Genomic DNA, 59,364 nt, shown 5'->3' on the forward strand with positions numbered 1-59,364 from the left:
GGATTTACTTAATTTTTTGACGAGTTTTAATTAAAAGTCAATGAAATTAATTCTGGGCAAATTTATGCCTACTACTACTATAAATGCACATGTAAAAAAATCTCTTTAAAAATATCTTGATGACTCTTTTACTCTGATGATGGTTGTTATTTAATTAATATGTTATTTAGTTAATTTATGCAACAATAATTATTTTTAACCTACGAACGTACGCAGTTACTATTCCTAATCGCCACATATCCTCCTTTCTTCTCTCAAATTCAGGTGTTGCTCAAGGCAGCTTAGCTTTTAAATCAGTGATATCATTCGATTTAGCATTGCATTACCACTTCTGCAGCGACGACCCCCAAATTTATAAGTTTTTCTATCCCTCCGACCTACTTTTGGTTATCTAAGAGACTATCTATTATTCAAGAAGACCCGAATTCCATAAACGAAGTATTACAAAAACTACCTAGAAGTAAGTCCTAAGTCCATAGCCATTGTTAAGTCCATAGGATCCAATTAACTACTCAAATCTCTCCCCATCTCTCAATTCACCATCAACAAATATTTCCTTCTGCTTCAATGTTAAAATTCTTTGGTCAAAGCCTACCTGGAACTACACATTTTCCAAATTTCCCGACGCTGTATTGCATCCCTCATTCAATTCCGCCGTCCTGGCTCTTTCTACCTTTCGCCACATGTACACTCCTTGTCTCCTCCCTCATCACACCCCTCTTAGACTACAGCTGTGTCGCTTAAGGTGAAATTTCAGAGGAACAAGATAAGAGTCTGAAAATATTGATGAATTGTTGTGTCAGATTTATTTTCGGCACCCATCCAGTGTCCAGTCTCACATCTGCATGTATATCTATCCTGGCTTTATCCCTCCGTAAGAACTATTTCATAGGCTCCTTCCTTTACCAGTCCGTAAATTCTCATGGATCTCAGAATATTTTCCAGCTTTTTCAAATCAAACCTTCTATCCACTCTCTGAACACCCAATGACCTATATCTTCCTTGTTATAAAATCCCTCAACTTTTGAGCGGTCTTTGTTAATTCGAGTCAAATCTCTGGAAATTTCTTCCTTTAGCATCCGCCTCCCCTAACGCTTTTAAATCCCTCCTGTAATAGCACCTCATCTTCCTCCAAACAGAAACAACATAAACCAACAATATTATTAGGTCCTTTTGCTACATAAAAAATCTTTTTACCCTTCCTTCTCTCAACTTTTAAGTTTGCTAAATCTATTATATTTCGTGATCCGATTGACCAAATAACTTCTTTCAATTAATTAATGTTTATGTAAAGTGTTGGTTGAAATGAAAAAATTATTGTCACGAGCGGGATTCGAACCCACGACCTTCGGCTCAATACGCCGCTGCTCTGACTACTCGAGATGCCGTGACTTCGATCCACTCGGTCACCAACTCCCATCTCTGCCTGCCTTTCGAATTTTCCCTCCTTTTTGCCATTTTTCAAGTTAGTTTACATTTTGTGTTGATGTCCATGCAAGACAGGAAATTTTTTTTTTCTATAAATTATTATTATTGCTACTATTTTTTAATATTTTGTATTATGTCATTTCTTTCAATTTATTTCACTATATGTTAACGTCAAGTCTAATTAATTCAAGTATCAAATTTGTAACAATTTCTGTGACTTTATTGTTATTCTTAGGAGACCCTCATCCAAGAAGAAGTTTTTCTCTCTCCCTCAACCTGACAAAAAACTGAAATACCAAGCATACCATACATCTACTTTCCAAGGCCAGTTTCAGTTTATTTTTGTTTTGTTTTTTTCAAAATTCAAGGTAATATTCGTTGAAATAAACAAAGGAACAGTACACAGTTATAAGACGCAGAATTCAAGTCCGTAAATATTTAAATAGTATCGTCCTTTTTTATTAAGGATAATAGTTCTCATATTTTAAAATTATAAAATCAGAAACGTGTTAAGGTGTACAGTTATTCATTTCGAAAATTGCAATTGTCACGATTGAATGTATTTTATGAGAGAAAATTCGGGTAAATTAAACCGTAGCTGTAAATAAAATTTAAAATGTAATATAATTCTATTGTGATTTGAACAGTGAAATATTTTTTTGATATGGTATCAGTGTTTTTATTCAAGTGGATATGAAATTATTAACGATTATTCAGAAATCGTGAGATGCGGTCTGGTGTGACGTCGGTTTCAGAAAAACATTTTCTGTATCGTGCGAACGTTTCGATCTTTATTGAAATCATCTTCGGGGACTGGGATTTACAAACATTGTTTACATTTATAACAAATACATGTAGGATGTGGAAAAAGAAATGTAAACAATGTTTGTAAACCCCAGGCCCTGAAGATGATCTCAATAAAGATCGAAACGTTGGCACGATAAAGAAAATGTTTTTCTAAAACCAACGTCACATCAGGCAGCATCTCACGATTTCTGAATAATCATCGACAAACGGTCACTAATCGCCACATACACGTAATTACTAATTACAAATATATATTTGAAATAACACTCAATTATACGATATAGATTTTACTTATACGAAAAATTTTCGTTTGATTAATTTTATTTTATATCTACTTTTATATTGAATCAGGTGATAATTATATTTTTAAACTGTTCTAACTAAAAGCTAAGGATAATAGGAAAATGTATTAATTATACATATATACTATAGTTTTTATTTTAGTTAAACAATTACAGTCTTTTTATGGTATATTTGAAAGACAGAGGCAATGTTTATACAATAAAAATATGGACGAAATGTACAAAACATAAGCGCAATTCAGGGACAGAAGAGAGTACTTACAATGTACAATAATAATAATCATAATAATAAGTAAAAAAAGGACCACTTTCACTTTCGGCCGGAATCATCGCCAGAGATCCCTGACACGGGCGAGTTCCCGCAGGTCGACTTTGTCGAAGGCCAGGATGGCCCTGAGGGCGAAGCTGTGCCAGCCGAAGACGCCTGAAGGGTTGGCTGTGGTGTTTTCGTTTGGTTTCCCCATCGCCGGGACTGGTTCGAGACTGAAGAGTTCCACTTCTTTCCTCTGCCGAGGCGAGACTGACTTGGAAGTAAATGGAAACGAAACTAACGGTGCGGCCGAAGGGCAACCAGGAAGGCAAACAATGAGATGCCCGTAAACAAGATAGGAGAAGGAAAAACGCCCCTCCCACTTAAGGCGTTCCAAATCCTCCTCCAACGGGGCTTTGGGTACCTTTTTGCAAACCGAGTATTAAACAAAGAAATTAAGAACATAAGAAAATAAGAAATTTTAAGTTTCAATAAATAAAATCCGGCGCAGCCTATTTTCTAAAATTTCATGAATTTTCAGTCCAATGAAATCTTATTGACAATCTCACAGTTAATTAATAAAGCGATTAGAATTCCATCAAATATTTCTTTTAACTAAAACCTCAACTTTGAACAATTTTCCAAATTAATGACTTATCAAAAAGGTCGAGTGTGTTTTCATCAGGCTTCTATGTCTTAATTGCCGCCTTTGACTCTTGTGTAAATACCCTCTTTATTCCTTAAGGAATTCTTATTTGACTGAATTCAGAATTCGCTAAATTAATGTCTATTATTGTTACTACAACATAAATTCTCTCTTTTATAAATTTGAAAAAAGTTATTACCATTTTGTTGTTTAACGTTTTTTCTTCTTCTCTCAATTCTCTCTTTATATTTTCTAGTTTAATTGGTTTTTAATGTATTTCTTTATAAAGGATTTTAAATATGTGTCGTGGTTAGTGACCGTTAATCGATAATTATTTCATCCAGATCGCATCTCACGATTTCGGAATAATTGGTTTTTAAATATTTAATTTTTTTGACTCTAACATTCGTTCATAATTACTGGCTGTGCAATAATTAAACCTTTTTCTATTACTTTTTTTTTTTATTGGCCTTATGATCTTGCATATTAGCCATAGTACGAATTCTTGTGTGTTCAATTGGGGGTTATCAGGAAAAAAGGGCCAGAGGCGACGGTGGGAATCGAACCCACGACAGCGGCGTGAGAGTCTCTCATGCTAACCACTCGGCTACCGCGGTCCCCCTTTTCTATTACTTTCAATTAATTAGTCTTTCTATGTAAGGTCTTGGTTGAGATTAAAAAAAAGTCAGTGTCCAGAGGGATTCGAACCCACCGAGAGGATCGAAGTCACGATAGCTCCAATCCAATCCGATTACACGACATTTGAAAAATGGCAAAAAGGAGGGGAAATTCAAAAAGTGGGGTTGAGATGGGAAGTTAATGTCCGAATGGATCGAGGTCACGATACCTCAAGTGGTAGAGCACCGGCGTATTTAGCCGAAGGTCGTGGGTTCGAATCACGCTCGTGACACTGACTTTTTTATCTCAACCAAAACATTACATAGAAACAATAATTAATTGAAAGAAGTGACATAACAGGTAAAACTAAAACTAACTTTCTATTATTTATACAAGGACTCTGATTTCAGATAATATAATTATAATATTATAATAAAAGATTTTTTAACACATCTGTTTCATTTCTTTGGTTGGGGAAGATAACTCAACATAAATTTATTCGTTTTCTTTTAGGCGTTCGTGCTCAGTTGATCATCCTCAGCAAGCCCCGATTGTATGATCTCCGTAAAATACATTGTGTTGCACTGAAGATGTTCCTCCAGCTTCCTTAATTTTGGTCCGATTTTGATCATTTTTTTTTAAATTTTGTTAAGAAGTCTAGTTTTAGATGTTTCGTTGGTTCTAGAAATCACTTTTTTTCATTTTTTGACATAAAAAAACTCCCTATATAATTTTAAATGAGGCCACCCATTTTTTATTTCGGATTTCAAAACTAAACACATCTTTCAATTAATTATTCTGAATATAGTTCTAAATATTACAACTGCAATTTCTGAGACAACAGGTAATCGGACTATATATATTCACAACTATTTACATACATATTTACTTTCAATTAATTATTCTTTTTATGTAAGGTCTTGTCTGAGATAAAAAAAGTCAGTGTCACGAGCGGGATTCGAACCGACGACTTTCGGCTAAATACGCTGCTGCTCTACCACTTGAGCAACTTTCCATCTTCGTGGGTTAGAAAGAATACTTATTGTTATTTTTCTCATCTGGTTTCCCACCTTTCGTCGAACCACTTTTTTAAAATATAAATCACGCGTTGCTTTTTCAGAGCACTTTTGATCCTTTCCAGTTCAGGATCCTGGCAAGTTCGGCTTTTTTCCATCTTTGATTTGGTGACAAGCTAGGTGACCAGCGACCAGGCGAGTCGCTCGGTGGGTCACCCAAGAAAACGAACAGTGTAAAACATGTGGCATTGGAGAACGGTCACACTAGCACGTGATTACATAGTTATTCAGCAGGCTATGTCACCTAGTAAACTAGCGGGTCTTTTTTTTACCTTAGTAATTTCTGATAGTTTTGTGATGGACGAGGATATTACTTCCGCAGTTTTAAAAAGACCTGCTCTATGGAACCCAAACGAGGATCTCCATAAAAATCGTAACTACGTAATTGTCCATACATCACTTTGTATTCACCTTCCAACATTCTTCGCCAATTGATGCCATGCACCCTTCTTCATTTACACCCTAATAAATCATATTTCAATTTACTATTTTCGAAAGAAATAATTTTCAAGACCACAGACGCCGTCATCCTGGTGTGGCCACTTTTAACCTCCTGCCAAGTAACCAGGCGAGTGCTACCTTGGTTTCAAGGACAATATCAATGAATTGGGTGTAACATATAGGTTGGAAGGAGTACATGGATCTTGTCCTGTATGCCTTTGTGCAACTTACTTTTCTATTCTTTGTCTCTGTTCAAGAATTTTCAAGTAATGTTTTTCATTCTTGTCGCCCTCGTCGCACTTCCTTATGTAGCTATGGGTGGTAGGTAATATACAACGTTTATAGAGCATTTAGAGCTCAGACCCCATTTTTTTCGATTTAGAGAATATACGCCAGTTTCTCTCCGTTATCTTAATGGAATGGGGAGAAGGGTTTTCCTCCTATCTCTATCCCGAGGTATTTCACCTTTTCACTCACTTGCCATGTGTTTTTACTTCATGTGGACAGATCAGATACTTTTTACCATTATTGTGTGACACTTATCAGAGGAGATTTTTAACTTGGCTCCTTTACACCATTTTGCTATTTCTTCTGTAACCTTTTTCTGCGAGCTACTTTTTGATATCGGTCTCCATGAGGCTAGTTCATCGTCTTATGCCGCGAATTCAATTTCCAATTTTTCATGTCATACTAGGAGACAACACTCTAGAAAGTGACCTCTAAACTGACTCTTAAAGACAGCCTTTTGTTATTTTTTACCTTGAAGTGTTGCCTAGTTGTTGTTTCTGCTTCCCTGTCTTCAAATTAACCAGAAATGATTACTAATAATTACAATTAATTAAGGTTTTTAGTTGAGATAAAAAAATCAATGGCACGAGCGGGATTCGAACCCACGATCTTCGGCTAGATACGCCGCTGCTCTACCACTTGAGCTATCGTGACCTCGATCCACTCGGACCCCAACTCCTCGCCTCAACCTACCTTTCGAATTTTCCCTCCTTTTTGTCATTTTTCAAATGTCGTGTAATCGGATTGGATTCTCGGAAAATTTAACTGGTCAAGCGGACCACGAAATTAGTGAATTTAATTACTAATAATAATGAGTACTAATAGTAATTCGTCAGCAGTCTTTCCTTTTGAGCTCATTAAGCAACAGCATTCGACAGAATGAAAAGCCCCTGTGTCAAAATATCAAATTGCGATGAGAAACTGTTTTTTTCAACTGTGCCACACGGCAACTTCTGTATTGTTTTCCCGAATTCCTTGCACTGTACAACCTTAATTTCAGCGACAAAAAAAAATGGGATATTTGTATTTGAGACGTGTCTTTTGTTCGTCCTATTTTCGTAAAAGTGGCCGAGAACAATTGTGATCAATTGGAGCTGGTCAATAGACGACCAATATATTTAGATTTAGGAATGGAAAAAAAGCAATATTCAACTTTTTAAAAATCCAATCCGGTTAGAAGAAAATAATTTATTTTCCTTAAAAATACCAGCTATTGTAGTTTCGGAATTCTTTTTAGACTCTCATTTCGCTTCTGCTATATACACTTCTATAAAAATTAAAATAACGAACCCGGACCAACGAATTAAAAAAAAAGATCTATTTAGTCCATTTATGTTTTAGTGGTCAATTGACAAAGTTACTTCTTTCAATTATTATTTTTTTATGTAAGGTCTTGGCTGAGATAAAATAGTCAGTGTCACGAGCGAGATTCGAACCCACGACCTTCGGCTTGATACGCCGCTACTCTACCACTTGAGCTATCGTGAATTCGATCCTCTCGGACACCAACACTTCATCTCAACCTACAACCTCTCGAATTTTCCCTCTTTTTGCCATTTTCAAATGTAGGTTGAGATGGAGAGTCGGTGTCCGAGAGGATGGAAGTCAGGTTAGCTCAAGTGATAGAGCAGCGGCGTATTTAGCCGAAAAGGTCGTGGGTTCGAATCCTGCTCGTGACACTGACTTTTTTATCTCAAACAAGACCTTACATAAAAAGAATAATTAATTGAAAGAAGTAATTTGGTCAATTGACCACTAAAACGTAAATGGATACATATTTACATTGACAAAGTTACTTCTTTCAATTATTATTTTTTTATGTAAGGTCTTGGCTGAGATAAAATAGTCAGTGTCACGAGCGAGATTCGAACCCACGACCTTCGGCTTGATACGCCGCTACTCTACCACTTGAGCTATCGTGACGTCGATCCTCTCGGTCACCAAGGTCCATCTCAACCAATCCTGATTCCATATTTGAAAATGGCAAAAAGAGGGAAAATTCGAACGGTTGTAGGTTGAGATGGAGAGTTGGTGTCCGACAGGATCGAAGTCACGATAAATCATGTGGTAGAGTAGCGGCGTATTTAGCCGAAAAGGTCGTGGGTTCGAATCCCGCTCGTGACACTGACCTTTTTATCTCAACAAAAACCTAACACAAAAAGAAAAATTAATTGAAAGATGTAATTTGGTCAATTGACCAATAAAACGTAAAATAACAATACGGATCAAACGAAATGGTTATTTCCCGATTTTTTATACAATGCATTTGCTATCAGGTCACGGGACTTTCACTCAATCCGGGCTAGTGACCTCAGCATTATTTGTAAAGGGGATTCTAGGTACTGGAGGACTATTTAGGACTCCATTCTGTCAAAAACAAATATTACAAAGAAACAGCCCCTTACCTCCCTCAAGCCGCACATTTAGACAGGTAGGGACTGGCAGTTTAAAAGCCCCTTTTCAACAACCAAAGGGTCTTCCTAAGTACGACTGGATGGGTTCAAAATATGGTTCTCAAACCGTATCAGCTCCGGTAAAATCTCTCTAATTGGCACATTAACGGAAAAGTAATTTGAAATATGAAAAGCCGCTTTTTCAGCTTTTTCACTGCTTATTGCAGAAAGAGTAAAAAAAAAATATCGTATGTCATCCTGTGCATTTTAAACAGCTTTTCCGGCTGGTTTACCGAGATAAAGCCCATTGAGATTCCTTCCTATCCGTATCGGAGCTTCCTAATGGCCCGCCGGCGGTGTAATCACCAGGGGGTTAGCATTCCCTCCGAAACGAAATCTTTTGACAAGCCTTAAACAACCAGCAATGAACTAGGCATAAATAACAATCAAGAGGAATCGCTAGTTGATTTTTTTTATTGGGCCTATTGAATAAGAACGCCCATCGTTTCGTCGAGTCGGATTACGAGTACTCAAATAAAACAACGGTTCAAATAGTTTCGCCATTTCGTAAGCCTACAATTAAAAAATTACCTCGACTTTTATCTTTAAACTTTATTACGTCGAGTTAAACCTAGAAATTTGATCTTGATGCGTTTCCATTGGACAGGAACAAATTCCTACATGTTTTGGGGTGAATTTTAATATATCGAGATGAAAATGTTTTAACTACTTTGATGTCCCTCCCTCCAAAAGACGCCTGCTGAGGCCGAATATATCCTGTTACGCCTACCAAACCGGAAAGCTTCTTTTTGATCTAATTACAGTGGACGCCGCTTATAAGACTCACGGATATAAGGTTGTCGCCTATAAGACTCAGAATCGCCAGAAACAGTCCGGACTTATCCCAATACATTGAAAACAAAATCGCTTATAAGACTCACCACTTCGGATATGAGACTCAGTTTTTTCCACTGTCTTGCATGCTCCCAACCTGGTCAAGAATATTACAGGTCAAAAATGAGAAAAAAACCGTATCGCTCATATTGACGAAACCTTGGAATCTCAATCAACTTCATCTTCAAATTCGACTTTCAAGGCTAACGACCTCGCCAAGAAAATCAACATTCTCGATGCTCTACATCTGGCCAAGAAGCGTGGAATAACTTTAGTGATGTGACCGAAAACTGCATTCGGCACGGAGGTTTTGTCAAAGCTGATGAAGAGCTGGAGAAGGAGGAAGATAATGATAGCTGCCCTATTGAGACGTCAGAAGACCGGGACTACGAGGATTGGGTGGATATCGACCACAATCTTCAAACCTCTGAAGCGTATTCTGAGGAACAAATCTGCCAATCCGTCATGAACGAAGCCAGAAGAAGCAGCACATCGGATGTACGAAGACGTTGTCGAGGAGGAGACCGATGGTCCAAGTTCCACCTTCAAACTCATAGGTTCTAAGGGCTCTAGGGGTGTTGAAGAGAGCTGTCCAGCACCACGGGACCAATATTCAAAAGCACTACGATTATAAGAAGTATTGAAATGATGGAAAATAACAAAAAACAAACAAAAGTAACAAATTTCTTTAAACCATCTTAAATTATGAATTGATTATGTATGTATTTCTTTTATTTTATAGGTGAATGACACGCTATGTCTATATGTATTGACAGGAAAAATAAAGTTTGTGTATTATATACCTTCTAAAATATTGTTTGTTTCGCTTATAACGTTCATCCGCTTGTAAGACACACTTTTTGCTGGTCCCAAAACGAATCTTATAAGCGGCGTCCACTGTATATCCCAAATTCTCCAACTCCCACAAACAGCTACTATAGTATTTTCCACACTTCCCATTTTCCTTTACTCTCGACATATTCGAACAATAATTTCCTGAAGCCATTCAACAGTCCAGCAAGGTTTCGCGTTCCGTTTTCCTTTAGAACATGAATATTATAAAACAATACTTGAAATAAACTTGAACAAGTGCTGAGGCTTTTTTGACTTTGTGTATGACTAATATAGAATCTAGCTGTCCACTTATACATGCAAATCTGATCAAATTTTATCCACAATAAACTTCTACCATGGTGGAAAACAATTAACACTTTGGGTAACACTGTGGGCAACACTGATTCCAGGATGTGGGGTCATTTACTTTAGTACATGCTTAATTGAGAGTGTCTAAATTTTCTCCAGTGAGTTAAATAGTTTATGGAATGAATTAAAAATAATTATTTTATATCGTGTTAATTTATAAATAATTCTTGTTAAGGCAAAAGTTTTTCTAAAAAGTATAAATTTTAACTTTTACCTTTTTCCAGGGGAAGGGGTGTAAAACAATTGTCACTGTTTTTCCCTCCATCCCACATTTAGGTAACACTGAGGGCAACACTGATTCCAAGAAGTGGGGTTATTTACTTTCGTACTTGCTTAATTGAGAGCGTCAAATTTTTCCGTAGTATGTTAAATTGTAAATAACTATTGTATAATTTATAAATTATAAATAATTCTTGTATGGAAGGATTTTTTGATGGGGCAAAAGCGTGTTGTACAAAGGTCTTCTGTACATTAAAGCAATTTTTTCCAAACACGCTCTACTTCTTTTCTACCTTTTCTAACCAAACGGTTTTTTCGGGTCCGACAGTGTGCTGCGACCAATAATACCGCAGATGTTCCCACTACACCTATCACCCTCCTTACACCTTTTGCCAATGACGTAGCTATACTATCCTCTAACCCGGATCCTGCGGTTGCTTCGGAGGATCTGCAGAGACATATCACATATAGAGCAAATTGGTGTAGACAACGGAAAATAAAGATAAATGAAAGTAAGCCCATGTAACACTTACATTCCGAAGCAAACCTCATCTCATTCTACCACAGCTATGTCACAATTCCCCAAATCCCCTTGGTTCCATCTAGAGTCAAGGTTAATAAGAAATCATCGTACTCGACTGAAACAGCCTAAACAAACTGAAACAGCTACCTCTCCTGTAAAAATTTATAGGACGACCCCAAGCACGAAAAACAAACAATTTACAAAACACTACTAACTCTAAACTTCACAATATGCAATGCCTTCCTCCACAACGACCTTAAAACCCCCTTTATCGAAAAATCAATTGTCCAAAACTTTACCAAGTTCCGCAATAATCTATCATTAGTATCGCCCAAGACTTGTCCAACAGAAGATATCCACAATCCATTAAGCGTCTAAAGACGAAATGGCTCTGCGACCTCCTTTCTGAGGAGTGGGTAGTCAGGTTTATTTAGTGAAGTGAAGTGAGAAAATAAACACGACTCGCAAGAATGGCACAATTTCACAGAAAACAAACACTTTGAGCCCTGAAGATGATCTCAATAAAGATCGACACGTTGGCACGATAAAGAAAATGTTTTACTGAAACCTACATCACACCAGAACGCATCTCACGATTTCTGAATAATCTGAGAAAATAAAATTGATTATTTGCTCCCCTCAATGTAAATATGTATCCATTTACGTTTTAGTGGTCAATTGACCAAATTACTTCTTTCAATTAATTATTCTTTTTATGTAAGGTCTTGGTTGAGATAAAAAAGTCAGTGTCACGAGCGGGATTCGAACCCACGACCTTCGGCTAAATACGCCCCTGCTCGACCACTTGAGCTAACCTGACTTCCATCCTCTCGGACAACAACTCTCCATCTCAACCTACATTTGAAAATGGCAAAGAGAGGGAAAATTCGAAAGGTTGTAGGTTGAGATGAAGTGTTGGTGTCCGAGAGGATCGAATTCACGATAGCTCAAGTGGTAGAGCAGCAGTGTATTTAGCCGAAGGTCGTGGGTTGAATCCCGCTCGTGACACTGACTTTTTTATCTCAACCAAGACCTTACATAAAAATAATAATTAATTGAAAGCAAATATGTATGTAAATATATATCGTCAGATTACATGTTGTCTCAGAAATTGAAGTCGTAATATTTTTTTCTGTGGTACTATAACATTTACTAAGCATTCAATTAAACGTATTCTATTCGTACTTAGAAAAATAATGTGGAGGATATTTTGATTTTGTGAACTGTCATGAACTTGAAAAACATCGACGACGGTTAGTTGTTGCTTGTTTTATGATTTTTCTAAAATAAATCTTTCAAAAGCAAAACGAATTGATTTCTTTGATTAGACCGTAGCAAAATTGGAACAGCTTGGATCTGTTTTTACTTTTTTTTTTAAATTAACCATTTTTGATATGCAAGTGTAATTGATTTGAAAATGTGGCAACGTATATCAGTTAAATGTCCTCATTCTGAATTTAAAATACAGCTCTGTCTAATATTTTTTATTTTTCTTTGCCATGCGGTCAGTGAAGGTGATCGATGTTCAAAAATAAAATTACCAAAAAAATGCTATTCAGTCGTTGACAAAAAGGAAGGCAGGTATAAAATACTGGGATATTTCTGTGTGATTTATGATGTTTTATAGTCGCTCCCAAAGGGACGTGCACGATGAGGGCCGACAAGGTGCCCCACGAACTGTACTTGGACGAGGCGACCGGAAAGAAGTTTTATTTAGGTTTTTTTGGACAAGTAAGTTTATTGGTTCACTTTTTGGGAAACAGTTTATTATAAACGATTTCCAGTTGAACTGGTGCGAGGCGCACCGCTTTTGCGCGAGCCATGGCATGCAGCTGATGCCTATAAAAGATCCGAGGATTTCCAACGCCGTTGTCAAAATACTTTCCGGCTACGGTATGTGTAATAACTATCATGTTTTATGTTATTTCAGAAAGAATTTTATGAATTATTTTGAATTATGTGAATGAATTATTTTACTTCAGTGTGAAAAGTGTGAGACATTACCGGAGAATTTATGATCTGATTTTTGTTGATCGACCTGCAGATAATCTATGAAGGGTTCCAATCTTCGTAGAGGTCATTAGACAGGGGGAAAAAGTAGACTAAATGCGAAGTACACCAAGCTTTCGTCACCTGGCTATCATCAGGGTCTATTTTATTACAAGTTAAAAAAAATACACAGTAACTACAAGTAAAAATTAATGTAATCAAATGTTATGCTTACTTTCCCAAGAAGGAAAAAAAACAACGATTAACATAGAAAACTTTTGTATAAGCGTTTTGGGTTTAAGGTTATGAAGCACATAGCCAGCCATACTGCATTTTTGATGGTGAAAATAGACATCTATATAAAATTATAAGTAATTATTAGCATACAATATTTATATTTGACAATTAAAACAATAATTTATAATAAAGTTAAACAATACCTCGCTAACAATCCATTAAAAAATTGTTGGATCTCTAGTCATATGGATTTTTAGCGAGGTTATGGTTAACTCTATTATAAATTATTGTTTTCATTGTCAAATATAAATACTGTCTGCTAATAATTACTTATCATTTTATATAGATGTCTATTTTCACAAATTCTACTACTATTTTCAAAAATTAGTATGTTGGCCATGTGCTTCATAACCTTAATTCCAAAACGCTTACAATAGTTATTTGGAAATCGTGAGATGCGGTCTGGTGTGACGTAGGTTTCAAAGAAACATTTTCTTCATCGTGCCAACGTTCCGACCTTTATTGAGATCATCTTCTTTTCTTCAGCAACATAGTTTTGCCATGTTAATCGTTTTTCTTCATTCTTGGTAAAGTATGTATAGCATTTTATTACATTAATTTTTAATTGTGTGTTACTGTGTATAAGGTGCTGAAAGCTTGGTGAACCCAGTAAGTAGTCTTCTTTTTTTCACCTGTCAAATGACCTCTACGAAGATTGGAACCTTACATAATTTATGATCTATTCAGGTGGTCACGACTTTAAAATTTGGGTGGACGTATATAAAACTCCAAATTCGAATGCGTGGGTTGTGAGCGAGGGTAATAATCATAGAGCACTTTCAAAGCCGCAAATTCAAGACGATACTGGTTGGCTCACCTGGGCCGTGGTCGACCGATGGCATATAACTGTGGATAAAGACAGCTTTCCGAAACAGTTCTTCGATTCTTCTCCGTTCTACAACGAAATGTACCAAAGCAATTGGACCGACAGCGGACCGGAAGCCGAGCGATGGCCGATCTCCAAGGTGAAGAGACCGAACGCCGAAGACTTCAGGCGCAAGAGCTTTTCGAGGATTATCTCGCAAATCGCAACCGACGAGGAACCCTTTAAAGAAATATGGGACAATTTCAACTGTAAGACACTTTTCAATATTGCTTTTCAATCCGTTTCGCATCATAATAAAATCGTGTTAATTACATACGCCAGAATCGATGCGAAACGGAAAATTGCCCCCGTGAATTGGTCCTTATCAAACGACAGTCACTAATACGTTTTTAATTTCAAAAATGTTCAGTCTCATCAGTAATTGATGACCCAATTGTCTTACTGGACGAGCCAATAGATCGAAGGATTGAATCTGCAGACAGTGTTCGTGACGACATCGTCTTCGAAAATCTTGAAGGTGTAATGTGAAAAACTGTACGATTTAATTAAATTTTATTAACATTAAATGATATTCTTTAGGAGACGGTACGTCGATTAGTAACGCGTACAACGATAAAGAAGCGGTCCTGTCTCCTCCGAAGATAGTCATAAACAACGACGACGGTTTGAACTGCGCCTCTGTCGGACTCGTAAACCAAACAATAAACGTGCTGGCAGAAAGCTGCAATAGTCATAATTATTTTATCTGTGAAGTGCTTTAAAACCTTAGAAATAGTTCATAAATGAAAACATATTGGAAATCACCGAACATTGTAACTTTAATCAATCATTAAATGGTTTCTTTTATCAACCATCTGATTATTTATTTACAGTATTTAGTGCTTTAACTCCCGATTTGGGCAATTTCTTCAAACCTTCAACCAGCAATTCGATGAGGTTTAATTTCAGAAAGCGTATGCACGGACGTACATTTTACGTTCAACGACTTTTTTAGGTTAGTTTTCCTACAAGCCTAAGCGCTTTCCTCGTTGCTTCTTCGCGCAACTCTTTTGATGAGAATTGCCTTACCGAAGAGGCTGTACTGCGACTGGGCAAATGCTTCATATTCACAAAAGATAGTGTTCCGATGCCTCAGTTCCTCCTGTGAGAATCAGCATGTTTCTGACTCTGTTTTGCCTATATTCCTTAGGTGGTAGTTAAGAAGGCAGTGGACGGTATAGAAGCCTCTAATTTATACATATCCTGACTGCTCGGACAGAGAAGTTCCTCCGCCTTCCTTTTTGAAAGATGTATAAATCGTTTCTAATACCTAGTGTCCTGTGCTTGGGGTTTTATTTTTCAAGCCGTTTTTCCAGTTCCAACTTATGAACACACTCCGGTGCACCTAGTTGTGGTTATAGTCCCATGGTGAGTGGTCATCCCTTTTTTTTGGCTAGGTGGTCAACCGTTCCTTCTATATCTTAATATTCTGTCATATTCTGTTACCCACTTTAAGGTAATCTTGTTGTAATTTCCTAGTGTACTTTCCATTAACCAATTAATGCACTACTGGGCTTGTTTGAAATTAAAAACATGCGTTTAGTGCCTTTATGGCTGCTTCGTTCGAGAATGTGCACCTCTGCACCTTTCATATTATTTTATTAACTCCTGTGCACAGATTTGTATTGCTTGGACATCATCTTTGAAAATTGTTGAAATTAGTCCAAGGGGTTATTGTTATGCTAAGTTAAGTTCGGCCCTTTTACACCAAGGTAGTTCCATCTTTGTTCTATCTGTCTAATGTACCATATTAAGCCCTTTCCTGAAACTTGGGATGTTATTTCTCGGACGCAATATCATCAAAATGACGAGGTTCTTTAGCGTGCGCACTTGGTACATGGCTTTATCACACGTTTGGATTCTCAAGATAAGATCAACACACCTCTGCTCACAAGTGACTCGTGTTAATCCTATGAGGTTTGGTGTAGAAGCCACTTATCCACACACTAAGGTGACTCTCTGTTGCCTCTTTCGACGGGGTGGACCGACATCTATGCACTCGACCGTGTGCCGCGTATCTATTGGAAAGCCGCTCTCGGTACTGAAATGTATATAATTGATTGACCTGCTAACTATCTGGATAGAGAAGGTATTCTGTCTCTCAGAGTGTTGGGGTCCCTCTAGCGTCGGAACTTCCGCTCCAGCCGCGGTTATTGTTTTTAGTTGAATTTCTACCCCCCCCCCAGAGCTGTCTTCGGTAAAGGAAGGCGTTGAAGGCACCACCGGACAGCAGGCTCTACTCTAACTACCCGCCAGTGGTTTCGCTATTAAACCACTAGGATTCCAGTATCATGTAGCGATCTACCAGGCTTGGAACATGGAACTTTGCGCTATCCCGTAGTTCAGTTGGTGAAGCACAACTAAGTGGACAGGATCTGGTACATGCTTTAAAGAGTTCCCCATGCTCGCTAGGATACACCATTATGCTTTGCTCGGAAACTTCCCTTACATTCAAGGGTTAGGAAAGATCTTAAGGAAATATGCTGTGGGACATGGAATGAGAAAAGGCATAATGTACCACCTTTTGGCACCGTGATCAGCAAAGTATTAAGGTATGTACCCTCTGGATGGATAAAAGAGGAGAGAATGATGGTTCAAGCGCTAATAAGTTCACAACAAGATCACCCCAGCTCGAAGGAATATTCCGAGAGGTGTGTCCGCCCCACACACATCCCGGTTTAAAAACTGTCCAATCTCAGATACCCTTCTCCACATGGTTGTATTCAGAGGGTTGGTGGTAGTCTCTCCACTTATCTTCGGGCAACGGGTGCCCCCAGGGCTTCGCAAGCACAACCTTTCGGATTGCGCCCACTCCATTCCAAAAATCCACCCGGCCAGTGTATTTCCTACAACTTCACTCAATGAACATGATGCGATCCTCTCTTATTCCGGTCTCGGAGAGGCCTTAACGGTGGCTGCCTCGAGAAGGCAAGAGGTCGCGGGAACGGGAGAGGTTATATATGACACATCGCAGTTCCCCATTTCGCACTCTTACTCTTCCTTCGTCCGATCTTCCATATGCACGCGGAGATCTTTTGTACATAAATAAGTATTGGTGGAAGTCGAGCGGTTTCGATTGCTATAATGTGGCAAATATGCATTTCCCCCGTTATATTAAGTCACGCTAGCCTTTGTAGAATTGGTCAGTGTGTTTAGCAACCTCGGGGTCTGGCTGTTGTGGTGTATAACTAATCCTGATGTTTATTCCCCAGTTTTTGCTGCATAATCTATCAAGTCTTGTTGCCCCTGTGTTTTCTCCATTTGAGCCTTGGTCAAGGGTTGTACATCGGTCTTTGTTTCTTTGGAGAGAGTTAAGGCTTCATCTTTTATAGTGGCTGCTTTTAGATTTAGCTGCATTCTTCTTGTAAAAGGCATGAGATTTGTTTTCTTAGGGTTTATGTTTAAACCCATTTTCTCACACCATCTTCCTAAAATATTTAAGGCATTTTAAATCTGATTTGACAATGTTAACGAAGTTACATTTTATGTTTGTTACCAGGTCGTCTGTGTAACCTAAGGTATGGTATCCTATTCAATGAATTAAGGATTTATCTAAATATTTCTACGTTGGTTTTTACAACATTTTATGTATGCGAGCAGTTTATCGGGAGAGATAATTGTCTCGGGCAATAGCTCGGGCTCTAAAATCACTGATGAATAGGCCCATGTCCTCAATTTCTTATTCGAACGATTATTTTATTTGTGAACAAAACAAGGTCGGCAATGAACAAATCTAAATAAATAGTTTCATCAGTTCATGCAGACATGCAAATGCGTCTACATGTAATTAAAAAAATAACGTCAAACGTTTAGTAAAATTGTTGTACAATTTAATTTTTCAGGCAATATAAAATTATACCGTTAATCGATATTTATTTAGAAATCGTGAGATGCCGTCTGGTGTGATGTAGGTTTCAGAAAAGGCACTCTCGACACGACACGCAAGAATGGCACAATTACACAGAAGACAAACGCTTTGAGCCCTGAAGATGATCTCAATAAAGATCGAAACGTTGGCACGACAAAGAAAATGTTTTTCTGAAACCTACACCACTCCAGACCGCATCTCACGATTTCTAAATAAATAAAATTATACGTTTAAACCAATATATTGATTAATATATTATAATTTCATAAGTAGTCTTTAATTGAATTGTTAATGAGCTCTTTTAAGTGAAGATTTATAAATTATGTATTTTATATTAAATCTAAGCTTATAAATAACTGTAACTATCTGTGCTTCTTTATCTTCCGCTAACAGAATTGATATATTCACACATTTAACATACAATTATAACACTTTAAAAATTAGTATGTCATCATTCAGACACACAAGAATGACACATCTACATGGAAAATATAGATGACACTTTGAGCCCTGAAGATGATAGCAATAAAGATCGAAACGTTGACGTGTAAAGAAAATGTTTTTCTAAAACTACGTCACACCAGACTGCACCTCACGATCTCCAATAATCATTGGCTAACGGTCACTAAACACCACACATTGTAATAAATGATCAATTTAATTATTTTCTCAATTATTTTTTATTAAATATTAATCCATTTACGTTTAGTGGTCAATTGACCAAGTTATTTCTTTCAATTAATTACACTTTCTATGTAAGGTCTTAGTTGAAATAAAAAGTCAGTGTCACGAGCGGGATTCGAAAATGGCAAAAGGAGGAAAAATTCTAACGGTTGTAGGTTGAGATCGAGAGTAGTCCGAGAGGATCTAAGACACGATGGCTCAAGTGGTAGAGCAGCGGCGTATTTAGCCGAAGGTCGTGGGTTCGAATCCAACTCATGACACTGACTTTTTTAATCTCAACTAAGACCTTACATAGAAAGAATAATTATTTTTATTATTCATATCTTGCAGGTTCTATTTCACGATTAGAAATTTATTGTTGTTTGTGAAAAACTTCCTTCCCAGCCTTTCTTTCAGAATTTTAACGATAATTTAATTTATTTGTTGATATTACTTCTGGGTTGATGTAAGACAAGCAAGCGGCAAAATTCTAGCTGTGGGGAATTTACTTTAGCGCAGGGGCCTTACTAGGCAATAATATTTTAGAAAGGTAAGGCACGGATCTGTAAGGATTTATCCACATTTTGATTGGATTAAGGACCTTTTTAAATATTTTTAACTAAATATTCCGGATGAAGACACGTACAGAACTGAATTCTTTATCTTGATCCATCTCACTCAAAATCTCTCTCAGTCTTAGTCCGATTTTTTTAAGCGAACGAGCTGGAGCTCATCGATAAACCGGAATTTATTCCTTTTTTCCGCCTGCGCTAAAAATATTTTTCTTCCATCATATCTCGATCCCCTCCGTTAATTTGTAATTCAGAACTCGCACTTGACAATTTCGTTTCCATAAAGGAAACGCATCCATTAGCGAAGTATTTTGTCACCAAGTGGAGTTTAGAAATGTCATTGGTCTTGATCTAAACGATTCGAGAAAAAATCTGATATTTCCTTCATATTAAACAATTACTCGAATTCAATCTTTCTCAAGTCACTTCTGTTTTTGTCGATTGTTCCTTTCACATTGTTCTACTTGAAATCCACATGCAGGTGACGAAAAGATATGCCATACACTATATATTTTGTAAATTAATTACTACAAATTTAAAGTTAATCAAAATATCATCAAATTTAACAATGATTGTTTGGAGATCGTTAGATGCGGTCTGGTGTGACGGGCTCAAAGTGTTTGTTTTCCGTGTAGATGTGTCATTCTTGTGTGTCGTTTGAGAGTGCCATTGACATTGCGAGGACATCACCAACAATGAGAAGAAATTAATTAAGGTTTTTAGTTGAGATGAAAAAAATTAATGGACGAGCGGGATTCGAACCCACGATCGTCGGCTAGATACGCCGCTGCTCTACCACTTGAGCAATCAAAAATGGCAAAAAAGAGGCAAAACTCATAAGGTGGGGTTGAGATAGGAAGTTGATGTCCGAGTGGATCGAGGTCACGATAGCTCAAGTCGTAGAGCAGCGGCGTATCTAGCCGAAGATCGTGGGATCGAATCCCGCTCGTGCCATTAACTTTTTTTCATCTCAACTAAAAACCTTAATTAACTGTAATGTATTAATTGGTCAAGCGGACCACGAAATTAGTGAATTTAATGAGAAGAAACTTGCTATCAAGCAGAGAACTATTTTGTTGAAATGGAGACCTGAAGATGATCTCAATAAAGTTCGAAACGTTGGCATGATATAGAAAATGGTCTTCTAAAACCTACATCCCACCAGACCGCATCTCTCGATCTCCAAATAATAATTTTACACATGGTATAGAAAACACAGAGTTCATAAAATGTCGTCCTGTACTTGTAGTCGTGTTAAGCCATGAGAAGGAAGCAATTCATCAAAATGATGATGCTGTGTATGATGCCAATGCATTGTAAGATATTCCTGAAGTCGTTAGCACTTGTACCACTTTAAAGAACGTTACGCAGGTCTCACGGGTTTAAAACCAAATATAATAAGAACTGCAATTTTCTCAAGTAGAAAACTTTATTTAAGGATCACCACCTCAAAAGCCAATACCATAACAAGCACGTGACATAAACAATGCTTGATAACTCGATAACATAATCGCGCAAACCTAAGCCAACAGCCGAGAGTTTCCTTGTAAGAGCTGTCCCAGGAAGCAGATTTTAACAACCATAAGAAGGAAGTAGTTAGTAAGAGTGAGGATCGAATTTTTTGGTTAATGGTCTTGTTGAATATCACACAAATAGATTATAGTAATTGAGCTCCAAGTGATTTAGTGAAAATGATGTACACTCTGAAATGGCTCTACCTTACTAGCATGAATTCTCGAGGGAGTCCGCACGCATAGTTGGAGTCATCAGCGAGTTGATGTTGAGACAGTCATCTCTAAGGAAGCAAGGAAAATCATTCACAAATAATATAAACAAGAGTGGGCTAAGTATACTGCCTTGAGGAACACCCTTGGTTTTACGGCTGGAAAAGATATGACAGTTACTAGACTTAACAACTGCCGACCCGGAGATATGAAGAAACTCATGACAAGACGGAGGAACGAATACCATATTTTTCTCCGAAAGATCCAAGAAAATTCCGACCTCAAGATTATATTTAGCCAATGCCTTGTAAACTTAGTGTGATCAAAGAGTGTTGAATTTGTAGAGTTGTTTTTCAGGAAAGCTTGATTCCAAATCATAGTTGACGATAATGTCAAATTTAAACGATCTTGAATTTGGAGAATGAAAATCGATAGACGTGTAGATTTTGTTGATAAAATTTGGCCTTTATTAGCGCACATCGGCCACATCTTTAAAACGATATCGCTCCTGCTCTGGAAAAATGTCGAATCCGTCATGAATGGAACTTCAGCATCACCTGTTGAAAGACTATCGACCGGCGGCCTATACGCTTCATTAGCCGACTAAGTAAGCGTATCCTCTTGCCTCAATATTTTGCACCTATGGCAAATCGGATATTTAAAATAAATACATAATCGAAATGCTGTCAATGAACAGAAAAGGCTAGGGCATTTGTCAAAATGACATTTGATACAAAGGGATATTCAAACATATTGAAAAGTAAATGTACAAAAAGAAATCGAAGAGATTCATTTTTAGAATTATAAAATAGATAAAGAGTTAAAACAAAATAGGTTAACTGTAGGAAACACACATATTATGATTACTCACTGAAGATGGCACAATGTCGAAACGCGTTTGATTAATTCAAAAAACCTGGGAGTAAATACAACATGATACATTCAACTTGAGTTTTCCGACTCGCAGACCAAAATCCAAACCAGTAAACAAATTTGATTGTTTATTCTTTATATTTAGTGATCTATTGACCGAATTACTTCTTTCAATTAATTAATATTTTTATGTAAGGTTTTGGTTGAAACGAAAAAGTTGGTTGAACACGAGCGAGATTCAAACCCACGACCTTCGGCTCAATACGCCGCAGCTCTAACCACTTGCCTCGATAGTTCAACGTATTGACCCGAAGGTCGTGGGTTCGAATCCCACTCGTGTCACTAACTTTTTCATTTCAACCTTACATAAAAATATTAATTTATTGTTTATGTTTGTACTAACATAATGAAAATACTTCATGACGTACTATTTCAAAGTACACAATTATGACGCCATGTACTTAATTAATTTTTTTTAGATTACATTTATTTGTAATAAATTTACGTAGAACACATTCCTTTAAGTTTTAAGGGGAAGTGGCGGTGCACTATTACATCCTGTTACAATAATTGATCTATTTGATCCCTAGCCTAAATATAGAGGTTTTAACAATATTGTGCTCGTTGACAATTGCAAAAAAAGACCACAAAAATATGATATCAGCAAAATGAAATTAGATACATATTGCATTGAGAAGCTTTAGCGATGTCACAGGAGTAAATGATATGTGCAAATATGATAACAGCTTTACAATTAATTAAGGTTTTTAGTTGAGATAAAAAAGTCAATGGCACGAGTGGGATTCGAACCCACGATCCTCGGCTAGATACACCGCTGCTCTACGACTTGAGCTATCGTGACCTCGATCCACTCGGACCCTAACTCAACCCCACCTTTTGAATCTTCCCTCCTTTTTGCCAATTTTAAGGTCGAGGTCACGATAGCTCAAGTGGTAGAGCAGAGGCGTATCTAGCCAAAGATCGTGGGTTCGAATCCCGATCGTGCCATTGACTTTTTTATCTCAACTAAAAACCTTAATTATTAATTGGTCAAGCGGACCACGAAATTAGTGATTTTATGATAACAACATTTAAAAAAATATAACAGTAACTTGGCATAATAAATGGGATGATTTCAGTGACCATATCAAACAGATTCGAGATAAGGCTCTACGCAATCTTGGCTTTATTACTAGGTTTTCTAAAGATCTTAAAAACATCTTGGCAGTTAAAATATTATATCAATCCCTCGTTCGTAGCCATCTGGAATATGCAAGTGTCGTGTGGTCCCCTTACTACGTTGGTGAGATTAGCGATTTGGAAAAAGTTCAAAAGAAAGCAACCAGGATAATGGCCTCCAGATTTGGTCTTGCACACCTGAATTACTTGGAAAGACTGAACTGGCTTGGTCTCGAGTCGCTTAGCTCCCGCCGTATTTTTGCCGATCTCATTTGGGGTTGGAAATTGTGGAATGGGGCCATTGATATCCTGAACTTACATTTATCGCTATGTGTGCCTCAGCGACCACTTAGGAAACCATAATTTGTTCTTTGTTCCACACTACAAAACAGAATATGGACTAAATTCACCCATACCGAGGATAATGACATTGCTGAATTATTATTCTAATGAAATAGATGTATTTCGAGATTCCTTGAATTCAGTTAAAGTTAAATTAAAATTCACTAATTTCGTGGTCCGCTTGACCAATTAATACATTACAATTAATTAAGGTTTTTAGTTGAGATGAAAAAAAGTCAATGGCACGATCGGGATTCGAACCCACGATTTTCGGCTAGATACGCCGCTGCTCTACCAAGTACCAGTACACTGAAGTACACTTAAATAAAGCTCTCCGAGGCCATTTCATTTGTCGTCGAGAATCCAATCCGATTACACGACATTTGAAAAATGGCAAAAAGGAGGGAAAATTCAAAAGGTGCGGTTGAGATGTGGAGTTGATGTCCGAGTGGATCGAGGTCACGATAACTCAAGTGGTAGAGCAGCGGCGTATCTAGCCGAAGATCGTGGGTTCGAATCCCGCTCGTGCCATTAACCTTTTTTCATCTCAACTAAAAACATTAATTAATTGTAATGTATTAATTGGTCAAGCGGACCACGAAATTAGTGAATTTAATGAGACGAAACTTGCATCAGCTATCAAGCAAAGAACTATTTTGTTGAAATGGAGACAAAACAAGGCCCTGAAGATGATCTCAATAAAGTTCGAAACGTTGGCACGATAAAGAAAATGGTCTTCTAAAACCTACATCCCACCAGACCGCATCTCTCGATCTCCAAATAATAATTTTACACATGGTATAGAAAACACAGAGTTCATAAAATGTCGTCCTGTACTTGGAGTAGGTAGGTCTCTTTGGTATCTCGTGTTAAGCCATGAGAAGGAAGCAATTCATCAAACTGATGACGCTGTGTATGACGAACTTGAGCAATGAAAAATGGCAAAAAGGAGGGAAAACTCATAAGGTGGGGTTGAGATAGGAAGTTGGTGTCCGAGTGGTTCGAGGTCACGATAGCTCAAGTGGTAGAGCTGCGACGTATCAAGCCGAAGATCGTGGGTTCGAATCCCGCTCGTGCCATTCACTTTTTTATCTCAACTAAAAACCTTAATTAATTATAATTTACGAGATTGCAGTGTGCATACATGCACATCTTTACCCCATATATTAGCCTGATTACTAGTTTATATATGTTTTATTGCCCTGTGCTTCCAAATGGTATTCGTTAGGGTACCTTCCAATTTCTCGGCATGTGGGATTTCTGTGGTCAATCAGTTTATTGAAAATGTTTTCAGTGAGCCGTTTAGTTTCGTCGTATATCAATCTCATGTTTGTACTCTCATGGAGGAGGCTTGAAGAGGTTACCAGTTTCAGAAATTTATTTTGTGTGTACTGTAACGTCTTCCAATTTGATCTGGAGGTGTGAAGCGGGGAAGGCGTACAGGAGGACAGGCTTTACCACAAGTTTGTATAAGAGGAGTTTATTATTGAAATTGAGCACAGAGTTGTGGGACAAAATCGGAACGAGGTACCCCTCGTAGCAACCTTCCCTTTTTTTAAGATTTCATTTATGTAACTAGAGAAATTGAGCTTCCTGTCCAAAATAATGCCTAAGTATTTGTTGTTTTTGTTTCAACCCATGGAATTTGCAAGCTGTTAACAAATACTTTGGTCTCTAAAAGCAGGGCGACGCCTGGTAAAAAGAATGGCCTCAGTTTTGGGGAATTTATTTTGAGTTTCCACCGGTTACAGAAAGGGGGCACCCTATTAACAACTTCAGTTAGTCTTCTCACAATTGTTAATTTTTTTTAAATATGTTTTCAGGCTGGATTCACTCTCTTCACTTTCGCATTAGGGTTGGGTCCGGTAGGGTTAGGGTTAAGACGCGTTGTCATGATTCAACTTTCGTTGTTCAACGCGTTGAATGCGACTCAAATCAGTTTTTGATCGACAGAAACTGATCACCTATTTATTTTCAACCCATTGATGATAATCGTCTTAATTTTGTTCTTCAAATTAGCTATACAATCGGACAATTTCCATTTATTTTATGAAAGAATTCAACGCATTTCTATCACATCTTCAAGTCGGCGCGGGTTACTCTCTAACTCTAACATTAATTTGCATAATAAATAAAATTATAATTGTAAGAAATTTGAATGGATTAAATAATGCTCGATACAGATTATCAGAATTTTTACACCTATCAATTTCCTCTACAAGCACTCAGTCTGCAGAAATTCGATTTTGAGTATTGTGAGGAATTCTGTCTAGATAACCTTAAAACCTACGAAAATAGCAAACTGCTGATCAAATTGCAGAAACTTGACTATCCGATCATTTTCTCCAGAAAAAAGAATGTTTTTTATGGTCCGTATATTCTCAATTATCATGTTTATAGTCATGTAGCAACATCAATATTAAAAATTATACTTTGGATCTTTAATAGTTTTATTCATTATTCATTTTATGTTCTATGTGCTTTTTAAGTGGTTGAATTTGTGATTAAATGAGATAGCTTCAAATCGAAAAAATGACTAAGGGTTGACTAAGGGTAATCAATTTATTTTTGAAGAGACCTCGTGAACTTTAAAAGACGAAATCTGGAAATACCCCTCCTCCCTAATAAGAAACGCATATGTACGGCGGTGTTAATTAAAAGGGCTGTTTATGGTTATTAGATTAATGTTTATCAGCGGGCCAGATCGGGGCGAATACAGCCTCAGTCTGGCACCAGTCATGTGAGAGTGATGTGCTGGCAAAAGAAATCTCTCCCATTTCTCCTCTGCATCACCCTCCTGAGGGCTGAGCTGTATCCAGGTGAATTTTAATAATGCCTATTCAGTCGTGCTTATTAGGCAAAAATCCTCGTCCACGATCCGAGGGAATCTCTTTTACAAAAATATTGAAAATCTTAGAATTTTTCGAGAGCCTGTTAGGCTGATGGATCAGTTTAGCACGTATTAGTTATTATTTTATACCCAAATTAAATTGTTATAAAAATTGCTGTTTTTTTAGTATTATATTTTCTTTGTTGGTTTAAAGCTGTAAAAATTGAACTGTGTGCATGTTTGCACCATCAACATATCTAATTAATGCTATATGTTGATTTTTATAATGTAAAATATAAATATTTAAATTTTATTGTTATTAATGATTTAAATGTATTAACAAGATCAAAAACAATTATAATTACAAAAATTACCTAAAATTTGATTAACTAACTTAATGATTGAATATCACTCTCATAAAAAAGATATTTTTAATATTATATTTTCTTTTTTGATTTTTTATAAAATATTAAATCGTGTGCACGTTTACATCGCAAACATGTTTAATGCTCCATGTTTATATTTATAAAGTAAAATATCTATGTTTAAAAATTATTTAAATGTATTAACTGGTTAAATTCACTCTTTTTCGTGGTCCGCTTGACCAATTAATAACATTCAATTAACTATGGTGTTTTTTTAAGTTGAGATGAAAAATCCCGCTCGTGACACTGACTTTTTTATCTCAACATAAAAAAAACCTTAATTAATTGAATGTTTCAACAGGATCAAAAAAATATATAATTACAAAAATTACCCAAAATTTGACTGACTTAATTATTGAATATCACTCATAAACAAGATATTTTTAATGTTATCTTTTCTTTGTTGGTTTTTATAAAATATTTAATCGTCTGCAGGTTTTCATCACCAACATGTTTAAGCTATATGTTGTTTTTTATAAAGTAAAATATCCATATTTAAAAATGATTTACGTTTTTAATGACTTAAATGTTTTAACAGGGTCAAAAACAATTATAATTACAAAAATTACCTAAAATTTTATTAACTAACTTTATTAATGAATATCAGTCTTATAAAAAAAGATATTTTTACTATTATATTTTCTTTGTTGGTTTTTTTATAAAATATTTAATCTTGTGCAGGTTTTCATCACACATGTTTAATACTACATGTTGATTTTTATAAAGTAAAATATCCATATTTAAAAATAATTTACGTTATTAATGATTTTAATGTATTAACAGGATAAAAAATATATAATACCAAAAGTTACCCAAAATTTGACTAATTAACTTAATTATTGAATATCTCTCTCATTAACAAAGATATTATATTTATTATTAATATTATATTTTCTTTGTTGGTTTTTTTATAAAATATTTAATCGTGTGCAGGTTTTCATCACTAACATGTTTAATGCTATATGTTGATTTTTATAAAGTAAAATATCCATATTTAAAAATAATTTACGTTATTAATGATTTAAATGTATTAACAGGATCAAAAACAATTATTTACCTAAAATTTGATTAATTAACTTAATTATTAAATATAACTCTCATAAAAAAGATATTTTTAGTATTATATTTTCTTTGTTCGTTTTTAGCTATAAAATAGCTAATCGTGTGCATGTTTACATCACCAACATGTTTAATGCTATTATTTTACGTTATTAATGATTTAAATGTATTAACAGGATAAAAAATATATAATTACAAAAGTAACCCAAAATTTGATTAATTAACATAATTATTGAATATCTCTCTCATAAACAAAGATATTATATTTATTATTAATATTATATTTTCTTTGTTGGTTTTTTTATAAAATATTTAATCGTGTGCAGGTTTTCATCACTAACATGTTTAATACTACATGTTGATTTTTATAAAGTAAAATATCTATGTTTAAAAATTATTTAAATGTATTAACTGGTTAAATTCACTCTTTTTCGTGGTCCGCTTGACCAATTAATAACATTCAATTAATTATGGTTTTTTTTTTAAGTTGAGATAAAAAATCCCGCTCGTGACACTGACTTTTTTATCTCAACTTTAAAAAAAACCTTAATTAATTGAATGTATTAACAGGATCAAAAAAATATATAATTACAAAAATTACCCAAAATTTGACTAACTTAATTATTGAATATCACTCATAAACAAGATATTTTTAATGTTATATTTTCTTTGTTGGTTTTTATAAAATATTTAATCGCGTGCACGTTTTCCTCACCAACATGTTTAATGCTACATGTTGATTTTTATAAAGTAAAATATCCATATTTAAAAATAATTTACGTTATTAATTATTTAAATGTATTAACAGGATCAAAAACAATTATTTACCTAAAATTTGATTAATTAACTTAATTATTGAATATCACTCTCATAAAAGAGATATTTTTAGTATTATAATTTCTTTGTTGGTTTTTAGCTATAAAATATCTAATCGTGTGCACGTTTACATCACCAACATGTTTAATGCTATATGTTGATTTTTATAAAGTAAAATATTCATATTTAAAAATGATTTACATTATTAAATCTGACTAACTTAATTCTTGAATATCTGTCTCATAAAGAAGAAATTTTTTTTATATTATTTTTTCTTTCTTAGTTTACGAGTAATTGCGTGCACGTTTACATCACCAACAAATCTAATTAATGCTACATGTTGATTTTTATAAAGTACAGTAAATATATTTAAATATATTAATGATTTAAATGTATTAACAAGATCAAAAATATTTGTTTTTAAATGATGATTTTTACAAAAAATAAATCAAAATATAAAATAATTTGACATATGATATAATGATTTAAATGTATAAATAGGTTCAAAAAATGTATATATCTTTATATTTTGATTTTTTATAAAGTAAAATATAAAACTAAAAAAATAAAATAAATAAAAATATAAAATAATGGGGCAAATGTTGTTAATGATTTAAATGTTTTAACGGGATCAGAAACCATTATAATTACAATAAAATATAAATATATAAGTCAAAATGAAAAGAAAAACCTATTTTTGGAAAGGTTTCCTATATTAAGTACAATAAAAATATTAAAAAGTTGAATGTATACCAACCCAAACTGTAAATACAGAATGTGCCATACAGTTCCTTAAGGCTAAGAACCGGAAAAAACGTTATGTATATTTCAAAATTTCAAAGAAACCCTTATGCATAGAAATTATTTCATTAATCGATAAAATTAAGAGTGAATTCAAAGTTTTTATATTTTTGTGAATCTTCCTAAAATATCTTTATCTAAAAAATAAGAAAAAATAATTTTACCATCTGATTTAATTAAACAACAAAAAATGTATTAGCTTTTATAATATTTCATTTTTAAAAGTTTAATAACAGTTGTTACAAGAGACAAATTAAACCAAACATAGTTGGATAGGTGACATGTTTTTACGCTCTTACTAGACTTTTCGTTGGTTATTAATGGAACTTCGTAAATCCCTGGGGACAGGGTGTTGTAGTGTTCCAGGGCCGTCCATATGGAAGTGAAAAACAGAATGTCGGCCCCGCGTTCCTCGGTCGGATAGTGGCTTCTGAATCCGTAAATGTCTTTGTCACAAATTAGCAAAGAAGCAGTGTCCATCCTGAAAAACGAATCGTCAACCGTCAACGCGCAGATGATGATGGCGTACTCAATACCCACTAAGTCCGTCTTGCTCTTGTTCTGGCAAAGCATCTGCTCCAAACTTACTGATGTCATCATCAGGAGGCCTCTCTGGCCCCAACCGACCAGATGGCATTCTTCCTTCCTGAACATGTAATAGATATAAGCGTCCCTGATCGTTCCTACGTCGTTGGAGAAAAGATTCCTCCGTAAAGTGTTTATGTTATGGAATTCTTTGTCGATCATGATCAAGACATAGTCGTGGAGATACGCTTGGTTTTGGTTAAACTGTAACGACTTGATCCATTTGATTGGATTCCTTACTTCCATTTTAACACGTTGAACGTTTTTACCCGTAAGTATGAATTTCGTGGGTAATTTTTCAAAACCTTCTACGTCGAGGATGCAGTGGTAGGCTGACAAGACCCATACGCTTGACACAAGTAGCGCCGTACAGATGTTAGTTGTATTCTTTTCACTAAGTTTCAATATGCAAGTGTAATATTTGTAATATTGTTTGATTACGGAAACGTCTGAAACGACTGAACAAATAAATATTAGAAAAATATACTGGTGCATCTTCTTTTCTTTATTTTTTAACTGTAATTCTTAATACAAATTTTAAAACCGTATGATTTACGACAGCTTTATTCTTTTTTCTCCAATGTGTTAGTCGCAAAAATAATTCAACAGCTGTAATCTTACGTTGCCAATATTGAGGAAATATTTGTAAAAATAATTTTGATCGTGAAATATAAAAACAGACTAATGCTGAGGTAGTAATTTTATTTATTTGTTTTTACGAGGGTTCGTCAGAGATCATATAAACCCTCAGGGTGCAGGTGTTTTTGAAAAAAAATGACCATTTGTAAATATGTCGGGTTCGAATGCAGAGCCTCTAGATTCGAACCCGGGACCTTTTCCTTACAGTGATGAGCGCCGTGTCAACGCCTAAACCGTTGCACCCCTTCCCGAGGTAGTAATGACCTGAATAATAAAAGTGAATGGATATACCAAAAATTTTCACATCACTGCCTTGGCAGAAATATTTGGAAATCTACCACGAAGTATAGGTAAAAATTGTAGGCTCTAAAAATTAAAAAAAATGTTAGATGGCTAGAAGTTAAGGAATTACTTTGACGTAATAAATACGCAAAGGGGGCTAAAGGACTATGCTGTTGCATATATTACATGATTCAATGCATGCTGATTTTTTTTCTATTATTAATAATACTGCAACGACAATCGTATTTGGGAGATTTTAGCTAGCCTATAAAATAAGAGCCATTTCTTGAATTTTGATGTATACCGTATGTCCATTCGCAAAGATAGTCATTTCCTTAAAACAATAAATAATTTGACGGGATATTTAACTTTATGAGTGTCAGAGTAGAATTATTACGGAAGATAAACTTTTGGTCCCTTCGTCACACCGACATAATGGACGGTTATGATCTTGATGTGACATGAAGTACACCCCAATGGAACGGACAGCTGTACTCCCAATTTCAATAGGGTCGGCGTAAACTTTCCAACTCGGTAGTGAAATAATTTTATCACACTGATACCCCTTGAAGAATGTCCACGAACCAATTAAGATTTGAAGTAAAAGAGCAAGGAAATTGCTCAGCCTCGATGGGACGTCGGTTCTCAGATACGATTAATTGTTTTTACCTTGTCGGAACTGAAATTTATCCCCTTCATCATTTCGGAACTGTAAATACAAACATTAATCAACATTAGGAGAGGATCAATAAAGCAAATATATTTTTACCGGTTTCTATAACGAATCAATCTTCTACCGGATAATTTGCTACTGCAAAAACTCCTTACCGGTATTTTCAATTTGGAGAGTGTCATACCTAAAAACTGCCTCCAACCTATCAAGGTTCTCATTTTTAATTAATTGATTATTTTAATTTATTGATGATATCCCTTACTTTTTGCCATAATTTGAAAACAGAATTTCCAGAAAGCTACAAAACAGAAATTTATTGATTTATTTTGAACATGTATGTTACAAAACTCTTCAGCATATTTACCATCATTTTTACTAGGATGATTAAAAATGTCTTAATTTTTTCACCTATTGTACTTCGAAGGGCCTTAAATTTTATCGCTTGGATAGAGCCATAACCATTTTGCATAACCAGTAGTTCCTAGTATAGAATTATTAGTAGGGATAGGCGATAGGGTTAAAAGAGGCGGCCATAAGGCCTCTGCACCTCGTCCTGATTAGGTCTATTGTGCTCCCCTGTTATTTATAACTCACTGGCCAGCTTATGCTTATGAACCAGCCTCCATAGCTTTGCAATCGGTTCCTTGGTGTAGGATCTTGCTTGTGGTTTTTCTTGTCCTAGTTGCAAGAACCTGCACCTACGTGGACCTTCACAGAAACATAAAATGTGTTCTGCGGTCTCCTCCTCTTCCTAGCAGTATCAGCACAGTGTTTCTTCTGCCTGTACTCCTATCAGGTGCATGTGCTTTCTTAAGTTGCAGTGCCCAGTCAGGAGTCCAACCAGAATCCTGGTTCGGTTGCGGATGCCTTCCAGTAATTCGGTTGGTCCTTCTATGAATCAATTCGCCTTATACCTGTGTTATTATTCCACCAGGTTTTGGACTCATTAAGGATCCATTTTAAGATGTAACCTCTTTTGTGGCAGGCTGCTAAGCCGCATAAGGTTCTGGACTCTTAGAGTCCATGTGGCTCCTTTTTTGACCATCATGTCAACCTTTTTGTTGCCTCTATGCTCGGAATGCCCAGGGACCTCCCAGGAACAGGTCATTAGTGTCGCTGAATTCCGTCAGGGCCTCCAACCTCCATGCAGTTTCAAACACTCTTTGCCTTCGCCTCGCATGAGGCTAAGGCCCTGAGAGCTGCCTGGCTTCAGAGAAAATAGCTGCCTTCCGGGAATGTATTCCTAGCTTTCTTATTTCTCTGGCACATTGTTCAATCGCTATGATTTCAGATTGTAAAACTGTAACTTGCCTAGTTTTATCGTCAATTCGGTCTTGTGGTTCATCCCAAAGACTCCAGCACCCATATTCTTGTCGGTTTTGGAGCCGTCAGTATACTAGTAGGAATTTGCTAGTGATGTTCCTTTGGCCCATTCTTCCCGTTCTGGCATCAGTACTTTGTAGTTCGTGGTAAGTTGTAGTTTGGAGTAGTGGCATCAATTGGCATACCTAGAATGGCATCTATTAGGTAGAACCTGTACCTGTACTATTAGTAGAACAGAATTTTGCCCGTTCCCTAGTAGTTGTTGTACAGGGGATGATAAGTTTTTTTAAATAATATACAATACACCGTGTGCAGTGTTCTACGCTCGGCTTAGTTATCTACCATGCTTTGATAAGCCCAGGGCGTCCTCTTGGGTCTGACAGGTGGCTTGAATAGGATTTGATTGAACAAAAGATAGATATACATGTAATGATATACAGGAAAGTCAGCTAACTATCGATACTTCTTCGGTTGCTAGTAGATGATGATCTAAGTAAACAGCTTATAAGCTTAGTATATCATGTCATAGGTTGCGTAGATGACCTCGTAACATAAAATAACCTCGTAATGATGATGTAATGTAAAAATGACCTCGTAATCATAAAAGCGAAATTGGAGAACTCTGTCAAACCAGATGCAAAACGCTCTAAATATTGTAGGAAGTTTGTGTAAGAAAAATATATCTCTTACCTTTCACAAACAGAACTACAACCTTTCAAAGTGTACTTATGTCATGAATTGCTGATAATTCCGTTGGTTCAACCTGAACCCCGAGAAGGCATGCTCGACTATTATCTAAATGAGAATGAGAGGAAAAAGCAGCTAAGGGGCTGGATATATTTGTAAGCGGCAGTCATTTATCCAAGGCCTATAACATGTTTTATGTCAACTCTAGCTCAAGAGAGAGCTTCAGGCTCGGAACACAGGACGTAAAAGTTGAGGACGCAATTGACAGCTGTTTGACAACTTCACGTTCGTCGTCTTCACAAGTCAATCTGATTTTATCCAAAGGCCATTTGATCCATCCAAAATCCCGGCTTCCCATCTGCAATAGAATCTTCAGGCTTGCTCGTCTTTCGGGACGCTTTCTCAGTCGCCAGGGGGCATTTGTTTCGAAGAACAGAACAATTTTGTAATGTCTTGGAGTAACGAGAAACTGCCCACTCCCGGCGAACTGAAGCTGATCCGGATCTTCTTGTGCCAGCTTGATCGCAGGCCAGGCTTAGCACCTTGAACCAAACGCCTTTTCATTCTTCATCAACAGACTCAGAACGAAATGACTACGACTAAATCTAAAGGACAAGTCGTCTTCACATTCCAAAAAGAAATTCATGATTCCTCCTATATAATTTCTTTTTAACAATAGTTCAAATATCTTTATGTTTAACTGAAAGCATGCAATTTCTAAGGGATAAACTTGGGTTCATTTAATCAAACTCGTTAAATGTAGGATATATGTATAGATTATTTATCGAAATACATATGTACTATTGTATTCAGTGAGTTGTAGCAACTATTTCTTTTTCAGATGGAGTTGACATCCTCGGGCCAGCAACAACAGAGCTGGAGGATCGAGGTGCAGGGAGGTGCGGCGGTGGCTCGGTGTTACTCAACCCGACAGATGTCGGTACCACCAACCTGGAATGGATCCTGCCTGAAGGGTGGCCCATCGACTTTTCCATCCTCGTCGTTTTAAGGCCGCTCGCAGATCACGGGACGATTTTTACAGTCTACGACGCCGGTGGGCTGGAACAAATCTCGCTGGAACTGCGCGACGCCAGCCTAGTGTTCATGTACCAACCGCCTGACACGATCCCTCTTTCGATTTTATACCCGCTGGATGCAATAGAACAAAGGTAATTTACAGTCAGATTTTTTTTTAATTGCCTTACGTCCTGGCATAATAGCCACAGCAGAGTATTAGGCCTTAAAGTTATTGCTTTCAGTCGAAAATACAATATAAAATTAATAAATGGGGCGTCGGTGGCCGCAACGGTTTAGGCGTTGTCACGGCGCTCATCACTGTAAGGAAAAGGTCCCGGGTTCGAATCCAGCGGCCCTTCATTCGAACTCGACATATTTACAAATGGGCTTTTTTTCAAAAACACCGGCACCCTGAGGGTTGATATGACCACTGCTGTTGCGAACCATCGTAGAAAAAAAAAATAAAATGAATAAAGCAGAAAATATCACTGATATTAAGACTGTTCACTTAGGTTCACAAAATTCACCTTATGTCCTTGTGACTTCCTATCATAACCCTTCCAACTAAATAAAGGAGAGTTCCAGCACTGGCTGATTTCTCTCTCCACTGCCTACGAGGGTATAGGGGATAGGGATAAAAGAGGCGGCCACAAGGCCTACACAACCTCCACTGACTAGATCTATTGTGCTCCTCTGTTATTTATAACTCACTGGCCAGCTTCAGGCTATTAACCAGCCTCCACAGCTTTGCCAGAGGTTCCTTGGTGTAGAATCTTGTTTGTGGTTTTTCTTGTCCTAGTTGCAAGAATCTGCAACTGCATGGACCTTCACAGAAACATAAAATGTGTTCTGCGGTCTCCTCTTCCTGGCAGTATCTGCACAGTGTTTCTTCTGCCTGTACTCCTATACGTGCTTTCTTAAGTAGCAGTGCCCTGTCAGGAGTCCAACCAGAATCCTGATTCGGTTTCGGTTGCCTTCCAGTAATTGTTTTGTAAGTTTTGCGGATGGTCCTTCTATGAATCTCTTCGCGTGCTTCATACCTGTGGTAGACCTTCACAGAAACATAAAATGTGTTCTGCGGTCTCCTCCTCTTCCTAGCAGTATCTACACAGTGTTTCTTCTGTCTGTACTCCTATCCGGTGCATGTGCTTTCTTAAGTGCGGTGCCCAGTCAGGAGTCCAACCAGAATCCTGATTCGGTTTCGGTTGCCTTCCAGTAATTGTTTTGTAAGTTTTGCGGATGGTCCTTCTATGAATCAATTTGCGTGCTTCATACCTGTGGTAGACCTTCACAGAAACATAAAATGTGTCCTGCGGTCTCCTCCTCTTCTAGCAGTATCTGCGCAATGTTTCTTCTGTCTGTACTCCTATCCGGTGCATGTGCTTTCTTAACTGCGGTGCCCTGTCAGGAGTCCAACCAAATCCTGGTACGGTTGCGGATGCCTTCCAGTAATTCTTTTGTAGGTTTTTTCGGATGGTCCTTTTATGAATCTATTCGCCTCATACCTGTGTTATTATACCACCAGGTTTTGGACTCATTAAGGATCCATTTTAAGATGTAACCTCTTTTGTGGCAGGCTGCTAGGTCGCAGGAGGGTTCTGGGCGCAGAGAGTCCATGTTGGCTCCCTTTTTGAACCCTTGCCACGGTCAGATCATTAGTGTCGCGGACTTCCGTCAGGTCATCCATGCGGTTCCAAACACTCTTTGCCTTCGCCTCGCATGAGGCTAGGGCCCTGAGTACTACCTGGCTGAAGCCAAGAAAATAGCTATTTTCTGGGAATGTATTCCTTTTTATTTCTCTGGCACACTGTTCAATCGCTGTGATTTCAGACTGGAAAACTGTAGCATACTTACCTAGGTTTACCGTCAGTTCGGTCTTGGGGTTCATACCAAAGACCCCCAGTTCCCGTACCCTTGTCCGTTTTGAAGCCGTCAGATTACCAATAGGAATTTGCCTTTAGTGGTGTTCCTTTGGCCCATTCTTCCCGTTCTGGTATCAGTACTGCGAACTTTTTGTTGGGGCGTCGGTGGCCGCAACGGTTTAGTCGTTGACACGGCGTTCATCACTGTAAGGTAAACGTCCCGGGTTCGAATCTAGCGGCCCTCCATTCGAACCCGACATACTTACAAATGAGCTTTTTTTCAAAATCACCGGCACCCCAAGGGTAATTTCTGGTGTTGCGAACCCTCGTAAATAAAAAAGTACATCTGGTAAAGTTGTACTTTGGAGTAGTGGCATCAATTGGCATACCTAGAATGTCATTTGCATATCCATTTTGTACAGATCGTAATGAATAAAATAAATTTAAAAATATAATATTTTATTAAATGTACTTTTAAAAATTAATTGTAATCATATGGTTATTTAATTATTAACAAATCTGCTATATGCAGAATATTATCATTAACAAAGTTCATACACGAAACTAAAAAAGGTCATGAAAATCCAACATTTATGAAGGCAATCGAAACGGACCACAGCCAACTTTTTATTTCCCCTTTGCCGAAAAGTCTTACTGCGCTTTAAGAAAAATTATGTACGTAGAAAAAGTCCAGTGTATCATCATATTTCTTCTAAACAACGTCAGGTCGACTAGGTAGCGTATCATCGTAAAATATGCAATGAAAGCGGTAGCAACTATATTGCTACAGCTTTTCAACGTGTACTTTTAGAACAATGGTGTGCATAAATAAAGAAATGAAAAAATATGTACTGTTTATAGCACTTTTTCATTAATAATGTTTTTATACTACTATAGAATAGGGAAAATAGGTCATAACGATTTGATGATTTATTGGATGATAAATCATAAACATATTATGAATTTCTAGATTTGACGTTTTCCATCTGTACCAATCTGGAGGTGTTTTAGTTCGAACCGACGGTGTATAATGCTTAGAAAAGTTGTGTTTTTTTTCCAGGTGGTACAGATTGGGACTAAGTGTCAAGGGAGATGCGGCGACGTTAATAGTGGATTGCGACCACGTCCTCAGCGAACCGTTGGAAAGGCCGAAAAACACGACAATCAGCACTGATGGTATCGTCATAATAGGTCAGCCCCTTTTGCAGGACGAGGGAGGATTACATGTAAGTAAGACTTGTGAAGAGCGTAAGCCGATTTTCCTCCTACATAGGATTTTTTTGTTAAATTCCTGAGCGATTTAAACGGATCCTTTCATCCTCATTCAATGTACAACTTATGGGAATTAATGTAGCGTTTTTGAAGGAAAATATAAGCACCCCAAGGGAGCCGAGAAGATGAAAAACTATCCCAAGTTGACGGACTTTAAAGCTGGCATTTATGTTATTTGGAAGTATTTTTAAAGAGTAGCCATGAAAACTACTAGTCTTTCATCTTAACGTACAAACTTTCTTCGTTTCTTAAAAAATAAAATAAAACAAAAATATAATTTGCCTCAACAGAAAACAGATAATTTGCAAGGTGATATCGAACCTTACGAGAGTAGCAACCCAAGAACATCTTACATGTTATATTTTTAATAAAAACATTTATTAGTTGGTAACTAAAATAAAATTAATTTCCTTTCCTTCTTTCCTTCATGTCATTGCATGTGACCTCACTACGTTTTTCCAATTACAAACTAATAAATCAAATTTATTAAAAATATGAGATGTACGATGTTCTTGGGTTGCTGCTCTCCTTTGGTTCGATACACGTTTTTCAAACCTTGCAAAGGAGATTTCATTAAGAAAAGTTCTGAAAAATATATGTGAGTTTGTCCTTGGATCCTTATGGTGAAATTCCCGAAAATTTTGATGGAAAATTATTACACGGGCCATAATTGTGTATTTTCAAAAAAAAAAAACATGGGTTTTGCCTTTGGTCATTCTTTGAGCGGCTGGTGTGTATTCGGAAACGCGAATTTTTTCACGGAAATGTTATCTTGTGGAAAATTCATTGTAGTTTGCAAAATAAAGTGAGATTTGTATTTTAATGCCGTAATTTGCACTTAAAATCACAAAAATATTATCGGTATGGTATGGTGATAAGGATACTAGGAAGCGGGGTACCTCCCTCTGATCCAAAGAACCCTTCAAGTCACCTCAAATGACGATGGCCCCCGAGACCTCATGGCCAGCATTGGCTGGCTTTTCATAAAACATGTCCTCCCAGGTACAAGTGTTTTATAAATCTGGTTGACATGAGGATAGTTACCTCTCATACAATAAAAAACTTCAATTAGTTGGACTTTATATCTGCTCTTTGATTTTTTTTTATGGCGAGTCTTTAATGTAATGGTAAATGCTTCCAAGCTGATCTCATTTAATGTTAATGTTACAACTTACAAATTGCGAAATTGCAATCTTTTTTTATGTTCCATTTCATCCAACTGTGGTGCATGTGGGTATCATAACCATTAGCTCGGCTTCTGAACGAAACTTCTTTAGTTGCTGGTACATTCTTCCATGGTATGGTGAAAAGGATACTAAAAAGCGGGGTTTGCAGTCCCCAGGCACTGCAGCCTTCTGGCTTATTGTACCTCCCTAGTTCCTTAGTTCAGTGCAACAGACTCAATCCTTCTCCTTAGAAGTATCAGTTCATTGACTGTCGCTGCTACAATTTCATTCCCTAAGTTTTAACGTATGTTAGGATGAATCTCCAGAGAGCTTTTGCTTCGCATTCGAAGATGATATGGGTGGCTGTTTCCTCCCCCACATTACATAATCTGCAGATGGGATCATATCTGTATATGCCCAAGTTGTATAGATGTTTTCTCAGATGCCAGTGACTGGTGACTCCTATGACTCCTCTGAGTTTAGCTCTATCCAGTTGCAGCTGTGATTTTGCCAGTCTTGGTGAGGGTTGTTTGATCATTCTGCGATGGAGGATTCTATATTTGTTTTTGTTATCCCAAGTATAGGTTCGCGGCCTATGAATGGCCAGTCTCCTTTCTCATTAGCCAAAATTACTCTGTGCCCTGGCACCCAAGATATCATCAGGTTGTTGTGTTTCCCCAGGTTGTGGAGATTTTGGATGCATTCACTGACTAATTTTGATGTAATTCTTTTGCATGCTAATCTTGGCTATCAGATCTTATAAGGATTTTTTGCCAGTGTAACCTCTTTTAAGATTGTCCAGGGCACAAGCATTGTATTTCTGCTTGAATCACCGAAGTGTTCTTCCTCAATGAGTTTGAATGCTCATGCTTTGGGGTTCAATAAATGCCCGATCCTCACAAAAACGTTAATATCTCAGGAAACAGTCAAGATAGAAAATAAAAAATGTACAGTGGATGGAAAAATAAATTTATAAAATCTAGAAAAGATGAAAATTTGAGTACTGACATAAATATAAAAATTTAATGAAATTAACAATCAATTTTGTTGATAAAAATATCAATCATAATGATAATTACAAATAAAACAATGTCACTTTAGTACAATAAAATACTTGAATATAAGTAAAAATATGAAGGAAAACTAATGGAGGTAGGGAAGACTACAGGATAGTTTTTAAGGAATTCTGAACAGGTCGAGAGAGTCGTTAAAAATTCAATAGTTAGTAGTATTATTAATTTTGTCTCCAAATCTGTGGACTTCAGTGATAGGAGATAATTTGTGGTAGATGAAAGAGTGTGGAAAAGTGAGCAGGATCGGATTCATTTCGTGGGGATGTGGAAATTTATTAGTTGGAGTAATTCAAGGTAGTATATCTTGTTTATAGAAGAATAGAGCCTTGAGTGTCGTCGAGTTTCAAGCAAAATTAACAGTTGCTACAGCAGGATGTCAGTGGGATATATATCAATTTTTCCTCAGCCTATCCACGTGAGGAATTTGAGCTGAATTGCTCTTAAAATTTAATGTAGGTGGAGAATCAAATTAAGGAGCAGTATTCTAATAGGGAACGGACAAAGGAAGGACAGGAGGGTAGAAGTGGAGGGATTAAAATCGTTGGAGTAACGACGTAAAATTTATTTGACCTATTGGCTATTAGGTTGATACTGTGATTAAAGGAGAGAAATTAGTCGAAGTGAATACCATCATCTTTGATCATTTATATTATGATGAGGTATTATTTATAAAATAAGGATAGGATAGATTTTTGCATGTTAAATGAGATTATGTTGCATTTGTTAATGTTCAGAGTCATATAGTTGTTGATGCACCACTTTTCCTAGTTAATTAGTTTGGATTGTAAATAAACGCAGTCAGATTCAGAATTTATTATGTGGATTATTTTGAGGTCGCCTGTAAATAGGAGAAAGTATATTTAATTAAGAGCAGATACATAAATATAGATGTTAAATAGAAAGGGAATAGAAAATGCAAAGAAAAAAGAACGATAAAATTTTAATTTAACATATTGTTTTATCAATTAGTTAATCTTTATGAAAAGGCAGTGTAACGAGCGGGATTCGAACCCACGGCCTTCGGCTAAATACGCTTCGATGACTTCGATCCACTCGGACACTAGCGTCCAATCTCAACCCCACCTTTCGCATTTTCCCTCCTTTTTGCCATTTTTCAATCGAATCCCGCTCGTGACACTGGCTTTTTTATCTCAATCAATACCTTGCATAAATTAATTATTCAGAAATCGTGAGATGCGGTCTGGTGTGATGTAGGTTTCAGAAAAACATTTTCTTTATCGTGAATATAAAATATATATATATTTTGCATTGTATAAATTCACTTTTCCACATCCTAAATGTTTTGTTAAATGTAAACAATGTTTGTAAATCCCAGGCCCTGAAGATGATCTCAATAAAGATCGAAACGTTGGCACGATAAAGAAAATGTTTTTCTGAAACCGACATCACACCAGACCGCATCTCACGATTTCTGAATAATTATCGATTAACGGTTACTAATCACCACACACCTTACATAAATTAATCAATTGAAAGAAGTTATTGGGTCAATCGGACCACGAAATCTAATGGATTTAATATTGTTTTATATTGGTAAGGTAGGAAGAAAACCAACTTAAAAGGTTCCATTTTCTACAAGAATCATTTCTTAAGGACAATAAAAATAAAGATTGAAAGACAATGTATTCATATGTAATGAAAAGCATAAAGACATGTTCGAGAAAGTTGTAATTTAAACAATCGTTACATAAATCTATGTTTGCATAAATAATATTTAAAAATAAATATACTACGGGGAAACTTTTCAACAACGTAACGTACCCCTCATGACGTGTCGAGTACGTTGAAAGAAAATTGGCTTTTTGAAAATTGTATCTGACAATCACTTAGGGGCTTTTGACGTCTGGCAGCATTTCCTGTCTTGCAATAACACTGACGGCAATTTGCTGATGAGCCTGGATGCTCTTTCCCCATATAAGTTCTTGAAATGTATCTTTTAATATTTTAAAGTTAACTGGGAAATAGTTAAACAAATAGTAGTTTTTTTTTCTTGTCGGATGGACCAATATCGAAAGAAAATATTTCCTAGGTTTTTACCTAACACACACTGCCACCATCGAGTTTTTGCACGAAAATGGCCAAATTTGGAAAAACATAGTTTCTCAGCCTTTTTAGCCACAGGCCTGCGCTAGGTTTTTTTTTAAATTTTACGCTGAACATGTTGGCTTTTTTTAAACGTTTTCCTAGCTTCAGTCATTCATCAGTGAATTCAAAAATTCGGGAAAATTAATTTTTGCACTGTGTACGAAAAGTGCAAATTGAGCTGTGGAGCCAGGAAATCGTCCTGGAGCGGCGCCCTTTAAGGATCCATATGAAATTTTAATAATCTTTCAATTGGTCACTTTCAAATTTGCTCGATTTCTTAACCGTTTTCGAGTTATTCGCGATTTTTGGGGACAAAGCGTGGTTTTTTTACGTGCTCACCGATCACTCTCCAGATTTTCCAGATTGCACGAATCTTGAACGATCAAATTTTACTCTGTACAACTTTTGTTCCCAGGACTTTTTCAAAAAAGTGACCAGGGAAGCGACAATTTTCATTTTTTCTTACTTTGACGTTTTGGAACGCGGAATGCTTCTGCTATCGATAACCACTTGTTTACCTCATCACAGAAATTCAACTTTTCCTTCCCATGTCACAGGTTTTGTGGCAGTTTAGCTTCGAATAACATATTGAAGCAATAGGTTTATGTATGGTAAAATCGGTAGAGGGATTGGTGTTTTCCATGAGCACTTAAAAAACCACGTTTTTTGCCCAAAAATCGTGAATCATTCGAAAACAGTTGAGAAATCGGGAAGGTCGAAGATGAACAATTGAAAACTTATTAAAATTCCCTATTGAGCGCTACATGGCGTCTCTCCAGGACCATTTAATATCTCCGCAGTTTAATTTGTCGTAAAAAGTGCAAAAATTGACATGTACCAGAATTTTTGGATTTACTGATCAATGACTGCATCTAGGAAAACATTAAAAAAAGTCTTCTTGTTGAGCGTAAAATTTTCTACAAAATGAGACCTAGCGAAGGTCTGTGACTTAAAAGGCTGAGAAAACATGCATTTCCAAATTTGACGATTTTTTCGTGTAAAAACAGGTGGTCGGTTTTTTTTACGGGCAGTGTATTTTCTTGCATTATTGATTGGATTTAGCAATTTAGCAAAAAAAATCTTTAAGTAATTTAACAGATTAAAGTTAAAGGTTCGTTGAAATTAATTTTTTGGGCTAAGGTTTACGAGTGTTCGATTAGGCTGTCGCCCTTTGGGAGTTTTAACTTGTCGTGAAGAACTTTGAACTTTCCCCATAGGTGAAACAAGTTTTTGCCTTCGACAGTCCGGAACGGGGTGAAATACGGGAAGTTCGGTCCTGCTATAAGGTGGTACAATCTCTTGTGTCTGTTAAATTTACCGTAATGTCCTCTATTTCTCCACCTCGGACGCCTGTTGAGAGTAGTTTTTGGGCGACAACATTATTTACCTGTGGAAAAACACGAGGAAATGAATTAATCAGCTTAAGCCTTCGTCGGAAAATAAACTTTTACGGCTTGAAGGAGCAGCTTCAAATTCAGAGCGAGTTTTTATTGCTGAATCAATTTACGTTTTGCCCTTTTTTTCCAACGGAAACGCCTTGAGGCAGGAAATTTAGCAAAATTCAGATTAAGAAAAGCTTCATGGCATCTGAATATTTGCAAACTTGCTAAGTATACATTACTTCTTATATGTATATGTAATTCCTATAAAAAGGTAAACATAGTTTACGTAACTGTATTAGTTCCGCTAATATGAATGTTTATAATATTTCTATAATTAATTGGTCTTTAAGTAATTTACAATTTTTCAAGTTTTGTATTTGTACAAATAAAAAATAAAAGGTCAACTTCAAGTCCCTGAATGCATTTAAACACATTTAGATTGGCGATAAAATTAGAGGACATGAGAAACATTTATAACATGAAATCGCTGAGATCATTTTGCTTTTAGCCTACAACACTGTGTTGCTCAATCAGTTGAATTGAACGATGGGTGCAATAGCCTCGTGATTAGCTGACAGCCAATTTGTGCACTCACATAAATTACGACAGAATGTTATGTTATGATAGCCCTAAAAACATAGCATACTTATAAATCTAAAAAATAAATTAACGACGTGGTAATTTTCGTAGCATATGTTATAGATTTCGTTGAATTACACATTCTGTTGTCTAAGGTCACTAGGTCGATAGTTTGATGATGATGATGAAAGATTAGGTAGTGGGGGTTTACGTTTTTCAAGCACTGCAACCTCCCGTATTGTACTTTCCTTGTTCCTTGGTTCAGTCTGTCGTTTCGTTCCTTCTTTTAAAGAGTACTAGGTCACTGACTATAGTCCTGAAATTCCTTTCCCTGGATTTTCCTTGCATCCCAGGTTATGTTTCCATTGGGCGGTTGGTTCATATTCGAAAATAATATAGGTGGCTGTTCCTACATATTAATTTCATAAACTTCATGTAAATGGGGTCATAATTGGCCATGTTGTGTAGATGGTTTCTCGGACGACAGAGACCGGTGACCTATCATTCCTCAGAGTTCAGCCCTCTCTAACTAGCTAGCAGCTGCCAGTCTTCGTAAGGGTTGTTTTAACATAAGCTCACTGTGTTGTGTACCTCCAGAGTTTATCTATTTCTCCAGAATCATTTGGGATCCAATCTCTCATTTGTTGGATCCATGGTGATGAAGGATTCTATGTTTTGTTCTTTTGTTATCTCTAGAGTAGTTTCAGGGGCTGTGATCTAGCAGATCCTCCTCTGGTTTGTAGATTTGAGGTGACTTGAAGGGTTCTTTCGATCAGAGCAGATTTAGTTTGAAATTTTAAGAGCAATTCAGCTCAAATTCCTCACGTGGATAGGCTGAAGCAAAATTGATATATATCCCACTGACATCCTGCTGTAGCAACTGTTAATTTTGCTTGAAACTCGAAGACACTCAAGGCTCTATTCTTCTATTAACAAGATATACTACCTTGAATTACTCCAACTAATAAATTTCCACATCCCCACGAAATGAATCCGATCTTGCTCACTTTTCTACACTCTTTCATCTACCACAAATTATCTCCTATCACTAAAGTCCACAGACTTGGAGACAAAATTAGTAACACTACTAACTATTGAATTTTTAACGACTCTCTCTCGACCTGTTTAGAATTCCTTAAAACTATCCTGTAGTCTTCCCTACCTTTATTAGTTTTCCTTCATATTTTTACTTATATTCAAGTATTTTATTGTACTAAAGTGACATTGTTTTATTTGTACTTATCATTATGATTGATATTTTTATCAACAAAATTGATTGTTAATTTCATAAAATTTTTATATTTATGTCAGTACTCTAATTTTTATCTTTTCTAGATTTTATAAATCTATTTTTCCATCCACTGTACATTTTCTATTTTCTATATTGACTGTTTCCTGACATATTAACGTTTTTGTGAGGATCGGACATTTACTGTACAACCCCAAAGCATGAGCATTCAAACTCATTGAAGAAGTACACTTCGGTGATTCAAGCAGAAACCCTTGGGGTGCCGGTGATTTTGAAAAAAGCTCATTTGTAAGTATGTAGAGTTCGAATGCAGGGCTGCTAGATTCGAACCCGGGACCTTTACCTTACAGTAATGAGCGCCGTGTCAACGACTAAACCGTTGCGGCCACCGACGCCCCAGCAAAAAATTCGCAGTACTGATACCAGAACGGGAAAAATTGGCCAAAGGAACACCACTAAAGGCAAATTCCTATTGGTAATCTGACGGCTCCAAAACCGACAAGGGTACGGGAGCTGGGGGTCTTTGGTATGAACCCCAGGACCGAACTTCTTCACTATCATGTCTGATTTAGGTTCTATAAGTCTTCGTAGTTCGTCTATTTACTGCCTTCGCTTGAGTCTTGTGAGGATTCCGCGTCAGTCTACTGTCTACGTATAGCCTAAGTATTTTACTTGTGCACATGTCTTAGTTGTTTACTTTTTACGTATAGACGTGGGCAAGGTACTTTGATTAACGTGAACTTAATTTGGGTGCATTTGTCCTCGTTCAGTTTCATCTTCTGCGTTTTGCACACTCTTCAATGAGCCCAACATGCCCCTGGATATGGCTCCTGGCTTGGGCAGAACTCCTCTGGTTTGTAGATTTCTCGACAAACCTATGCGGATAAAGATCTCTTGGTTGTTATCAAGGGTGTGGTCAAAGAAAGATATTTTTAATTTTAAATCTTCGCCTAGCTTTCGGAACTTTATTGTACCTTCTTCAGGGCTTGATTTTTGGTCAGAAGTATATAAACTTAAATTCTTTTATTTTCATGTTAACAGAGTTTATCCACTTATCCTTTTGTCCTTTTTGGATCCATTCTGGTATGAAGGATTTTATATGTTTTTTTTACCTTTTTAATCTTATTGGGGATTTTGGATGCATTCACTGACTAGTTTTGGTTTGATTTTTTTTTTTTTCATGCCAATGCTTTAAATAGCTGCTTGGCTATCCGACCTTATGATGATTTTGAAAAATGTGTTCACAGTTCAGAAATAATTCATTCACTTATTTGCTTTCAGTATGAAGTTGGTCAAAACAAAATGAACGAATTTAACGTTTAAGATACTTTGAACTCGAAACAACTAATTTATAAGCGAAAAAATTAATTAAATGATATTTAAGCGTTTTACAGCTTATTTTAAATAATCATGCTCAATAATTAAACCAAATAGGTTTGCACCTTGATCCATGATTGCCAAGTACGTGAGTGTGCCTGTAAGATGTTGAACTACCTGAGAGGCCAAAAAACTGGCCACCCTTAATATATTTAATTATCTCTTAGACAATCCTCTATTGGTTATCTTAGAACAATATTTTATGTACAATGTTTTAAAAAGTTAGAGATAAAAAAACCGCAGATAAAAGATCCCAGTGGTTTTACAATTGGATTTTGTAAATAAATTTTTGAATAGTCAATCTCTTATTATTTGTTGCTTTTGCTGAAAAGTTTATCAAGTGGTTTGATTTAAGTTGTTGTTTTAACCATTGTTTAACCATATTTAAGTTTCAAATTCGGCTAGAATCATAGCATTCTTGGCAGATGGAAAAAGTCAAGCGTATGAGGCCAGGGTGCTTAATATTCCCAGAACAACTCCGAATAATCTTCCATCGCTACTGGAGGTTATTCGAGAAGGTCGCCATCGTGTCATATCGGAGAGATGATTGTTTTGTTATTTCGAATGCATCAACATTTTAACGCTATTGAGATCAAGCAAAAACCTCGACAAGTTAGAAATGTTAATGTCAGTTTACTCCATGTAAGGCGAAGACTTTCAGAAGCTGGATTTCGTTCGAGAAAGCCTGCCTCTGGTCCAGAACTGACAAGTCAAGGTTTTGTTTGAGGTCTTTTGACGCCCGAGAGAGAATATGGAGACGAACAGGAAAGCTTTGTATCCCCGCTTTATTTTCACTCCGGAGAAGCTATGGAGGTGGTGGTTTAAGTCTGCTCGTCCATTGGAACCAAACTACGACGGCCGTTCAACAGCCGAACTGTTTGACCAAACAGGACCGGCAATACAGCCGAACGCCGTCGTCCACTGTAGCCGATTTTAGTCAGTTCACGACCCAACCCAAATGGATGTAGAAGATTGTTGCTGCTCGAAAATTCCTAGTTTACATACAAATGGAATGAAAGAAATAAACAAAAATATTGGAAGTTCCATTTCTAAAGCTATCCTTGACCTTACGCTGGACATCTCTCCGTTGATAGAGTGGATCACGCATGTCCCAAGAGCCATGCGACCATAAAACGTTTTTTCACACGGTCACAGCGCTGCACCCGAAGTTCACATGCCATGAGTTAACGCTGGCACTTAGTGTGAGTGATTAAGAGCGAGGAGTTTGTAGATTATGGCGAGGTTCTCGGGATGGGAAGAGAGGGATCGAGCAGTAGGATGTCGGATGGATCGAGAGCTTGATGCGAAACTTTTGGAATCGGTAAAGGATCAATTCCTTGACGAAAGGAAAGATGAGGTCGTAGTGCATAGTGAAGTTAGTGATGTTGTTAAGAGCTTAGACAATCTTTCTGAGGACTTTTGATGAGAATGAATGGACGTACTGGATGTTGGATGGGTCAGAAAAACCACACTCTAACACTCAAGTAGTCAAAGTAATCGCAGTATTGTATAAGCAATTAAGGTTTTTAGTTGAGATAAAAAAGTCAATGGCACGAGCGGGATTCGAACCCACGATCTTCGGCTAGATACGCCGCTGATCTACCACTTCAACTATCGTGACCTCGATCCACTCGGACACTAACTTCCTATCTCAACCCCACCTTTTGAATTTTCCCTCCTTTTTGCCATTTTTATCTCAACTAAAAACCTTAATTAACTGTATGATATTAATTTGTTAAGCGGACCACGAAACTAGTGAATTTAATAAGTTTGAAATGAAGTATCCTTCACTAAAGCTCTCCGTGGCCATTTCATTTGTCGTCGAGAATCCAATCCGATTACACGACATTTGAAAAATGGCAAAAAAGGAGGGGAAATTCAAAAAGTGGGGTTGAGATGGGAAGTTAGTGTCCGAGTGGATCGAGGTCACGATAGTTCAAGTGGTAGAAGCAGCGGCGTATTTAACCTAAGGTCGTGTGATCGAATCCTCCTCGTTACACTGACTTTTTATCTCTACCGAAACCTTACATAAAAAGAATAATTAAAAATAATATTGAGCCAGTGTCTGTACCCCTGAGGTACACTAGAATCAGCATTACTAACCTCTGAAACTGCACCTCTATAGGATACATAGCCACTTAGCTTATTGATCAGATTATCTATCCTATCGAAAGCTTTGAGTGGTATGTAGACTGAATGGATTGTTTTACCACTTTCAAAAGAATTCAGCTTAGTGTAAGTAGACGTGACACAGTGATGATGCTGAAGCGTCCAACTTCCTTAATTCTGCTTTTGATGACATTTAAATATAATTTAAATATAAAAGTTTAATTTGGCCAATAGACTGGTTGATTTTATCTGATAATTCCGATCTGATGCTGTGTATTATTTGTATTTGTTAAGTTTGATAAACTACGACTTCGGGCATACCCATGTTTCTATAATGATTTTATGGTTGGAAAGACTGTAGAAAACATCAAATAAAAATGTACCTTTATATGTTTTATGTATGTTTTCATAGATAATACAAACTGATATATAGATGCATTTAGACGAGTTTTCGACTGTTCCGAAAAACCCAAACGTCAGGTTTAAGTATAACTTTATTAAAATATTCTCGAACGATCTGTGTGTAGGTGAGCAGTTTTTCCCATCAATGATGACCGGGTATCGTCATGAAAATGGTTTATAAGGTCGTAAAGCCGTTTGCGTCAATAATAGACGGGTCCGAGCAGTTTAAACTCTTCCCTGGAGATATGCCGGGATTCATTATGGATTATGGGCATGGTTTGGGCTCACTTTGGTATTCCGATGACCATCGAGAAGTACTCATAGCAAATCGACTGACAAGTCGCATCGCGCTCATTTAGTTAACGCTATAAGGAAAAACAAAAATAACCGGAGGAAAAAGACTTTCATTGTTGCTTTTTCCCGTGCAGATAATCAATTCCAAAAACTGGAAATACATGAATATTACCCCTATAATTAACAACGATGATAACGGCAAAAACGAGTATCGTTAATGACGTGCTTGTTAACTGAAGCATTCTTTTTTAATTGTTCCATAAATTCTATCATTATTATTATATAATACAACGATTTTTCCTTTTTTTCAAAATAATTAAAAATAGGATAATTTTAAGTATCGATATTATTGCGAGCCGGATTAATCTGTTTTTATCTCATTAATGCATGCAGGGCGTTCTGATTAAAATTTGTAAATGTGATGAAAGGAAACAATGTGAAAAAACATGGGAACAAAACATCATCTAAGTTGATTTTTCATTTATAAATATATTATTTGGAGATCGTGAGATGCGGTCTGGTGTGACGTAGGTTTTAGAAAAACATTTTCTTTATCGTGCCAACGTTTCGACCTTTATTGAGCTCATCTTCAGGTTGAGAGTGCCCAAGCACTACACACAAGAATGATACGTCTACACGGAAAACAAACAAACATTTTGAGCCCTGAAGATGATCTCAATAAAGATCGAAACGTTGGCACGATAAAGAAAATGTTTTTATAAAACCTAGGACACACCAGACCGCACCTCACGATCTATATATCTTTCTACATATATCGAGTTCATTTTATCGATATATTTGAGTGTAAATACTTGAAATATATCGATATATTTGTCAGGGACATGACAGGGATTTTTTAAAATTATTTATCCAATAAAAAAATAAGAAAAATGTATAGTTAAGTTTTTGTAAATTAATTTTTTCGTAAATAAAAAAAGACTATATCGATATATTCTCAGTATTTACACTCAAATATATCGATGAAAAATGTACTCTGCTTCCTATTGAGATGGGCTTTTGAAATTTGAAAAACAGCTAGCTTAGGACATTGTAAAAATTTGAGCTCCTAATATTAAGCATTTTCAAAAGGGGAGAATTTTAAAATGTGCGTTTTTGTTACTAATTAATTCACTGATCATCAAAATTACAAGGTACTTCCTGAATATCTAGAAACGTGATTTTTTTTTATTACTGTTTATATAGTAAGTAAAGGAAAAAATTTGAAAATTGCAATTTTCTAAAAATTACTACTGTTTTAGTCTGCAAAATCATAAGGCACTTCTCGTATAGGTAGTAAAACCGAAAGAAATGAAAAAATTAATTTTGCACAAAGATAGATCTTATATTGTAAAAAAAGGTGAGAATGTGAAACTTGCAATTTTCCCAAAATTAATATCACTTTAGGGGAGGAGGGAAAAGTCTCATCATCAAAATTATATGATATCCCAAAAAAACCGTTTTTTAGTCCATAACCTGAGCGAACTCAAAAGAAAAGCTAAAAGTTCCAGATTCCCTTTCAAAAAAGTAAAATAATCAGCTTATCAAAGTAGTGATACCTATATTGCGGCCAACCTCACTTCACTCCTACTTTTATGAGTTCTTTTATTTTTATTGCTTAACACTTGGCCAGTTTCTGACTGAATAGACCACATTCACACAGAAAGGAATGCGAATATGGTGAAACGAGCATGATACGTTTTCATGGTTACGTTTTCATTCTTTAAAACTCACTAGTTTTCGTGGTCCGCTTGACCAAATAATATCTTTCAATTAATTAATCTGTATTTAAGATATTGGTTGAGATAAAAAAGTCAGTGTCACGAGCGAGATTCGAACCCACGACCTTCGGCTAAATACGCCGCTGCTCAACCACTTGAGCTATCGTGACTTCGACCACTCGGACACCAACTTCCCATCTCAATCTCACCTTTTGACTTTTTGTTGTAAAGTTTGTAACACGAGTAGCCGAATATATATATATNGGCTTTAAAATATTTTAACTACAATTTGAAATTATAAATTTTTTGCCTTCTGTGCAATTTTTGAGATTTTGAATAATGTTCCTCGCTTTAAAAAAACTTTATTGAGTAGTCTTTACTTAGTAAATTAATTTATAAAATAATAAATTAATTTACAAAGTAAAGACTACTCAATAAAGTTTTTTTAAAGAGAGGAACATTATTCAAAATCTCAAAAACTGCAAAGAAGGCAAAAAATTTATAATTTCAAATTGTAGTTAAAATATTTTAAAGCCAAGATTTAAACGTTTATTCTGTACTATGTTTGTTTATTTGTTTGTTTTTCATTACGCTTTTTGTTGTAAAGCGCGATTTGTAATTTGTAAAGATATAATCTGTTTAGTTTTCTGAGGGTATCCAAAAAAACTCCTGCTGCCTAGTACAAGGTTTTGCATTTTTTTAGCAGGCAGGGATGTACCAAAATATTATTTTTTGTTGTAATTTTGTTGTAATGTACATTCTGGAAAATTAAGGTTAATTTTTTTCTCGGGGTGCCGGTGTTTTTGAAAAAAAAAAAAACATTTGTAAGTGTTTGCCTTACAGTGATGAGCGCCGTGTCAACGCCTAAACCGTTGCGGCCACCGATGGCCCTTAAGTTTATTATTATAAATAATAAATAATTAAAACATAAAAATAATGTTTATAGTAAATATAATTCCTAGAAATTTCCTTTATCGCGAAAGTCCACGCAAAAGAAGGGAGTTTATAATTAAATTTTTTAAAAATGTCACTGGTACAATCAATAAGTGAAGGATTAGAGAATTAAATTATACAGCTTTTCGAATGGAAAACAGACTCAATCGTTTTTCAATTAAAAGTCTCTTTTGAGATTGCTTTTAATAATTCAATTATGTTAAGGGGCGTGACTGTTCTAAAATTTCTTCGGACTGCGACCGAAGGGGATAAATTAGTAGAAAGCGGTTCGAAAGCCATAAATTAGAAAGCCTGTTGACGTAAGGGGATCCTCTAACGAACTTTAATTAATCAGGGACGTTTGTAAAGAGGGTTAACGATCGGGAATGGCCGGCATAAGAGATTGTCATGCATACTTTTCCGGTCACGAATTAAGAGGAGGCAGAGGACGAGAGGCGTCGTCTCGAAACCGTATCGAAAGCAAAAACCATTTGCAAAATAGCCACAGCTTAGAGCAAAGTTTATTATACAGTCGACCCTTGATAACTCGAAACCCAAGGAATCACAAAATTTGAATTATCAAGATGTTCGAATTATTATAAAGAGGAAAGAAAATAATTGTTAAGAGTTGATATGCATTTTTTCAAGTTATTACTTAAAATATGTGGTGTTTAGTGACCGTTACTTAATGATTATTTGAAGATCGTGAGATGCGGTCTGGTGTGACGTAGGTTTTAGAAAAACATTTTCTTTATCGTCCCAACGTTTCGATCTTTATTGAGATCATCTTCAGGGCTCAAAGTGTTTTTTTTTCTGCGTAGATGTGTCATTCTTGTGGGTCGGGTTGAGAGTGCACTTATAGAGAGTGTCATAAAAAAACAATTTGAGCCCTGAAGATGATCTCAATAAAGGTCGAAACGTTGGCACGATAAAGAAAATGTTTTCCTGAAACCGACGTCACACCAGACCGCATCCCACGATCTTCAAATAATTATTACTTAAATTTTACATATATAAAACAGTAAAAATAATGAAAAAGCAGAAATAGATCAATGTAGAATTGAACACTTTTGTTTCAATATTGCCTGGCGACCTTTGTTCCAATGATTTTCCGAAGAGACCAGCGCTGAGATCACATTGACAAAACACTGACCGAAATACATAACAAAATAGATAAAATTCTAAGAGACTTTAGGCTGTAAGTAAATAATATGTGGAAATTTAGTGGAATATAACAAAGAAAAAGTGAAAATTATAAATCCATTATATTTAGTGGTCAATTGACCAAATTGCTTCTTTCAATTAATTAATCTTTTTACCTAAGGTTTTGGTTGAAATGAAAAAGCTGTGTCACGAGCGGGTTTCGAACCCACGACCTTCGGCTAAATACGCCGCTGCTCACACTTGAGCTATTGTGACTTCAATCCACTCGGACACCAACTTCCCATCTCAATCTCCCCTTTTGACTTTTTGTTGTAAAGTTTGTTGTAACCTTCTGCTCAATTGTCTTCGAAGTCACGATAGCTTAAGTGGTTAGAGCAGCGGCGTAGTGAGCGGAAGGTCATGGGTTCGAAACCCGCTCGTGACACTAGCTTTTTAATTTCAACCAAAACCTTATGTAAAAGATTAATTGAAAGCAAATTATAAAGATGCGAAGTGGCTCCATTTCTATTAATAGCATGCTTTTTCTCCCCCTGTTATGAAAAAATATTTCCTATTACCGAATGTATCAAAATGCACCGAACTTTTTCGATTTACCGAAGTGACCTGCTTATCAAGATATTCTCATTATCAAGTTTCGAATTAACAATATTCGATTGAATATGCACACTCAAAGACAAACAAACCCGGACTCGCGCATTTTGTTGTTTATTTCCAAATGTATGTGTTTTTATCGATATGTTAATTACCACAGACTTATTTTAACGAAACCCAAATTAAACTTTGTCAGAAATTCATGCGTTTCAATAAAAAAATATTTAATTATGATTGTTTTAAATCATTTTTATTTATAATAATAATAATAATAAACCTTTATATGCCAGAATGTCATTACATATACAAAAAATAATATTTTGGTACATCCCTGCCTGCTAAAAAAATGCAAAACCTTGTACTAGGCAGCAGGAGTTTTTTTTTTTTTTTTTTTGATACTCTCAGAAAACAGAATATATCTTTACAAAAGCATAATGAAAAACAAATAAATAAACAAACATAATACAAAATAAACGTGTAGTATGAAAAAACAAAACAAATTAAATCTTGGCTTTAAAATATTTTAACTACAATTTGAAATTTTTGAAATTATAAATTTTTTGCCTTCTTTGCAGTTTTTGAAATTTTGAACTATGTTCCTCTCTTTAAAAAAACTTTATTGAGTAGTCTTTACATTGTAAATATGATAGCCAATGACTTGTGTCTAGTGTTATATGTATTCACTGATATAACTAGTTACAGGATTAATGTGTAATCGTGTTACAATTTTTGTCAGTAGATTCTACATTCAAAATGAAACCAAAAAGTCCTAATTAACTATGGCCCTAATATCAACAGTTTCGGAGTTATTTCACTTTTTCTGAGTTTTAAGATTTCACGACCTTGCTTCAAATAAACAATGATAACTCCAAAACTAAAAGGTTTTGGACAAATCCGATGATACCGTTGAAAACTACGTTAAATTTCCAATAAGATGTGATCAATACTAAACTTGTAAACGTTGGTGAAATAAGCGTTTTAGTAGCCAGAACTTTGAAAAAAAAATTTTTTTTCCAAAGTTGAAAAACCTACTATGGTGTTTCTAAACTACTATTTCCAAACCTAGAAACCAGCAAATTTCAGAAAACGTACTCCATGTAATATCCTTTTTAATGATGTAATCGCTTTGTTAATTATTTTTTCAAAGATGAAGGAAAAGGAAAAACCGTGGTTGAAGGGTTGGTAAGGTGAAAAGAAAAATAACAATAAAAAATAAAAAACCACGGTTTTTTCTTTCCATCATCAATTTCTTCACCTTTGAAAAAGGTAATTATAAAAGCAATTGCACCACTAAAAAGGATATTAAATGGAGTACGTTTTCTGAAATTTTCTGATTTCTAGGTTTGGAAATAGTAGTTTAGAATCACAATAGTAGGTTTTTCAACTTTGACTTCAACTTTTTCAAAATTCTAGCTACTAAAACGCTTGTTTCACTAACGTTCACAAGTTTAGTATTGATGACATCTTATTGGAAATTTAATGCAGTTTTCAATGGTATCATCGGATTTATCAAAAACCTTTTAGTTTTGGAGTTATCATTGTTTATTTGAAGCAAGGTCGTGAAATCTTAAAAATCAGAAAAAGTGAAATAACTCCCAAAATGTTGATATTAGGGCCATAGTTAATTAGGACTTTTTGGTTCCATTTTGAATGTAGAATCTACGGGCAAAGTTTATAACACGAGTAGCCGAACACATATACATTAGTTTTAGAGTAGCATTTATTAGTACCTCCCGAGCAAATAGGCATTCTGGATTGATCAAGAGAAAAATATATTGCCCTTAAGAGTTCGATTTTCATAAAGTTGCGTAAAATTCTAAATTTATAAAAGTGCTTTCTCAGACGGGAAACCAAAGAATCAATATGTAAATTAAATCTCAAATTTGAGTTCAAAGTCACACCAAGACATCCAACACTGTGAGCAAAAGAGATAAGCAAGCAAGAACACACATCATTATCATCATAAGTATGAAAATCAAACTTTAAATTATTATTATTTAATATCTTTTTTGATGAAAAGTGTACTTTTATGTGTTTAAAAGTGGAAAGTTTGAGTTTTACCAAAAATTAATAATTTTCATATCATTACTTATAGTTTTAGTTAAATTAATTAAATTATCACTTGAAAAAATGATACAAATATCATCTACATGACTAAATATTTTTCCAGAGGATTTAATATTCAAAAAATCGTTAATATATAAAAGAAACAACATTGGACCTAAGACTATACCTTGCGGTACTCCCGATTCAACGCGTTAGGACTATAAATCGTTCCAACCTTCGTGTCTAGAGTTCTGTCCGATAAATATGATTCAAGGAGTTTAAGAGGAATATTAGAGATACCAATAAAATCAAGTTTTTTTAGCATCAACTTCTGGTCGATAGAGTCTAAAGCCTTTTTAATGTCAAGAAACAATCCATTAACGTAATTAGAAATTATTATGTTTTCAATAAAGAAGTCCAATAATCTATTTTTTATTGTTGTTTTCTTTTTAGAATTTTGGACAGGGTTAAAGTAAATGAGATATATTTAGTATATTTATTGTATGTATTTATTGTATTTACAATATATATACAAATGTACAAAATTAACGAGAGGTTTCAGGCTCTCGCTTATATACACTCTGATTATTTACTTGCTGCTTACATTATTTACTATCCCCAAAATCGTTCAAAAATAACGCAAATAGGAGGGGGCTTAATAGACAGCCTTGCCTTACACCACTGCCAACTTTAAAGGCTTCTGTTCTTCCAAACGGTGTCCACACTGACGACGTTGATTCAGAATACAAATTTCGTATGATCGCTATGAAAGGAGAAGATATACCTACATTAAACAGTTTTAGGAACAACGCATCCCTATCTACCGTATCAAAAGCAACTTTTAAATCAACATATTGGTGACGGGAGTGTCAGTGGGAGGCAAAGACATAAAAGCACTTATGTACGCTGACGACATCGTAATTCTTGCTGACAATCCACGTGGCTTACAAAAGAATATTACCAAACTAGAGGAATACTGTGATACGTGGAATCTTAGGGTAAATCTGGAAAAGTCGAAGATAGTTGTTTCCCGCAGGGGAGGTAGGCTTGGCTCTAAAGAGCGTTGGAAATATAAAGGTCAGGATATAGAAGTGGTAAATCGTTATACATACCTAGGAGTACAACTGACTTCTCAACTTTCTTGGAAACTTCACTTCTCGGAGAAATCGTGTTCGGCCAAGTTTGCCATTAATTCTGTTTGGAGAGGAGCAATGATGCAGCCCCAGATCCCGCTAAAGGCTAAGCTGCATATATTTAACGCGGTCTCACGCTCAATTCTGTGCTATGCTGCACAAGTATGGGGATCAGAGGAATTCGTGGAGGTGGAGAGGGTGCTTCATACGAAAACTGTTCAGTCTCCCAAACTATACTCCAGTTTACATACTGCACATTGAAACCGGCCTTCACCCAGTCTTTCTATTCACGTTGACTTTGAATGGTCGTTGGTTAAGGTTAACGAAGGTTCGTTATGGTTAAGGTGCTCCGAATGGACCACTCCAGATTCCCCCGTATGGTGGCTGGAGAGATCATCAGGCTGGGGGCTGCTGACTGGGGTAAACTGGCGTACAGGGTGGGAGTGGGTTTGTCCTTTTTGCAACCCGAGAGTAAGGCTCTCTCTCTTCAACTCCAGTCAATTATTAGTCGACTGAAAGATAGTTTTATGGAGAGCAACATAGAGAGAGTGCAGGCTTCCCGTCGATACCGTATATATAGGATGCTGGATCACGGAGTCAGATGTGCCAGCTTGGTTGGAGACCAAAAGACAAATAAGAAAATTACAGACATACGTTGGATCCTGAAACTGAGGGGAGAATTGCTGAACCTACGACATAAGCCGTATGATCTCCTCACCCAACAGGAGTGTGAGTTATGTAATTACCGGGTGAAGGAAGACATATACCACTTTGTCGCGGAATGCCCCATTCTGTCCCCGTACCGTTTATCTGCGTTCGGCGAAAGAACCGTATCAATGGACAGATGCATCAGATTGCTCAACGGACCAGATTGGACAGACTTGGTGAATTATGCTAAAGCGGCCTGGGCCTATCGAAGGCTAATAGTAAACGAATTTAATTAGTAATTCTTCTCTCTTCTTCTCTTTTACTCCCAATTTCTTTGCCCCCGCTCTTTCCCTTGATATTTGGTGTTTCTGTTTCTCCGGTCTCAGCTCCGCTCATTGTTTTGTGTCCTTTTGATTTGGTATTTTGTTATAGATGTTACACTTAGCATTTAGTTTAATGCATTTGTACGTTTATTTTACAGGATTAGTCAATAATTAATCCAAGCTCCGGCAGACGGTTACCTTGCCGTATTAAGTTTATTTTCTTGTTTGAATTATATGTAATTTTTCTTTTTTCTTCTTGTGTGCAATAAACTTATTATTATATTACATTATTTACTAAGTAATATTGTGAAAAATCTTGGAAAAATTTGGAGGAAAAAAGTTAACCGAAAGATTAAATTTTAATTAGGGTACGCTTCGTTCCCTTATTTTTATATTTTTTATAATTGAGTGAAATAATATTGTAATTAACTATCTCGTTTGTATGGTGATGAGGGTTGTTGTCGCACTATTTCACAAAATTTTCTCTCACCCAGTAAATGTACGCGGATATGCTCGACACGCTAAGGACAGAGTGCATGTAATCAATAGCAGTCCACCTGTGAAATGCATCTAACATTCTCAGACAGTAGTTGTGTGTAATTTGTAGTTTGCCATAATTGGTTTTATATGTACTCGACAAAACGGGGCTTGCCTAAGTTAAAATGGGTCTTATATGGATACGTTTTTAGATACCATTAGATTATTAGATAAGTTTTTTGTTAATATAATTTAGGCCAGATTTTTTATTTAGTAAAGGAAATAATTTGTACTCCAATAGTTTTGTCTCAGAAGGTTGAAATGGAGGGTGTCTGACTTACACTTGGAGTCCAACTACATCCCTAAATATTTTATGACACTTTTCCTTGGTATTTGAAAATTTTTACAAATTTATATGACATTTAGGGCCTCGTTTTAGTGAAAATACTGTCTGAATTTTGCCTATTGTAGGTTTAATTTTGCCTTTGTTAAAATATTGAGAACAATTTTTAGGACAGTTGGTTATAGTGTCGATTCTAAACGAGGACATAAAAAAAGCCGTGTCATCAGGGCATCGTGAGCATGAAGATCGTCGTCATCGTGTCACATATCAGAGAGATGATTGTTTTGTCATTTCGAATGTATCGACATTTTAACCCTGTTGAGATCAAACAAAAAGTTCAACAAGTAGTATGAAGACGAACAAGAGAGAGATACACTTTCACTCCAGAAGATATGGAGGTGATGTTATGGTTTGTGCAGGCTATGGAATGACGCACAAACCTGATCTTCATCGAGGGTTCCCTAACAGCTGCAAGTTACATTGAAGATGTGTTATAAGAAGTTGTTCCTTATATACCATG

The 59,364-nt window shown here is 36.1% G+C and overlaps 2 protein-coding genes across 3 annotated transcripts; both read left to right on the forward strand.

The window, feature by feature from the left end:
- The first annotated feature begins 12,628 nt into the window (after positions 1-12,628).
- On the forward strand, positions 12,629-15,007 carry LOC106666312. The gene is made up of 6 exons (XM_014393397.2): positions 12,629-12,669; positions 12,728-12,819; positions 12,873-12,981; positions 14,062-14,448; positions 14,610-14,717; positions 14,780-15,007. The coding sequence occupies exons 2-6, from the start codon at positions 12,739-12,741 to the stop codon at positions 14,959-14,961; spliced, it is 867 nt and encodes a 288-aa protein (XP_014248883.1). The 5' UTR covers positions 12,629-12,669; positions 12,728-12,738; the 3' UTR covers positions 14,962-15,007.
- Positions 15,008-26,196: 11,189 nt separating this feature from the next.
- LOC106666294 (collagen alpha-2(XI) chain-like) lies at positions 26,197-37,898 on the forward strand. 2 transcript variants are annotated; one of them, XM_014393378.2, is made up of 4 exons: positions 26,197-26,279; positions 34,422-34,749; positions 37,520-37,685; positions 37,825-37,898. In XM_014393378.2, the coding sequence occupies exons 1-4, from the start codon at positions 26,210-26,212 to the stop codon at positions 37,858-37,860; spliced, it is 600 nt and encodes a 199-aa protein (XP_014248864.1). In that variant the 5' UTR covers positions 26,197-26,209; the 3' UTR covers positions 37,861-37,898. The 2 variants fall into 2 exon arrangements, with proteins under 2 accessions (XP_014248864.1, XP_024083609.1); XM_024227841.1 differs by having other exon boundaries at positions 37,520-37,845.
- The last annotated feature ends 21,466 nt before the right edge of the window (positions 37,899-59,364 follow it).

Source organism: Cimex lectularius, unplaced genomic scaffold, assembly GCF_000648675.2.
Source record: "Cimex lectularius strain Harlan isolate CLEC.00 unplaced genomic scaffold, Clec_2.1 scaffold62, whole genome shotgun sequence".
In the NCBI taxonomy this organism is placed as follows: domain Eukaryota; kingdom Metazoa; phylum Arthropoda; class Insecta; order Hemiptera; family Cimicidae; genus Cimex; species Cimex lectularius.

What these genes read in the sequence shown, in the direction of transcription:
- LOC106666312 (XM_014393397.2), top strand. Translation starts at nt 12,739, where the DNA reads ATGAGGGCCGACAAGGTGCCCCACGAACTGTACTTGGACGAGGCGACC. An exon ending in CAAAATACTTTCCGGCTACG is followed by an intron (nt 12,982 to 14,061) that starts GTATGTGTAATA and finishes TGATCTATTCAG; the next exon opens with GTGGTCACGACTTTAAAATT. An exon ending in CGTCTTCGAAAATCTTGAAG is followed by an intron (nt 14,718 to 14,779) that starts GTGTAATGTGAA and finishes GATATTCTTTAG; the next exon opens with GAGACGGTACGTCGATTAGT.
- LOC106666294 (XM_024227841.1), top strand. Translation starts at nt 26,210, where the DNA reads ATGTGCTGGCAAAAGAAATCTCTCCCATTTCTCCTCTGCATCACCCTC. An exon ending in GAGGGCTGAGCTGTATCCAG is followed by an intron (nt 26,280 to 34,421) that starts GTGAATTTTAAT and finishes TTTCTTTTTCAG; the next exon opens with ATGGAGTTGACATCCTCGGG. An exon ending in CTGGATGCAATAGAACAAAG is followed by an intron (nt 34,750 to 37,519) that starts GTAATTTACAGT and finishes TTTTTTTTCCAG; the next exon opens with GTGGTACAGATTGGGACTAA.